This window comes from Coccinella septempunctata, chromosome 3 (genome assembly GCF_907165205.1).
Source record: "Coccinella septempunctata chromosome 3, icCocSept1.1, whole genome shotgun sequence".
Lineage (NCBI taxonomy): Eukaryota > Metazoa > Arthropoda > Insecta > Coleoptera > Coccinellidae > Coccinella > Coccinella septempunctata.
The window spans coordinates 23,269,958-23,342,046 of NC_058191.1; the positions used below are offsets into that span (position 1 = coordinate 23,269,958).

Sequence of the window (72,089 nt, forward strand, 5' to 3'; positions counted from 1 at the left end):
GGTAACCAATGCAAAGGTGTAGATTTGATAGTCCCCGTAACGATCCTCATAGAATCATTGAGTATGGTGTCGATTTTATTGACGTGAGCACTGTTGAACCAAACAGAGCAACAGTACTCAGCAGCAGAAAAAACTAGGGCCAAAGCTGCCGTACGAAGTGTGATGGCATCAGCACCCCATGAAGAACCAGCTAATTTTTGAATTATATTGTTCCTCGATTTTAATTTCAAACGTAAACTCTCCAAATGAACCTTAAAATTCAATGAAGAATCTAATTTTATTCCGAGATATTTAGGATTGAAATTATGTTGTAAAACATCATCATTTAAAGTTACTTTCAATTTTCTATATTTTTGCTGATTATTTAAATGGAAACAGGAAACTTCTGTTTTATTTGGATTAGGACATAACCGCCATTCAAGGAAATAATTTTTCAGGATTTCTAAGTCTTGCGTTAAAGTATTTTCTATTACTTCGAAATCAGAATGGCGAAAAGCAAGAGCAATATCATCGGCGTAAATAAATTTTTCGGAAGACGTATCGGGGATATCACATAAATATAAATTGAAAAGAAGAGGAGATAATACCGATCCTTGTGGAAGACCATTATTTAAAGTTTTGAAACTACTGCTTTTATCATTAACAAAAACACGAAGTCTTCGATCAGATAATATATTTTCTATCAAACGAACCATTTTACCACATTTTAAGTGACTGTGAAGTTTAAAAATTAAACCATCTTTCCACACTCCGGCTACGACTGGGGATCTATAGGACTTGAATTACATTGTGAGGAAATTGAAGAAAAGCTACCCGAATGGAGGATTGAAGATCAATCTAGAAGTCTGAATTCTTGACAATAGTAAATGAGGACATTGATGATCTAAAGCAGGAGCAGGAAGATATAAGAAGGGTAGTTATCAGGTAGACTAAGGATACATAGGGAGGCTTGATACAGGCTTATATTCGCGGTATGTAGCCGTTTTCTTCTTCTTCTTTTAGGACATGATCCTGTTTTGTAGCAACGACTCGTCCTTATTCCTAGGAAGCTGAGTTCCAGCTTTCGTATCATCTTTTCGGTGCTCCTCCTGGATGGCGTACGAATCCTTAACGCCCGTGGCGCGTTTGAGATCCGATACTCCTTTCTCTTTCCGTCCGATTCACTTCGTGAATTCACCACCTTTGCGTTGTTGTATTTCATTACGAGGAAAACGTCCTTAGATGTGCAGGAAGTAGACTGTTTCTATTCCACCCATGGTATTGCGCTTTTCACTCGACTGCGAGATGCGAAAACTACCGAAAGAAATCAACTACAAACAGATCTGCACTTATTGTTCAGAGTCGTTCTAGAAAAAAGATTCACTTTGTGAAAGTGTTAGTGGCGAGTCTCTTAATGAAGATTTCCAAATATGTCGAGAACATATTCGAGGAAGTGCCAAAATGCCTAATGGTCGAGAAAAGTACTTTGATGCAGAATTCTTTTGCTGGAGATTTTAAGTAGGTATTGAACATAAATCACATTGAACCATAAATTGTCGGTATGTATACTTATTTCCTAAGCACTGAGTGAGAGAGGCAAAAGGGGAAAATCAGCTGATTTAGAGGGTTTGGAATTCGTTCATCTGAGGTGGAACCGCTGCTTATCGAGGTCCATGAACGATGCCAAAAAAAAGACGCTGGAGCGTGTCCAGCAGATACTTTATATTGATATGAAGGATGTTTTCTTCCAGCTTGAAGAATGCTTTATGTTCCAGTAACGAAGATATTGGCAAGGAGTTCTTGTAGAATGATGGTATTGAAGAGGTAGGCAGGATTACAGTGATCAGAAGGTATGGACTGTTGACAATATAGTATTCCTGATTTCTGAAATAGTGAAAAGATAAAATGAATCTGAGAATAGCATAAAGAAAAAGGTGCGGACCAAAATATCCATTGAATGTGAATAACAGCAATTAAGAAGGCCAGTCTCATTCTCATCATGTGAACAAAAGTGAAAGAGCCTGAAAAGGACTTATTTAAGTTGCATTTTGCATATCTCGCAGAAAAAAAAAACATTGGCAATTCTTCATAGTTCATGTCCATGCTGATTTAATATAAAAAATAAACTATTGTCCAATTCCCTGTGAATTTTATTAATATTGGCAATTCTTGACTTCTTACATAAGAAGCCTGAATTAATACCAAGTGCCACATGTTCCAATTCGAGTGGATTATCGGTCGATCAACCTGAGGCACCATCACCTAAAATGATGAAGAAAATTCGAATCATAGTTCCAGAATGGAATAGTTTTTGTAGGAAGAGGAAGGCTTGTAAATCTGAAGCCGACAGGAGGCATAAAGAAAAATGAGAATACTAGATACTACTACTTTGTTTGAGAACTTGATAAAAAAACTCTGTAATTCTGTATTTTGTCTATGAAAATTTATTTTGTTTGAAAATTGAGATGAACTTCTTTGTGCAATTTGTTGTATATAGTCGATACAGGGTGTGCAAGTTATCTTTATCAAAATTTGACATTGAGTGTTTAACCTAAATATCATGTGATAATTGTTATTCGCGTATGTTCCTTTTCCATTACTGCTTTGCCATCCATAATTTTGTTCGGCTTGTTGTTCTAGTCATTCTTTTTTCCTCGTTCTTGTTATCCTTTGTTCTTGTTATTCTCGTCGTTATCCCTTTTCGTTGATTGAATACTTCAATCAACCTCCTTGTTCCTTGTTTTTGTTTCTGCTTGTTGTTAGTAGTTATCGTTTCATGTGTTCATAGTTCATTCATCTGATCATCGTTTTTCGTTATCGTTGTTAGTTTTGGTAATTCTGTAGTTTTCGTTGTAGTGAGTACTTTGCTAGTTAACTGTTTATAATTTCTTCAAACATGTATACGAGAAATAGCAATGAAGAATGTTTCATATGTGACTCAAGGAAAACAAACTCGTATCTCAGGTAAAATACCTTTATTATTTGCTTCTTCAGGTTTCCGAAAAAACATCTTCAGAGATCTCAGTGGATGGCTATACTTAACCTTAACATTGCAGATGACGTATCTCAGTTGAGAATATGTGGAAAACATTTTACGGAAAGTGATTTTGCTGGTAAGGGAACAAATCGGTTGATAACTGGTGCACTACCTACACAGGACGTCAAGACAAAGTATTTTTTGCTTTCTCGATATACGATGAATTTCACTTCAGAAAATAGTACATCTTTCTCATTTGGTAAGCATAAATATTCATATCGAAGTTTTTAGTAGTCAAAAAATCAGTTCAAGATTCAAATATGATTTGACACAGAAGATTTCTAGTTTTCGTGTAACTCTGTCGAATAAAATTCAACAAGGAAGATTATTGTTTCTTTACTTGGGAAATATTGAACTTGGTTGCAATCCTAATGTTTGTGGGCAGTCAACAAATGAACTAAAATAATAATAAGTTCTGGGTTTCTAGAAATTTCATTTTATCGATAGAGATCATTGTTAAATCTTATATCCTGATATCAGATATACAGGGTGTTTCCTAATGAAATGTCAATATTTATGGGAGAGATTTTTGGGCCATATATTAAGAAAAAAACTTTATATGAACATATGTCCTAAACGTATTACCTTTTAACATACAGGGTGGTGAAGTTTTCAAAAATAAATCATATATTATTAATATCTACAATACAACTTCAGATATTTTAATGAAATTTGTCATACATGTACTATGAATCGAGAGGCATTTTTTAAAGTATGACTTTTTTTAATTTCCACCTTTCGTACGTAATTTGTCCTACCTATTTTGACAGACATTGATGGTACGGCACCGATTTTTCCTGAAATAAAAATTATTTTTGAAATTCTACATGCGCGCGGCGACAATAGCTACGCTACTGTAATAGTGTGTTTTGATATGGATACAGAAATACTAACTTGTTTAATTTTGGAAGAAGAAGACGAAGAACTTGTGGTTTTGTCCAAAAAGAGGCAACAAACTGATAAAATGTTCGAGAACAAAGAGAAGGAAGGCACTTTTTGCAGTTTAATCAACAAACATCTTGAGTGTAATGAATCCAAACTCAAAGAATTCTTTCGAATTTCCCAAAGACAATTCGAATGAATATTAAGTGTAATAGAACGTGACATAAAAAAACTACCAACCAATAGAAAACCACAGCCTATTTCACCCTCTGAAAAACTAGCAGTCACGTAAAGATAAGTTTGCATTGTTGAAATATTTTAGTTTTAGTGAAATTTTTAGGAAAAATAGGAGAAAAATTAGTTCGTTAAAAACATTTATATTTATTTATTTTAATAAATACAAGAGAAATATTTTAAGGTAAATTCATAATTTCATAAATCACCGGTGGATTTATTCGACTCCATTGCTCGCGAACTTGATTGCTCATCGTACATTTTCATTTCTATTTCATGTACCACTTCGAATACTTTGTGTCTTGCTTCCGCTATTTGATGTGGTGGAAATTCTGACACAATTTCAGCCATGGAGTAAAAAAAATTGTGTATTGGCGATTTCGTTTGTTGCGACCATAGTTTCGCAAAAACAATAGATCTCTCTTCTTGTTCTTCTGAAGTGGAGACCAAAGAATTCATATCGACGTAATTTGAAAAATTAGCAATAATCGGTAAATACAAAACAGTCTTGGATTTTCACGTTTTTTTGAAACATTTAGGTAAAAAACGATAGGTAATTACGATATATAATGATATTTCGTTTCGTTGCAGATTCTTGGCGACAGGAGAAAGCTTGCGGTGACTAGCATTTCAATTTCGCATTTCCCATAATTACATATCAACAATACTGAAAGACACGTTGAATTCACATCTGACTCCTTTGTACTTGCCAAAGGTAACAAGACAAGTTGGAAGCTGTTGCCAAAGTTGGAAAAAAAATAGAACTTTCCCAATTGCTGTGACGCTTTAGATGGGAAGCACTGCCGTATAGAATGTCCTCCAAATAGTGGATCGTTATTTTACAATTTTCCATAGTTAATGGCTTTAGTAGATGCCGACTATAAATTCATATGTGTTGACATTGGGTCATATCGAAAAGAAAGAGACAGCGGAATATTTGCAAAATCAACCCTAGGACAACAGATTCAAGGTGGACAATTTCCATTTCCAGAGGACACACCACTACCTGGGCTGATATACAGGGTGATTCCGGAGGAGACCGTCAGATTTTAAGTGAAGTATACACTAGTCAATATAGTTTCGGAACAATGTTGGGTTTATGGTTCGGGGCCTTCATTGAGAGTCTACAGGGTGATTAGTACGATTCGACCGATTTTTCTTTTATTCATAACTTTGTTATGGCTTGATCAATCATGATGAAATTTTCAGTGTAGAACAATATGATTATCTTCTTTCAATAATTCCAACACTTGTTCAAAAATACAGGGTGGGAATTATGATAAGTTCAGATTAAGTATGCAAGTTGAAAAAACACCCTGTACATTCCGTTTTCAGAAATTTTCTACTTGCTTCAGATTCTACCATAAGTTTACATTACTGGAGAGTTTTTATTTTTTCTGGCACACGTCCATTTTTCCTAGAAAAATTTTTCAAAGATGAACAATATCGTTTTTTCGCTCCAAGGCATTGAGATTATTCTGAACTAGATGGTAAAGCTGTAACGTCCAATAATACAAAGCTCTTCCTGAGTCCTAAAATAAATTTTCCAAATTTTAAAATTCATTTTTGATCGCTCATATTCAGATGTATAAAATCATTTAATTCAAAAAATTTCTTTATACGTACGTGAACCAAAAAAATCTACATACTACTACTACAAATACAGAATAAACATTCGAAACATATGAAAGGCAAAATTATGGATTAACATAAAATTGAGTCATTATTCAGGTGATTTTCGGCACACTTCCGGTTTTCTATGAAGCGAATATTCCTAATACATAGTATTTTCGTTCAAAAATGTACTCACTTATGGCCTTATGGTATGTAAAATATTGAATCACGAATGTATGATAAATAGTTTTAATGAAATTGAAAATTATCCATGAAAATTAAATCTCTATTTAAATCAAGTTCTTTAAGATCCATGGTTACCACCTCACTTTGCATTGAATGTGAGAAATAACCTGGATGTAAATTATCCGAACAGATGGATTGGTCGTGGAGGCCCTATTGCTTGGCCACAAAGATCGGCTGATTTGAACCCTTTAGACTATTTTGTGTGGGGATATCTGAAAACAAGAGTTTATAAGGTTGAAATTTGAAGTAGATAACACCTAGTTGAAAGGATTTTCGAGGAATATAATATCTTGAAGCAAAATCAATCCCTCATTAGAAGGTCAATTGGAAATTTAATAAAAAGGTCTCGAATATGTATTCAAAAAACGGGAAATCATTTCGAACATTCTATGTAAATTTTGTGTTAATCCTTAGTTTTGCCGTTCATGATATGTTTCGTATGTTTATTCTTTATAAGTTGTAGATTTTTTGGTTTAAGTAGGAAGGTATAAAGATATTTTCTGGATATTTTCTGATGTATAAATAAATTTATACATCAGAATATGAGTGATTAAATAAGAATTTCGAATTTGAAAGAACTACTTTAGGACTCAGAAAGAGCTTTGTATCATTGGACGACACCGGTTTACATTCCAGTTCAGAATATTCCCAATGCCTTGGAGCGAAATAACGATATTGTTCATCCTTGAAAAATTTTTCTAGGAAAACTGGATGTGTGCCAAAAAAATTAAAAACGCTCCAGTAATGTAAACTTATGATAGAATCTGAAGCATGTAGAAAATTTTTGAAAACGGAATGTACAGGGTGTTTTTTCAACCTGCAAACTTAATCTGAACTTATCATAATTCCCACCCTGTATTTTTGAGAAAGTGTTGGAATTATTGAAAGGAGACAATCATATTGTTCTACACTGAAAATTTCATCAAGATTGATCAAGCCACACCAAAGTTATGAATAAAAGAAAAATCGGTCGAATCGGACAAATCACCCTGTAGACACTCAATGAAGGCCCCCAACCATAAACCAAACATTGTTTCGAAACTGCCTTAACTAGTGTATACTTCATCTAAAATCTGACGGTCTCCTCCGGAATCACCCTGTATATTTCCCTCCTATGGCTCAAAGCCAGCAGGATGCAAAGAAATGCCAATTTGATTACCACCTTAGTCGTGCACGTAGGACTGTGCAAAGTGCCTTTGGAATGCTAGCAAATATTTTCCGAATATTCCACACATCCATAATGGATGTGTGGAATGTGCAGAAACTATAGATAGCGATATTCTCGCTTGCTGCTACCTTCAGAATATGCTTATAGAAGACCAAAATGTCTTCAAACTGTTTTAACTAGTTTTCTAGCCGTTTCCACTTTCACTTATAGGGGTTGTAACGTGGTTTCCTCGGAGAAACTTATCTCGAGCGCCAGCTATTCTTTTCACTAGGAAGAATAGCAAACCTACCAGAGTAGCTGCTAGTCGGAGGCAGAGTTCGCTGTTATCTAGGGTGGTAGCGATAACGAAGTAGTCAGAATTAAATTATGTACCAGTTTATTCACACCTTCGGAAACTGATTATATGAACAACGGAAATATGTGTAGATATGAAATATGAGCGAATCGATCAGCAAACATACATTTGGAAATTCGATCCGATCACGAGCACTTTATAAAGTTTATACCGGGTACAGTCAAAAATCAGAGGTTGTTCAATAAAATGCGCCAACTGGAACTGACGAAATGGATACTAAGGATGACCTCGCGAAGTGAAATGACTTGCTTTACGGTATCGTGATGTAATTAATTATATTTCTCCAGAAATGAAAGAAACACAACCAGGGCGGATCTACTCGAGACTTTTATTCGCTACCCCAAGGGCTACGCTCCATGACTGATAGCGAAGAAAAGGTCTATTTTTAACGCAACTACGGGATTTCACTGACGACGAGCGGAATTTCTTATTCACTACCCCAAGGGCTTACGCACCATGACTGATAGCGAAGGGAAAAGTCAGACTCGCGAAACAGGGTAAAGTACGGCAAAAGATAACAGAAAGCGATACAGTACAGAAGTGTCAAAGAAATAACCGGTATAGGTCTAATAAAGGAACTGAACGGTATAAACGGGGACCTACCTCCTTTACTTCAAGGCACTCGCGGAGAACGAAAAATAAAAATTAATTTCCAAGAGCACTAACCCTCGCAAAACAAAATTTACTCTAAATTTGTGGAACGGCTCGTCGTAAACACAGGTAATCAAAGAAGAATCGTAGAGAAAAAAAAGTCCGTCGCGGTGGAAAATCTGCTTTCATAGGCAAATCCCCCACACGTTAAAAATCTGAAAATTCCAGAATTCGACAAGGGTGAAAAACGTCGTCAGCTCCGGTTTATCGCATAGCAATATTAGAAAAATGTCGAAATCTTCAATGGCATGCAAGAAAAACAACGTTAAACACAGATAAACGGTTTTTCCTACATTTACTCTGCTTATCGGAATGAATGAATTGAAGATTTGAGTATCAAATATTTTTGAAGGCGGAAATGTGAAATGAAAGGAATGCACTAGATGAATTCCAATTTTCTCAGTAAATTCGGATTCATCACAGGGTCTAAAAAATGATCTCCACTTATGTACCAACATTCCAAATGCGTTTTCTACAACGCGACGAGCTCTACATATATGTATGCTAATTGAACTTTTCTTTATTATAATCGTGTCGAAATTGTCTATAGGGAAATGGTTTCATCAAGAAAGTACTTGAGGTGAAAGCTTCATCACCTATCAAAATGCATGGAACTTCTTCATTTCCTCCAGGTAAAGTTCTACCTGGGGGAATATCAAATGAGCCATTTTCAAATCTTCTTCCCATAGCAGATGCCTCGAAAATACCTCTGTCACTGTTTTTGCCATATGCATCTACATCTATGCAAGTGAATTTATATTCGGGGTCAACAATTGCCGTAAGAACAATTGAAATTTTTTTCGAGTAAGGGCCACTTGCACCGTAGAACTAATCAATAGTTTAAGTCCAAAACTAAGTTTACGTTATATGGTTATCTTGCACCGTGTCGTAAACCTCGTTTAACCTCCTCAACTAGCGGTTAAAGTAAATCCCCCAAATTCGGTAGATTAAATAGAAAATTAATCGTAAACTTTGAAACCTAACCAATAAATAACGATACATCAGTTCCAAAATGGTTGTCACGGCGTTATGATTGATTAAATTTTCACGCGTCCCATTTTGGAGCTCCAACTGTCCAACACTTTATATAGTATTTGAAGCAAAAACCAACGTCGAAGATTCCAATTTGTATTAAGTAAAGTGAAAGTGTAATTTTCTGATTATTGATTACTTGATAACGGTTCTTGAAAACCATTTTTGCGGATTGGTACGTCCCCAATAGGGACCCCAAGAACCAGAGCGACCACTGACCAGATACTACCAGCACTGACAACAGTACCTAGCCGGATTGTGCTGTACAACAAAAATTTTTTAGATTGTTATTTTTTTTTAATCATTGATTTAGAATTGGAAAAAGAAATTTTTTCAGAAGACGATTTAGATATTTTGGAAATTATAGATTTTGGATTTCCTAGACGTATCTATATAAGGTCAAATTATTTTCGAAATATGGATGAATTAACGTTCCTCAAGAGATTCAGACTATTGAAAAATACAGTTCTTCGAATTATGGAAATAATAGAAGATCAACTAGAATACCCACATGACTTGTAAGTATTTAGTCTACAATGGTTTTTTTTTGAGTCAATGTGGAAGACAATTGTGAAAATAATAGATTAATTTTTCCAGAAACAATAGTATTTCACTTTTGAGCGGAGATGGCGAAGTTATACTCACCAAATGGTTCGACAATAAGGCAGTTGTACTGGCTTCGAATTTTTTGGGTATAGGAAATACAGACTTCTGCAAAAGGTGGGACAAAACTGAGAAAAAATATATTGACATCGTTCGACCAGAAGTCGTAAAAGTTTATAACGAACACATGGGAGGAGTTGACAAAATCGATTTTTTGATAACTATATAGCGCACATTTATAAGGTCCAAAAAATGGACATTGCGTATGTTTACGCATGCTATCGGTTTAGCCTGTGTAAATGCATGGATCGAGTATAAAAGTAAAGCAGTGCAATTGGGTGTACCAAAAAAACAAATCCTTGATTTACTTCACTTTCGGGCAGATGTAGCAGAAGTACTGACAAAAATAGACAAGCCATCAATGAAGAAAAGAGGTCGACCTAGTAACCATCGAGAGGTCCTTCGAAAAGAGCAGGGGTTGAAGTCCGTCCACTATCAGAAGTGAGACACCCGAGTTCAATCAATGCGCGGTCTGATATAGGTTCATTGAGCATTGTATATTCGAATCTGATTAGGGAAATAAAATTATAATTTTCATGATATATCATTTTCCATCTGGTGCAGTTCTGTGTTTCATTCGAATGGATGAACCTGCGACCGATACGTCAGAAGGTTTGTTTGGATCCCCGAAATGAAAGAAAATTGTTATTTTTATTTTCTCCACGAATTTGAATTTTTTCAAATGATTCACATCGTAATTTCTTATTCACAAGGTGAGCTGGTGCAATTTTCTTCTCGTTTTTTTATGTTCCGGTTTCGAATGTGATTGTTTGTTTTTTCGATTGTAATACAGGGTGAACCTGTGTGTTTGTTCTATATTGTGTTGTTTGTTAAGAGTAATTTTATAGTTAGTTCATATATCAGATCTCATGCTACCCCTTACTAACTTAGGTAAAATTGTTTATAGCCTGAGGAAGGGAATAAATTTCCCGAAACGTTGCTGCTGAATAAATTATACATAAATAGTTCCTTGTGACCTGATATCTTCACCTACTCTGTAAAAACCAAATTTTTTTGCGTCAAATGTAATATACATTCATGTCTAGATAGAAAAAAGAATTGTTTTTTTGACTTGTATAATGCAACCAATAAAAAATAATTGTTTAGTTTGTGTTTTCTTCCATATAATATGAATTCTAAATAAACTAATAAACTGATGATTTATAGCTGTGATTAATATCTTACTCGACAACCTTCTGATCACAGTGTCCTCATTTGGGGACATGCCATAACTCCCGATGGGGGCGTTCTGGGGTTGAAATGAATATATGAAAAATCCTAATTAAAATTAGAGGAAAGATTCCACAGGTCCAATATTTTTTTAATGATGAAACAAAAATTCGTGACTGAAAGGGTTAACGGATGAAACGGCACAAGTCTTATTAAATGGTAATTTAAATTTGTATTGCAATACGATTATGATTATGAAAATTTTTCTAGACCCTGATGCTACTAAGGAGTTCATTAATACACTTGAACCAAATAATATGGATGGTTTAGAACTTCAGAACGAGGGTAGTCCAGAAGAGCTTTCCAAGTCAATGGTGTGATACAGTAAAAATCCATCCAAGAGGGACCACGATGCAACCAAATTTTTTTTACGAATGAAAGAGGAATATTCTCACAAGTTTGATGACAGGAAAACTATTAAAAGACAAATTTGGTCCCTGATAGCCAAGAAAATGAATGAAAATGGTTTTCACGTTGGAGAAGGAAGAGATGCTGATGAAAAATGCAGAATGAAATTTGCCAACCTTCAGAAACAATATTTAAACCACATGAATCATGTAAAGAAAACAGGAGCGGAACGCAAAAGTAAACCGCTTTATTTTTCTGAAATGCACAGCATCTTATGTGGAAAAGAGCAACTATTTCATAAGATATCTAACATAATGAAGAAGTGAGCTATAATACTCAGGATATGAGTCATGATGAGGAGATTGCCAGCAGCAGCAGTATCGATAGCTCACAGATAAAAAGTAGATTTACAGCTTAGAAGAGTATTAGACCTAAAAGTACAAATATGGCTCTTGTGGAAACAATGGAAAAAATACATAAAGAAAACTCAGAATTAAGAAAAATGAGTTTGAAGAATTGAGCGTCCTATTAGAAACTCAGAACGCCCAAAGAGAGAGATTTCGTGCCTGTTTCCAATTGTTCGTAAGATTACAAAATACGAGCTGCAGATTCCTCGGAGGAAAGTATTTATGATATGGAGTGTGAGTTTTTTAATTCGAACATGTTTTCCATCAATAGATCCACCACAATTCGGAAAATTCCATCGTGTATAAAACTCAAAACTCCCTTGCGATTTTCAACCAATCGTTAGAAGTTGTAGGAAACTGAAACATAAAGATGTTAAAAATTGATGTCAAAAGTCAGATTAACCCCATCTATTGTATTATAATATAGTAGATAAGTAGAAGAATATGTTTCTCTATGGTCCGTTGACGCCAAGCGGCTCATGCGCGCCACTTGACAGTAGTCTAGTCACCGGCTAATTATTGTAATGGAGTAAATGGACGTTATGTGTAATAAAATAGTTTTCAGATGAATGGATTTTTAATATTATTACATGAAAATAATACATGGTGTCAGGTCGATTGGAGTCGTATATTACGGCAAACATTGTGTCGACTAAGCTGGCGGATTAGGAATTGTGATAAACCATAGACTTAAAATAACATGGACTCCGCCTGTGAGAGAGAAGTCGGTAGTTTGAATAAGATGGAGAGTTTGTGGGCAAGCTGTCAAAAGGTTAGAGAACACAAGTTTATGCGAAAATTTTCTTCAATAAATTTTAAAAAAGCTTCCGAGAAGACACAGGATTTCCATAGCATTCCTTCGAAATCAATTATGTCAAAAAATATGTGAGTTTTAGTCAAAAATAGATGTAATGAGAATAATAATCAACGTATCAACACCTTGTGGGCAAAGTCTGCGAAACTTGTAAAAATTTTCCATAATAAATGTTCAACAAGCTTCCGAGAAGGCAAACAGGAATTCCCTAACATTCCTTCGAAATGGAAAATATAAAAATTATGTGAGTTTCATTCAAGAATAAATATAATGTGAATAATACTCAACGTATGAAAACCTTGTGGGCAACGTCTGCGTTTATATCCATCATATGATTTTGACATTGCCCACACGGAATCAGTTCATCTCTTTCTTATTCGATTAGAACGCATAAGCTCTTCTCTCTTTAATGCAGCCAACCTCTCGATCTACTGAAAAGTCACGTGACAGTGAGTCCATGTATTATAAGTCTATGTGATAAACAAAGGACAAAAAACGACTAGACATGGAGTCCATGTTCAGACCGCCAAAACCGTTGAGTTTGGATGGAAATGTTGCGGAGAATTGGAAACTCTTCGAACAAAAATTTGACAACTTTCTAACTGTAACGGAGCTCTCGAAAAAAGATGAAGAAACTAAAGTTGCTGTTTTCCTTAACCTAATTGGAGATGATGGCTTGGAATTATTCAACACCTTTGATTTGACGAATAATCAAAAGAAGTCATTACAATGTGTTAAGCAGAGATTTGAAGCACACTGTTCACCCAAGAAAAATGTTATATTTGAGAGATTTGTTTTCAACAGTATCACCCAGAAAGAAGGACAGTTATTTGACTCATTTTTGACTGAACTTCGAAAAGCTGTCAAGTCCACTGGATATAAGGACAAGGATGACATGGTAAGAGACAGAATTGTCATGGGTATATTCAGTAAAGACACTCAGGAGAAACTACTCAGAGTATCTGATTTAACATTGGAGATGACCATAAACCATTGTAGAGCCTACGAAGTAAGTAAGACTCAGTCCAAAGCTTTGCAAAGTGAAGTCTCAGTGAATGAACTGAGAAGAAAAAATAAATATGGCAAAAAAGAGTCTAACTTCACGTGCAAGTACTGTGGCACTAACCATATGAAAGGTAAATGTCCAGCTTATGGAAAGAAATGTAAAAAATGTCAGCGACTTCATCACTTCGCGACAGTCTGCCAATCCAAAGGAAACAAGGAAGCACGGGATGACAAGAAGAAAAATGTACATGAGGTGGCCCAGGAAGAAGGTTCTGAAAGCGAGGGAGACCAGTTTTTTGTGAGCGCGGTTTCAAAGCAAATCGGTGTTGTGAACAAAATGGAAAAATCAGTTGGTGAATCAATGTAGCTAAAAAGCATAAATGTGCAGGGCAAGACAATAGAATTCAAGTTAGATACCGGAGCAGAAGTGAGTGTTTTACCCATTCACTTTTTGAATGGACTTGATCATAAGAAAAATTTGAAAAAGACCAATGTAACTCTGGTTGCATATGGTAGTGGTAATTTTACCATAAAACCTATTGGTGAGATTACCTTGGAATGCAATGTAGATGGTAGAACAGCCAAGATATGTTTCATTATTGTTGAAAGTAAAGGTCAGTTACCTCTTTTAGGTCTAAATGGCTGTGTAGATTTGAAATTAGTTAAAAGAACTGATTTTTTGAAGATTGATAAGTTTGAAAAACTTGAGGATGTCATATCGAGTTACCCGATGGTTTTTGAGGGTTTAGGAGAATTCCCAACTCCACATAAAATTGTTTTGAGAAAAGATGCTGTTCCGCATGTACAGCCAATAAGGAGAATTCCACAAGCATTGCATTCTAGGGTAAAGCTCAAGTTGGATCAATTAGAAAAGGATGGAATTATTTCTAAGGTGCACAAACCTACTGAATGGCTTAATCCGTTGGTTATAGTAGAAAAAAAGAACAATGATTTGAGATTATGTCTGGATCCGAAATTTTTAAATGAAGCTATTACTCGCGAACATTTTCTCATTCCCACTGTTAATGAAATAGCTAGTACTTTATCGAACAAATCCTATTTTTCTGTATTGGATATGCAAGATGGATACTTTCAAGTCAAAATTACAGATGAAAGCTCGGATTATTGCTGTTTTGGAACACCATTCGGTAGATATCGGTTTTTAAGGCTTCCATTTGGCATACGTTCAGCTCCCGAGGTGTTTCAGAAAAAAAATTATGAATTGTTCGGGGATATTAAAGGAATTCGGATTTATTTTGATGATTTGATAATAACGGGGGAATCGGAGCAGGAACATGATGAAAATTTGAAATTAGTTCTTGAGCGAGCAAAAAAGTTTAATATTAAATTCAATAAGAATTAAATACAATTCAAATCGAGACAAGTAAAATTTATGGGACAATTATTTTCGGGCAATGGGATAGAACCTTGCGAATCGTATGTGAAGGCCATTTTAGATATGCCAAGGCCTCAGCAAAAGAGTGACTTGTTGCGATTTTTAGGAATGATGAAATTTTTAGGGAAATTTGTTCCCAATTTAGCCTAGTCACCGGCTAATTATTGTAATGGAGTAAATGGACGTTATGTGTAATAAAATAGTTTTCAGATGAATGGATATTTAATATTATTACATAAAAATAATACATCTATTGTTAGCTCTGTATAATGGTGGTTTCTGATTGTTGCCGGTAGCTGGCTCTTGGGATAAAATTGTGACTGCTATATTTCACAGTTTTCTAAATAAAAGTTAGTCGACATTGGACGATTAACAAAGACGGTTGTTTTATTCTGAACGCCCATCGCCATATTTCCCAACAAAAGATTCATCTATTACACCTCAATTTTTTTTTCAATAGGATTTGGAAAACTATGAAAATATGGAATCAACATCTGAAAGTAGTGCTAGTACATCCCATTTTTATAAGACAGCCTCAAAAAGGAGAAAAACAAATAAGAGTGGAGATGTACTAGCTAAAGCATACGAAGTACTCTCTGCACCAGAAGATGAGGATCTCATTTATTGCAAGCATATGGCTGGAAAACTAAAGAAATTGAGTGATCCTAAAATTAGGTTGCATTGCGAGCACCTAATAGATACCTTGCTGTACAAAGCCCAGATGGTTGAAGTAACGTCAAAAAACATGATTTACTCCCCGGAAACAACAGGAGATAAAAGAAATTGTGATAAGGAAGTAGTTGAAAAAAAATCAGTCATCAATTTGACCAAAGTGATACCGAGTAGTGCCTTCAGTATTGATTCAATTTTAGGAGGACAATCAATAATCGGAATAATAGATGAAACGGATTTCAGAAATTTTTTATATTCTCTTCGGAATGAATCCCGAAGTCCCTTCCACTTTTTTTTCAAACTCTCAACTAAAATAAATAAATTCTTATGTGAATTCCAACTGAAAAGGCTGAAAAAATATTTCACGCCTTATGAAATAAATGGATACATAAATCCATGTTGTATGCTGTCCGGAGACAGGAAGCATCTGATGAATTCGACTCTCAGTGGCCATATTTCAACCAGATGCTATGACGGACGTCATGAAGCCCAGAGAATTGAAGGGAAATGTGTCACCTCCTCTGAGCGGTACATCTGGGACAAGCGACACCCAGGATGTAATAAACGTGGATATGAACCAAGAGCTTTCCTCGACCAGTATTATGGAGGACAGCAATAAGAATGATTCGCATAGTACGTTCGAAGTGTCCGAACACTCCGAACCATTTCTTGAACAGAACGATATGGCTCCCCCACCACATACTCCGATAAAGGGAAAACGAAAAATAATTATGGAGATGAGAAATGTGAAGAAACGAGAAAACGGAAAACGATATGGAATTTCGAAGAATATCATAGACAGGAATCGGGATGAAGAGTTTCTAGAAATAGAGAAAACCAAATTGAAATTGTTTTCGGAAAGCACTTTGAACAAAAATGATAGTGAATATCAATTTTTGATGAGCCTTCACCCCTACCTGAAGAAGGTTCCCCCACAAGAAAATTGATTGTGCGGAATGCACCTTCTCAAGTGCTTATTGATGAACAACGCTACAATAGTCTTCTAGACTTCTTTATATGAGTCGTTTGAAAGTGACCTAACTCCGTTTTTCAATTTTTTGCCGGTTACCATGGTTACATGTACAACTTCATGTTATTTATCAGTGAAGCACTTCAGATTGCTTATATTCAGGGACAATACGATACATTTTTTACACATAAGTTTTCCTAATTAATTTAATAACTGAGCCGTGTAGTTTGAAAGTGGCCCAACTCCATTTATAGTTACATCAAGATATTTACTATTGATAATGTCGTACTATGTTGATAATGGTTTGGCAGATTTCGACAAACAAAATGTATTACTTCACGAAGTTGTCGAGAGCAAAATTGTGGAACGAAGACGTCCAACAAACGGAAAAGGATCACCAAGAAATTTTAGTTTTATATATTTGTTGAGTTCTAAAAACGAAAAGAAACGAAAGGCGAAGGACGCTTGAAACGAGTAGGTACTAAACTCTGCAAATGTGGGCAATGATAGGGTACGTCCAAGATGCACGCTGGTATAAGCAGGAAGTCAGATTCAGATTTTCGGCGCCGAGTGTCTGACTCCGGGTGTGTGGCCAAAATGCAAGCAGGTTGTAGGCGGTACCTGTCCGTATCTGGCACTAAACTGGATCAGTGTCATGGAACTTACAAGAGAACAGGCAGCAGCTTTATTGCTGCTTAGTGACAGTGTTGCGTCGAAATTAATACCAGTGAGAAGTGAAGTACATCCTATTAATAAGTTAGGAGCTACTTACGGGGAATACACACATCTTTTTCCGCAACTTCTTGCCGACGAAAACAGATTTTTTGAATATTTCAGGATGAGCCCAGACACATATTATTTTATCCTGTCAAAAATTAAACACAGGCTCACAAAAAATTGGGCGAATTACCACAAGACCCCAATTCAACCGGAAGAGAGACTGCATGTCACCTTGAGGTAATGAAACACATTTTTATAAATTATAATTGTTTAATTTTTGTAAAAAGGAAATGTGAACAAATATCCAATTGTATTAGATAAGCAAATACATTTAAGGTTCAATGTTGCAAACATCTGGGAAATTAAAGTTTTATCTTGTTCACAAATGTAATAAAAGAAAAATGACATTGAACTAGCTAACTTTTGTTAATTGTATTGTTCAAAAGTAGAATTGTACACGTTTAGTGACTGTGCGAAGCTCGAGCCTCCTGAGAACCCTTCTTGATTTGGTGGATATGCACCTTCGGGTGATGGCTGCATTTGACTAAAGTTGTTGACTGATGGTGGTCTAATGTCATATGACGTGACTGTTGATGGCCTGCTATCATAGGAAGATCCCGTTGACAGAGCTGTAGATAGTCTACTGCTTGTAAACGTTACTGGAGATCCTTGCTGCGAATGATTTTCAGCAAACGCAAACTCGTCCACAACTTGCTGTATCCGGCTCCGAAATCTAAGCTTTTTTTCTTGTGGAATTTTCGAAATAAAAGGCAGGAGACTTTTTAAAAACATTAAATCGTCATTTTCAGGTTGTCTTTGAAAAGCATTTTGAATTGTGTCTAATTTCTGCTGCTCCAATTGCAAAATCTTTTCATTATAGGCAGAATTGGCCAACACTCGTTTTCTTTTTTTTTGGAGACTTGCAGAGGGTTGGGCAGGTTCGTTTTCCTCTGTAGGTTGGACTTCACCCACATTGTCAGTAGAATTTTCTTGCCCTCTTCCGGAATCATTAATATCTAGGTCTTCAGGAAGCTGAAAGTCGAATTCATTGTTTTCTTCGGCTTGTGTGTCCTCCTCTCTGTTTTCAATGGCGGAAAGTGTTTTTTTTAAATTGCTTGAAGAAGCTCTTGGTTTGATTACGTCTTTCAAAAATAGCATACCTTTGAAGTGAGGCCATTTCGGTTCAATTGTAGTATCTGCTGCGTCCCCCGATCTTGCCGGCTTTATTTCACTGCACTCTACGCTGAATTGGTCCCTCAGGTACTTCCATTTCTTTCGAAGTACAGATCCTGAAACCAATTAGAGAACTATAATTTCGTACTTTCATTGTATTGAAATAATAAATTTTTTTCAGGTTTTTGTCAACGGGTATGTCATTTCGAGGGTTGGCATTCAGTTTTAGAATGGGAAAATCTACAGTGGCTAATATAGTGAAAGAGACAGTCACTGCAATGTGGGAAGAATTGCAACCAATTTATATGCCAACTCCATGTGAAGAAGATTTTACTAGAATAGCTAAGGATTTCGCTGAACTTTGGAACTTTCCACACGTGATAGGGTGTCTCGATGGCAAACACTTGTTGCCTAATACCAATGTCCAAGCTCCTTTCATAATGTTGGCCGATCAGGCATACCCACTACTACCTCATTTAATGACACCTTACAAGAGGAAAACCTTAACCCCCAGGAGAAAGAATTTCAACAACAGGCTATCAAGAGCTAGAAAAACAGTTGAATGTGCATTTGGAATTCTCTACGCAAAATGGAGAATACTCTCAAAAGAATTGGAAACTGAGGTTGATTTGACAGAAATGATGATTAAGTGTATATGCGTTATCCCACAACACTATATTGGAACGTGAAGGCTTTCAAAGACATATGACAGAGGTTGAGGTTGCAAATGATTCAGTGGTGTGGCAGAGGGAAGGTAGGCAACTGGGTTCAGCAAAGGAAATTAGGAATACTTTTGCAATGTTCATGGAAAAATACCCACTCTCCTACAAAGACAATGAATGATCTGAGAATTTTTTCCCAACATAAGTGCCTTTTTTGCAAAAACTTTCTTAATAATGGTCAAGTTAAACTGTTTACTTAAGATGTATTCATTAAAATGTAAGCCACAACAATATTATTTGCAATTGTTTAATTTAACCTAATGTCCTTTTTTGTTTGTTTTTATTTTCATATTATCAATGTACTTACCATCAATCTTCATTTCCAAGGATATCTTTTTCCAACAGGCATCAACGATGTTCCTATTGGAATGTTCTTTGATGCGCTTATCCCATATTGGTGGATTGAGCTGAACTTTCGATATCAATTCGTCGATATCCATAATTAAAGTGATGATAAAACACTTACACTCGAACACAAGATCAAAAATAAACAGTCTGATTAGCAGGTTGTCTGAAACCAGAATGAACAATTCATTCCGGTAAAAATCTGAGTCAGACTGCCTGTGCGCAGGAAATCGGCGCGCAGGTGCACTATGGCCATTTCGGTTTACTAGCATGGGAAGATAAGCTCGCCGAGTCTGACTCAATCGGCGCCGGCAATCTGACTCAGAAAACCAGCGTGCATCTTGGACGTACCCATATGCGTGGGAGGATGGCTGGATCATCAAGACAATTACCTGAAGAAGCGAAAAAGCAAGTTCAAAACCATATTAATCCTGCGTTAGTCGCGCCCTCTTTTAGATCGTATTCACTCGCGTGGTCTACAAGTGTAGACCATATTTATTTTAACTTTAAATATTACCTACGTTGATATATTTCAAATATTATCTATGATGATATCGTTTATTTGACCACTTGTTATTCATATAATTGAAACTTTGTGATAAAATAATGCTTCTCTTTGAGAGGAAATCGAGAAAACCTCAATGTCTCAGATTTCAACATTTTTTCGTTCGAATAGGTATGGTCTACAATCGTAGACCACGCGAATAATGTAGGGTTAAAAGTTTCCCTAATTTTGAATCCCATTATACCAGATCTTATAATCCTAATAGAAGAGGAAAATGGAATAAAAGCCGTTAATGAGTGCACTTATGGGAAAATATTTAAAAAAGATTTTGATTTACATTTCCACCAACCGCGCAAAGATACATGCCAAAAATGCGACTTATTAAACATTAAAATTAAAGCATCGAATAATGAAGAAGAAAAGAATAAACTCACCGAAGAACACGATGTCCATTTAAGACTAGCAGAATCAGCTAGAAATTCACTAAAACAAGCTCAGTAAGAAGTATCACGTAATTCGAATTATTATTTTGCTTTCTCGTTCGACTTACAAAAAGCATTACCATATCCCAAGCTGACTATCTCAGTAGCTTATTACAAACGCAATGTATACAGGGAGTGGCGTAATGAATGGATAATATTGAGCCTGGGGGTAGAGGACTCTATGGCGGTTCAGAAAAATATATTTTACGTTTAGTAAAAGTGCCTTGGTTTTCGAGATATTGGAGATTTTCGAAAATTCAAGAGGATTACACCCTTCGCCACTCGTTTTGCAGGCAAGACTCCAAATGAAGGAATTTTTTCAAACTGTTTTTTGGATAGTATTCCCGGATAGATGATCTATCGAATGTAAGTTATTATTTTCGAGGCGCATAAATAGTTCTTCATGAAAAAAAGATCTAACTCAACTTTTTCGTTTTGCTCATTTTTTTTCATAAGTTCAACCTAGCGCGGTGTAAAAAATAATATGGTTACCCAAGAGCCAATGCAAGAAAAAACATGCCAGTATCATTGAGATTCCGAAATGGTATAACTATCTGTATTCTCAGCATTTAATACAAAATAAATTCCTATTGCAATCAGTTGAGGCCCAGTTTGATGTAAACAGTGTTTCTAAAATTTTTAGCATCTAAAATGAGAAATGCAAGCAGAATGAAGCAATCGTCTATAAGAAGGTATAGAGCATTTACTGAAGCTCATAATGGCCTCTTAGAGATTTTTTTGTGATATTTAATTCAAGGCAGTGGCGGATTTACATATTTGCCGCCAGTAGGCTATTCCAATTTTGCCGCCTTTACCATAACTATTCAGTTCGAAATATTGAGAACAATTTTTGTTTCAGTGAAAATGTAGCTTTGAGATACACTGTGGTCCTAATAACTATTCATAATTATTGTGACCTAGGGAACCGATGTGTCAGTTCCCGAGTTTCCAGATGATTTTTACAACGCAACGTTTATTTCTGAATGAAATAAAATTTAGTCATGGACTTACTAGAAAAAAGCCAACCCTAAACAGTGTTCCGCAAGAACCTTTTTTCCATATCCATATTTCATAATGAAAGATTGATCAATTCCTAACAAAAAAGGTCTCTTTTTAGTCACTTTTTCACGTAGAATCCACTTATGAGCACCAAATATTTTTTCATTTCGAAACATTAGGCGGACTTTCGTTTTTTTTAATTGCAATCATTGAATTTGTTATTTTTGAATTGGAAAAAAAGATTCTGTCAGTAGAATCTGCGTATAAAAGTGACTGAGAAGGTTAAGTTAAAACTCAGATCTGTAACTTCAAACACAAAAAAATTATGAGAACTTTTCGAAATCGTCAAAATCCCAATTTTTTGTTTATAACTCGAAATCTAGAAATGATAGGTCGGTTCTGTTTTTAGATTTGGATTATTAATAAAATAAAAGAGCTCGAGAGTATGTCATCCGTTTTCTTCTAGTTGCTTTAGTTCTCGAGATCCCCTCAGTAGACAACGAATTTTGACAACTCTGTACATAGAGCCATAGATACGAACTTCTGGACAAACATTTCTTGAATTGTGTTTTCATAGGAACCGAAGAAACAGATCTCAACGATTCATAATCTGGTTTTATCAGAATTTTTTACCCACGCGAAGTTTCAGAATAGAGTCCAATGCGGCAGAAATAAGAGGGATACAGTAAAATAGTGATGATGCCATATCTGTTCAGTTTTTTTATATTTAGGGAAAATAAAATGTAGATAGATATTAAAATATCTACGAAATACAAGTATTTCAGTTTCTATAATTAGTGCAAACAAAATTGTCCCCAAATTTGCTGCCCCCTGAAATCTGCCGCCCTAGGCTGCAGCCTACTCAGCCTCTATGGTAAATCCGCCACTGATTCAAGGAAAACGATACTTATTTTAAAATTGTTGATATCTATGCAATAAAGCTATGATTCATTAGAAAGTGTAGACTATAGAGTATGTATCAGAACTCATGGTCGCCAATTTAAGCATCATTTGTGATTTATGAAACTTTATTCAATGAAACGATATTTTAAAATTCTTATTTTTTTCTCGTTTTCTTTTATTATTGAACCCCAACGTTGTGAAATCAATATTTTCAAGTTAATTTCAAGTTATGCATTAAATTTCAGCATTTTTGTAACAAGGGTCTTGATTCAATGTAATAAAAATTGACTAATTTTCAGCTTTTTTTCTTAATTACAAAAGTGCCAAAATTCACTTCGTTACTTGAAATTCGCTTACCAAATATTAACTTTACAACTATAGGGCTTAATAATGTAAGAATACGAGGGAAAAAAACCAATTTTAAAATATTGTTTAATTGAATCGAGTTTTACAAAAAGTGTTCAAAGTGTGCATCAGGAGCTGTACTAGATGCTCTACAACTTCTTATGAATAATTGCTTTATTCTGCTTGCAAGTCTCATTTCAGTTGCTAAAAATTACAGAAAAAGGCTCACGTCAAACTCTGCCTTGACTCATTGTAATAGAAATTTATTTTGTATTCAATGCTGAAAATAGTGTGAGTTATACCATTTCAGAATCTTAGTGAAACAGGCATGTTTTCTCTTGCTTTGGCACTCAGGTAACCATATTATTTTTCACACCACGCTGGGTGGAACTTAGGAAAAAAAATAAGCAAAACGGAAAATTTGAGTTAATTCTTTTATTTATGAAAAACTATTCATGCGCCTCAAAAATAATGACTTACATTCGATAGATCATCTATCCAGGAATACTATCCAAAAAACAGTTTGAAAAAATTCCTTCATTTGGAGTCTTGCCTGCAAAAAGAGTGGCGAAGGGTGAGATTTTCTTGACTTTTTGAAAATCTCGAATATCTCGAAAACCAAGGCACTTTTACTGAACGTAAAATATGTTTTTCTGAACCGCCATAGAGTCCTCTACCTGCAGGCTCCATATTATCCATTCATTACGCCACACCCTGTATGTATATGGTGTATACACCATTTTCATAACAATAATGTTGACATGTACGTTTGGGATGAAACTATTGCATCCAGAGGTGCTCAAGAAGTTGTTTCATGCGTCTTAAAACATATTACAAAATTAAGAAGTGAAAAACACATCATAGTTTACAGTGACATGTGCACCGGGCAAAATAGAAACATTAAAGTAGCTTTAATGTGGTTGAAAAATGTCCAAGCTTTCGATAATAATGTAGAAATTATAGATCATAAATTTTTAATATCAGGACATTCGTCGTTCTACGTCGGACAATCTCCTTATAATTTTCTTTCAGATTTCCTTCTGATATTGAGAGGAAGAATATATGGCTTTCAATTTTGGGCTTAGATGATAGAAGAAACTTATGTTCAGAACATTTTGAACCCGAAGATTTTGGTTTTCGGGTGAATGGTACCAAATATCTTAAAAATGATGCCAATCCTTTTCCAATGAAACAATTCTTTTGACTTACGTCTTCAAGGTAAGTTTCTATGAACTTCCTAGGTTTTTATTTTAATTCAACCAGTTAAATTGGGATATTCGTGAGGAAAATCTCTGAAAATCATTTTACGGATAACAGCTATAATAATGCCCAATGTTACGAATGATCAGAGTTGTATAACTGAATTAAATTGAGAAATACGTATCAGTCTTAGACAAAAGTCTTCCTTTTATCTAAGGTATCAGTAATCATTGGTAAATATAGAAATTATTTAGTATAATTTCATTGAATTGAAACTTTTGCAGCTCCAGTTCCACTGTGAATGAAACTCCCCCAAGTGCTAAAAGGTATTCATGGAGTTATAATTTACTGTATGAGAATGAATATTGAAAAAATTATGTTTACAGAGATCAAATTCCATCCCTTGATGAAGAAATTTATCAGAATATAGATGCTATTGCTTGTTCTCCGAAGAGGAGATAAAACTTGTATTTATTGTTACATTGCAGACCAACCATATTTTGTGTAATTTTTGTTTTCAGTGTAGGAAATATTGAATCTCCTGTTGTAAAACTGGAACAACCAGTTGAAAAGTTCGATTTAATGCCTTCCAGCTCTACCGAGAAACCAACTTCATCTAAAATTAGAAGGGGAAGGTAAATATTTTATTCAAACGATCTGCCCAACAATATATTTTATCAACTGTTCCTATAAGTTCATGACTAATTATACTGTTTCATTTAAGAAAGAGGGCTTATGTGGGAGAAATACATACCAGTGATTTTTCTTCACCTGAGAAAAGGAAAAGGAATATGAATATTATAAGGAAGAGAGTACAGATCCAAAATAAAAAGATTCGCATATTACAGCAGTCTGTTCGAAGGATGAAGCATAATATAACCTCCATGAAAACATTGCTAGACTATTTGAGAGAAAAATCGCTTATATCAGAATCTGCCGAAGTAACTATATCTGTATGTTTCCTTTTAGTTCATTGTTACAAGTGCATAAATATTATGAAGCACCCAGATTGAAGAATCTTACTTTTTCAGGCATCTGTCAATCCTGGAGCTGCAAGTGATTTATTCCAAAGAAAGTTGAAAGGAAAGCGTAGCCAAAAATATAATCCAACATTGAGAGCCTTTGCATTAACTTTGGCCTTCTATTCACCAAAAGGGTACAATTTTGTTAGAAAAACCTTCAACAACAGCCTACCTCATTTAGAAACTATCTCAAAGTGGTACAGATCTGTGGATGGCAGTCCAGGATTCACAAATGAAGCATTAACTGCCTTGTCTCTAAGACAAAAAGAAGTTTCCTATCCGTTATTATGCAATCTTGTTATGGATGAAATGTCTATCAGACGTCAAGTTGAATGGACAGGTTCTAAATTCACGGGATATGTGGATGTTGGTACCAACTTAGATTCTGACATTCTACCTGAAGCTCGAGAAGCATGCTAGTGTGTTTGAATGGTTCGTGGAAAGTTCCTGTGGGATATTTCTTGGTAAATGGGTTGGTGGCGACAGAAAAAGCTGAGTTGGTGAAAAAATGTCTGGGTTTTCTACATGAAAGTGGAATTGGGAGCAGATTTCAGTGATCCATCAAATTTGCAAACCAAATTTGAGTGCCCTTTTAGTCAGCATGAAATATTCATTAATCCTGATGCCTGCCACATGATTAAGCTGGTGAGGAATTGTTTCGCGTCTCAAAGTGGCTTACGAGATACTGAAAATCTGGAGGTGAAATGGAGTTATGTTTCCAATTTAGTAGATAAGCAAGATATTGAAGACCTGCATGCTGCTACGAAATTAAGACATAGGCATTTACAATGGATGAGAGAAAAAATGAAGGTACGATTAGGAACTCAGACACTTAGCAAAAGTGTAAGTGATAGCTATAGATTTCTTGAGAGATGATCTTAAGTGTCCTGAATTTCAGGGATCGGAAGCCACTTCTGACTTTATTTTGAAATTTAATAACTTATTTGACATTTTTAACTCAAGAAATACTTGTGCAAAATATTTCTTTAAAAAGCCATTCATGTTAAGTACAGCTGAAGCCTTCTCAGATTATATGAGCATGATGAAAAGATATATTCTTGCTTTGACATTGAATGGGGTTCCTATCACAAGAAGTGGAAGAAAAACTGGATTTTTAGGTTTCTTGATTTGTATCGAAAGTTTAGAGCAAATGTACAAGAAATACATTATTGAAGAGAAAATGCTCAAATATCTTCTCACATACAAACTTTCGCAAGACCATTTAAAGCTGTTTTCTGGATGCATTAGAAGTGAAGGTGGATATAATAATAACCCCACTGCAAGGCAGTTTGAGGCAGCTTACAAACGGTTGATTGTCCACTCTCAAATATCTGCTACTGACACAGGAAATGCAATCAATCTGGAATCCATCAGTATCTTGACATGTGGATCTGCAGTTAGCATTCTATCATCTGAACATGCAAACAATATTGAAAATGATGATCAGTATGATTCAGTAATGAAAAGTGTGTTTATGGATATAGAGAAATTTGAATTTGCTACCTCAACAGCATGGAATCTCACTCCCTATGCAGAAGATATTGTGGGATATATTTCTGGGTATGTTGTCCGGATATTTGAGAAATTTATTTCATGCCGAAAATGCCTTGATCTTTTGAGAAACGATGTAGATGTCTCGCTTCTACAGAAAAGAAGAACTTATGGAAAATTGATTAGGGCCAGCCAATTTATTATTGATGTTTGTGAAGAGGGTGAAAAATTCTTCAGTTTTTTCCATAAAACCACAAACATTTTGAATAAAAAAGTAGAGCATTTATTACAAGTGCTGATCAGTCAAGCGATGCATAATATTAGTTCATCCATTTTAGATCATTTCGTATATCATCTTTACGATGGAAATTTTATTGATGGACACGCAGATCAGTTGATCAAAATGATTTTGAAAAATTATTTTAGAATAAGAATCCATCACGAAACAACTAAACTTTTGGATGTTTCAAGAAAAAATAGATCAAGATCTTTAAACACCAAAATTATATTGTTCAGAAATGAATAGTTGAGCACAAGATATTGTGGGATATAGGTCCAGACAAGTCCGGACTTGTTTTGTGAATACTTGAAAATTTTATTTGATGTCGATAGTCTGTGTCGCATCAGATTTTAGTATTTATCTATACGTAATTGTTTATTTATCAGTTATTCATTTTTTTATAGTGCTTTATGATAGGTGTGGACTTTCTAGCCGTACAGACTGCTTTTTTCCTCTTTTCTAAGCTTGAGTCAGTATTTAATGATCAACATATTGATGCTAGGATTTTTTTAGAAACAATTAGCAATAGCAATATTACTGATGTACGATTGTGAATACTTTCTGAAAGTGGAACCATTTCACCATTATTTTTTGAGTCCTTTTAAATACATTTTAACACGTTGACTGTCCCATGAATCACATATGATACATAAAAATTTTCGCCAGGAGTCCATGAGTCGTATGTGATTCATTGATTCATTTGACGTTCAAGATAAATATGGTTACTTTTCATGAACGCTGCAGTTTGATCGGTTCATATGGGCTTAACGTTTTGTAGAAATATGTATTGATAACCTCAATCATAATTAATCATACGTGATTCAAGAAACGTCAGCATCAAGCCTTCCATTGGACTTGAAGATTTTGAACAAGAAAACTTCCTTAAATGGCAGCAGAATTAATTTTTTATAGAATATATATTTTATCACTCAAAAGTAACCCTTTTCTTTCGATAAATGTGTTGGACGTGGGGGGTGAAAAAAAAATTAGAATGGGGACAGTCAACGTGTTAAGATATAATTCTGCATCATGTTCAACTGTTCAAACCTTACCCACTGCTTTTTTTCCCTCCTTCATTCTAAGCTTGTGTCAGTTCTGTTAAATGAAAAATATTCAAATCGATTTATGATGTCTTTCAAGAAAAATTCAAAAATATTATATTACTGATTCACGTTTGTGAATGCATTCTGATAGTGAACCATGTCACTATTATTTTTGTTCAAGATATAAATTTTGTATGAAAAATGAAGTTTCCATAATAATCTGTTTTGTTAATTGTGTTATGATCATATGTGAATAAAATTATAAAGCACAAGATTGCGGTAATATTTTTTTTACCCCCACTGATCGCGAATTCCGGAATTCCATCAAAAGTATAAGTAAACCAACACAAATTTCAGCAACAAGAATATAAGTTTTGAATGGAAGAATTGTATGAATAAGATTTTCTTATTCTAGTTCCATGTGGATACATATTCATGGGGACATAACTTTTCTGCAAAAATTCTTCAGACAGTGCTGAGAAAAATGTGATATACAAGAATCTTCTATTCATCAGAATAACTTTGGTTCAGGATAATACGTAATTTACTTATCAATAGTAAAGAAAATATCTATTGAATTTGAATTTCCTTGTTTGAAACGTTCTACAGTCTATATGGTGCATGAAGTACGTAACTTTTCCAATGAAAAAACATACTGCCCTGTTGGCATACGAATTTATTGCATAATAACAAAGAAAATGTATCAGATTTTATACCATTGTGAATGTATGTGGGAATCAAATTTATTTACAAGCTCCAAATTTTGAACCTATAATAGGTAGGGGAGACCGGGGTTGGTTGTGACGGGGGTTGGTTGTGACAGAGGCTTTTGCGCTCAATTAATAGATATCAGTCGCGTCTCGATTATTCCAATAGAGCCAGCTATAACTATTACGTATTGCGCCTGACGGTGGCTTTGATCGCTAACGTACCGCGTGTGTTTGGAAGATTGATGTATTTTCGAGGTGCCTTAGGAAAAAAAAAGTGACGTCGAATATTGTTGTGTGAAGTGACTAATGTAACAGCTGAAACAAGTATTGTGGCGTTAAAATACTAATTCAGGTATGCTCTTTCTCACATATATAAAATTTATTGGCCATTCATTGAAATAAAGTTGGAAATAAGAGAACAAAGCAGAAATGTGCTTTGGGGTTGGTTGTGACATTCCAAAAACACAGTCCAATAGTTAAACCAACCACATTGAGGCCCCAAGCACCCCCAAAAATTCACCATCTAAGACATATTCCCTTTCCTTTCCAGACTTAGAACTTGAAAATTCACCAGGACCTTCTGGCATCACAACATATTTTTCTCCAGAAGATTTGAGACCAACACCAAAGGCTGGAAAATGTCTAGCTAAAAGAAAAGGGCGAAAACCTGGTAGATCAGCCATATGGAGAGATACTCCAAATAAGAAGGAATTAGAAGAAAAACAAAAGATGAAAGATTTGAAAGAACAAAAGAAAAAACAAAGGAAACCGTTGCATATATTTCAAGAGAAATATATGCAAGGGTAAAGGTAAAGCTAAAGCTAAGACCATTTAAGATAATAGCAGTTCGGAAGATGAAGAGGAAACTTTCTGTTTAATTTGTCACGAACCACGAAGCTTTTTCCATCTCTCGACCTAAAGAAAAATGGCTGCAGTGCACCAGCTGCTCTAGATGGCTCATGAAGAATGCCCGGATAATACATATTTTGTATGCATTCACTGCAATTCCGATGACGATATATAGGGGCGTCACAACCAACCCCATAAGCGTCACAACCAGCCCCATGTCGGGGCAGGTTGTGACATTAAGAGTTTTTTTTTAATTCTCAGTAGCCATGTTTGTATTGCTTTCAATTAGTTCGTTTCTATTTTTTTTTACAGATATATGTTTAAACTAAATAAATATGCGTTTGAGAGCCTTGAGTTTTATTATCGAGATGTACAAATAATTATACTTTAAAATTGGCACAACCAACCCCGGTCTCCCCTATACTTTTATAGATTATATTTCTGTATACCCACGATTTCTCATATGATTCAATTAATCCATATAGAACAGCGTGTGATATCGGTATAAAATATTGATTTCAAATCCTTCAACAACGGCAGCACGACGCCACTGGTGCCCGTTTGATTTACGCGGTGGAAGTCTCTGCATTGTTGCCAGGGCGATATCAAGTGGTTTAGCTGTCCTTGTTCCACTCATGGGAAATAGTTCTACATGTTGGCTTCAACTATACTCGAATTTATGAATGACATGCTGCGTCTCCTCTTTCTTTAGTCTAAGTTGTTTAATAAACGGCTTAGATGCTCCGAAAAGGGCGAACATCATAACAAAATGATTTGAAGTTCTCAAAGAAACGAGATGTATATAGTTACATCATTGACATTTGACGGGATAAATTCAAAAATGGCTAAACAATTAGGGGCAAATTGTGTTTGTGATGATGGCACGGAAAATTTCAAACCATATTTTGGGGTCCATGCCCCATGTTGAAATTGGTGAGAAATACGATTGGCGACAAAACAGTTTTACCCGATAGTGACAGAAGAAAAATAACGGTTGTATTTGGAAAAATTGTACGAATTGCAATCAGAATAGGGACTACTCGCTGCCAATAAAATAACTTTTCTCCGGAAATAATAGGATGAGTTCACCTTGATACACATACTCTCAGAGAAAGTGATTACAATAGTTTGCAAAAACATCAATATGGCAGGTTTTGAAAACGTGGATGCAACAGCGGAATTTTGTTCTGAATTCAATCACATCTTTGATTTATTGAACTGTAGAAATTTATTCTCGAAGAAAAAATTTACCTACCTAAGCAGAGAATCTATAGGATTTTAGCAACAGAACGCTTCAAATTTCGAAGAATATATCAATCATTTGAAAGACGAATCAGAAATTACAATCATAAACACAAAAAGATTCCCAGGCATTTTCGTAGTGAAACGAAATTTGGAGAAGTAGGAATTCCGGAGCAGCTACGCGAAAATGAGTGAATTTTTAACGGGTTTCATCGAATAATACAGGCAGAAAACTTGACTGTGGAAGGTCACACATATTTCAACAGACATCTCACAAATAACGTAAAATATTGTAACGAAAAATCGGTGAATGAACTGGTGGGTAAAAAGAAAAATTAGGACAATCCGGAATTAGGTTAGGAAGGAGTTCAAAAAAGTATAGCTTTCCAAACAGTCAGGAGCAGGTCAAGATGCAATTTACATATCCAATTTAGGGTTCTCTACCTCACTTCACAAAAGATCAGGAAGAACCCAGAGTAGGAATTGACACAGTAAACGAAGAACAGAGTATGCAGGTGAGAGTGATTTCATTTATTATATCAAAAAACTAAAGTTACAATTTATATAAAGGAATAATAATAAAACATTTATGCATCCAATATCCCTTCATGCCAATCCACTTTTCCAATACCGTTGAAGTAATCCTTGTATCTATACTTCTTTAGCAGTTTAGGGAAAGTTCTGTTTCGGTAGGGCTCTAAATTCTGAATTTCCCTCCACTGACCTCTACAGACAGATATCAATCTGTCTGTCTAACGTTTCAACTGGTGTATAGGTGTTTCCGCAAGCTAACCTAATATGACCTTGTCAATTTGGTCAATGACGAATTAATATCTGTGTAAAATATTTTGAATCTTGATCGCCGGATACCAAATGCATTCTCAAGTACTGCTCGTGCTCTGGATAGACCAACATTGAATGTGCGTTTGTCGTGATCCAAATTGAGGGCTGCATAAGGTTTGATTGAAATTCTCAGTAAAAATAAATGCCTCATCTCCAATGAATACAAAGTTCAAATTTTCGATATTTTCTTATAAATTTGGTGAATTCAGCTCTTCCCTTATCAATTCATTATAAAAAGACTCAATTTTTTTTCCGTTGCTGTTTCTCTCATAATCTACTTGTAACAAAGCAAATTTTCAATTAGTTTTGTTTCCGAATTATTCATTTTCATATTTCCGTAACGTGAATTGATTAAGTCGACCGGTTTCAGGCCGCGCGGACCCATATGTTCCCGGATCGCGATGTCTTCAACGTGAGGTCAAGGGGGGATATCGTATACCGAATTTGTTTAATTGCGCATTTGACAATTGTACAAAAAAGGGCCGTGCCGGGTATAAATTCGAGCGATTTCGTAAATTCAGTCAATGAAGCCAGAGTGTTCCGACCGTCCGAGAAGTATACCAGATAATATTCAATATGGGAGATGCGAACATTTTGGTGCTGCAGGAGGAGGTGGAATTGGAGGGAGACGTTGCACCGCCGGTTCCAGACCCCCAAGAGAAGGCCCCGGTTTACCTACTGGTAGCAAGGTACCCTTTGTGCTGGCGCTGCGGATACCCGGACCACGACCGGCGAACCTGCGGAAGAACCCCATTAATATTCTGCTCCAGGTGCGGACTGGTGGGAATCCGGTCCAGGGATTGTGGATGCCCGAAGGAAGACACCGAAAGGCCCAGGAAAAACGACACGGGAGTGCAGTGCGAATTAATCCGGGTGACCGCATCCGGGGCTCCAGCCTGGTCACCCGGAAAGTGACCGTTCTTTTTGTTTTCTTCTTTTTTTTCTTAGAATAAATTTTATTTTGTCCTAGAGATTATAAAAAAGCTTCCTTTTTTTTAGCCGAAGAAGGAGGGGGATGTAACAAAGCAAATTTTCAAATAGTTTTGTTTCCGAATTATTCATTTTCATATTTCCGTAACGTGAATTGATTAAGTCGACCGGTTTCAGGCCGCGCGGACCCATGTGTTCCCGGATCGCGATGTCTTCAACGTGAGGTCAAGGGGGATATCGTATACCGAATTTGTTTAATTGCGCATTTGACAATTGTACAAAAAAGGGAAGTGCCGGGTATAAATTCGAGCGATTTCGTAAATTCAGTCAATGAAGCCAGAGTGTTCCGACCGTCCGAGAAGTATACCAGATAGTAAGTACATTCAAGGGTTACACATGGGCAAGGTCTCAAGTATGATTATTTTAATTACTCTTTTGGTTAATTTGCCGGTTTATTTCTTTTCCCACATACCCTTCTTTCCGCCGTGGAGTTGTGTAGTAGCTTCAAATGGCCTACACTACTCCATGGACTTTCCCAGTATGCGTAGGTGTGTACGCTAGCTTCAAATGGCGCGTACATGCTTCCGTGTCATCCTTCCACCGTACCGCCCGGGTCCTGGAGGCCATGCATTAGCTTGAAACGGCCTGCATGTCTCCTGGTATCCTAAAAGTACAGGGGTGTACGATGTTAGCTTCAAACGGCCCATCCTACACTCTTGTCAGGTACGTTCCGCCGTCTCTAGCTCAGCCCACCCTTACCGTACCGCCTGAGTTCCTAGAGGTGATGCATTAGCTTCAAACGGCCTGCATCTCTCTTGGGATTCCGAGTGTACAGAGGTGTACGATGTTAGCTTCAAACGGCCCATCCTACACAACTGTCCGGTATGATCCCCTTCGAACTAGGCCACCCACAGGGGTTACGGGGGTGGGTACAGCCCCCGTGATTTCGGAACACCTTGGATTCCGAGGGCACCCTTGCGGGTGTGTTCGTCGTCCTTGTTCTGTGGTTTAGTTTTTCCCTCGGTTCACCAAAGTATACCGGCAAACCGCCGTCCGTCTCAACACCAGTCTCGCTTATAATAACCGACTTTGCCCATGTTACTACCCGCCGCTTGTACGCAACGTGGAGTTAACTTGTACTATTTCACTTACGCTCATGCTTCATTCTAACTCCGACCGCTTCATCCCGCATTCTTACTTTGCTCACTCATCATGCTTCGACATTAAAAGCACGTTACATCCCGCTTCTGCTTCTGCACCGCTTATTCACCCTATACCCTGTACGACATCATTATGTATATAGAAGATATTGAATAGAAGTTTCATGGTTATTGTGTGTTTTATTTTTCTCCCGAATGGAGTTCCTAAGATATTTCAGAGATAGGGGACTGTCCGAACTTCATGAACATCTGACCCCTGGACATAACTTTCTCTGACTGTAGCTCCTGGTCACCTGTGGGATACCGCCTACAGGTTCCTACACTTTAAACTAGAGGTGGCGCCCGAGGTTTCTATCTTCGGAGAAGAAGACGGCAACAGATGGAGACAGGAGGTCGTCACATCCTACATATCAATGAACAAAATTTTCCGTCTGCATCTGCTACAGCTACCATTGAAAATAATTTTTTGTAGCACCCAAACAGCTAGCGAAATTTCATTGCCTTTCGAATCTCTCTGCAACTTTCAAGAGTTTCATATTAGCAGGCGTCTTCAACAACAATCGAACCTCCTAAATCCCAAATTGCCTGGCAAACTTCATAAACCATTCCGGATATGGCCCTTTCAGCTAGACAAAAATGGTAGTGCAATGACGAGAGATGATGAGATTCTCCTGTTGTAAGATAGGTACCTGGAAAGGAATTAAATTTTTTTTGTACTAACATTTTGAAAGTATTACTTTCCACTCGCATTGACGTTTGGATGGAAGCACTTTTCCAATTGTGCGCAGAAAAAACTCCTGCTATTGGATTGCATAGTATCGTCTATCATAAAATTTCGAGATGTCTCTAAGCACCAATAATCATAAAATTTCAATATGCACTGAACTTCCAAAATTTTTGCTTTTGTCAGAACCATAGGTCATAACTATGTGTCAGAATCCATACGAAAAATCCTCGTGAAATTATTTCATTTGCCATCGTGAAAGTACATTTCATTTACCCTCGTATAAAAAGTTCGATAGGAAATCGGGTAGAACTTTACTCCACGGACAGAGGCCGATTCTGACGGCAATTTTTTTATATGAGCAGTTTTTCATGAAAAATCGATTGGTACCAGTTTCAACTTTGGCAAGCTGTTAGTTTAGGAGATATGAATTTTGGATTTTTTTTTATTTTCCATATAATTTGAGAACTCGATTGATTATTTCTTGGTTATATTATAAGGAATATAGAACAAAATTTCTTTTCCTTTTACTATGTCTACGGCTGCTTAGGCCATTCAGACAAATTTCCACATCAGCCGAATCAGCCTACCCTAACCTTATTTCAATTTCCATCGATCCTTCATTGTCTATGCTAATCATAGACATAGAGACATGGACTGAGCAATGCCAGCATGAAATTGGCAATATTTATTAGAAAGAGAGAAACGATCGTCGGGCAATCACCTGTCTCTTTTCTGTAGATCTGTGATTTGATGTATACATAGAAAAGAGTCTACCTGATTTACGTCATTCTTTCGACAATTTGACATTCTTTTTTGTGACTAACGGCCGGTTTCAAACCTAAAGTAGCTTTAATTTTAAAGCTTCCTTTAACCCTACTAAAAATGACATTAAAGGAAGCTTTACGCTTAAAGTGACTTTAAATTTGATTATGAAACTGGACGTTAAAATGTTGAAAATTTTATTTGAAGTGAAAACTCTTATATCTAATATATAAAATTCTCGTGTCATAGCTTTCGTTACCATACTCCTCCGAAACGGCTTGACCGATTTTGATGAAATTTTTTGTGCTTATCCGGTATCTATGAGAATCGGCCAACATCTATTTTTCATCCCCCTAAATGTTAGGGGTAGTCCACCCCTAAATTTTTTATTTCATTTTTTGGACAAAATTTTTAATTTCTATTTTTTTATGATACAACATACAAAAATACATACAATCCTCAATTTTCACCCTTCTACGATCAACCCTTATTTTTTAATAGCCATTTTAGTAATTTAATTAACCCAACAAAAAAGAAACTAAAAAATGCGAGTACAATTTTGGCAAAGGTAGATCAGTAAAAGAGAATCTCTGTAAAAAAAAATGTCAGCATAAATGCTCTGCTAAAATAACTGAGATTACACGCCATGACATCCACGATTTTTATTGGGGCCTTGGTAATTATGAAAAGCAAAGAAATTGGTTATTGTCGTGTGTCAAAAAGGTAGACATATTGCAGAAGAAGCAGAGTATAGCAGACGACATAATTCCTATAAGTACTTTATCAATTGGGACGATAAAACACTTGAAGTGTGCCAGCAGTTTTTATTAAAGACGCTAGATATTTCGCAAACGGTTATGCGATATGCAATGAAACATGCTGTACAAAATACATGTAAAAGTGATCATAGAGGCAAACACGAACCTGTCAACAAAACAAGTTCAGAGATGATCAATAAAATACACGCTTTTATTAAGCAGTTGCCAGCTGTACCATCCCATTATTGTCGAAATCAAAGTAGCAGAAAATACTTACCACAGGAATTGCGAAATGTTAGTTTCTTGTACCGGATTTTTATTAAACATGAGGAGGTAAATTGAAGAAGCAAGAAAGAATGTGTTTCACTCAAAGTGTTTAGAAAAGTTTTTAACAAAGATTTTAACCTTGGGTTCCATTTGCCTAAAAAAGATAAGTGTTCTTTGTGTGAGGTACGAAAAGATAAAGAATATCAAGAAAACACTACGTCGAAAGAGGAGTACGACAAACATTTAAAAGACAAGGAAGAAAGTAAAGAACTATTTTTAGAAGATCAAAAGAAAGTCAAAGAAGTCTCAGATTCAGTTTGTTCCAGCTTTGATTTACAGAAAGTCTTAAATACTCCCCATGGGGATAACATGTTATTGTACTACTCTAGAAAATATTCATTTTACAATGAAAGCATATACGAAACGCCATCGCAAGATGGATACTGCTTTTTGTGGGGTGAATCCGATGGTAATCGTGGGTGCAACGAAATATGCACCATCATTTACAATTACCTAAAAATGTTAGATGATAGAGATATTAGACATGTTATTTTGTACTGCGACAGCTGCGCCGGACAAAATAAAAATAGAGCAATGTTGGTCATGATTCACTTATTTTTGCAAAAATCAAAAAATATTAAAACCATCAAAATTGTATTTCTTTTACCGGGGCACACCTACATGCCTGTGGATTCCATACACGCAGTTATCGAAAGGTTCATCAAAAATAGAATTATATGGGCCCCTTCAGAGTGGAGCACCATTATAGGAAATTGCAGAGTTAACCCGAGGCCATATAAAGTTATAAAGCTTGAGCACTTTGAGTTCAAAAATTGGAAGAAGCTAGGGGATGAGCAGCTCGTCCTTACAAAAACAGGGCTAAAAATGAATAGTGTAAGACAAGCTTTTTTTCAAAAAGGATCACCGGAAGTCGCAGTCAAATATACCTATGACAGAAGTCCTGAATACGATTTGTGTTTTGAGTTGAACTACAATAAGGGTGGTAAGTTGGCCCATGTTACACATTTTAATGCAATAACAAAAGAAAATTTTACACTGGATAAGCTTTTGCGTTTAGGTATATAGGAAATTCCCGTGTTATTAAGACTTTATTAAATACAGACTTTTTTTAGATATTTTTAAGCCAAACTACTGTCAATGAACTACAAATAAGAAAATTAATACATATTTGCGGGTTATCCTATAGTTTTTCTTTGTTTAAGGTCGAAAACGACAAGAAAAGGCCTTTTCTGAACCTGAAAGAATTTATAAGCAACTGCTTTCAATATCCGAATTAAAAAGAAGGGATTTGGATAAACTTTGCAAAAACAATGTCATACCTGCCAGGTTTCACGATGAATTTTTTAAACTGAAATCAAAGTCTTCTGTTCAAGATGAGTTAGCAGAGAGTGATGCAGAGGATGACAAGGAGGATGAAAGCTCCGAATCTTAATAAAAAATAATATGTATTTTTTACTACTTAGTAAGAATTTAACAGTTGATTTCTGTAACGTTATTTTATGTGTTTTTTTTATAATAAACGATAACTTTTAATTCTTTCCATAATAATTTAAGTGCTACAGTTTGCCGCTAAGCTGACGTATCTGGGTACTCACGTTACATTCTTGATCAAGACTTCGATAACTTTTAATTCTTTCCATAATAATTTAAGTGCTACAATTTGCCGCTAAACTGACGTATCTGGGTACTTACGTTACATTTTTCATCAAGACCGAAGTTTTATGATCCTGTAAAGTAACGTAAGTATCAAATAACCACTAAACCTATACAAAAACTTAAAAAATTCTTTTTTTTAATTAACTGTGGACATCAAAGAATCACCCTGGAAAATTTTGTACAATTTAAATAAGTTTAACCAGGTTAAATTAAAAACACGTTTTTTCTGCAAAATCGTTTTTGGTGACTTACGTCACTTCGGCAAATACATATCGATATTGTGATAAAAAATTGCACTTACAATGTGATTGAGAATATTATTATGTTGTAATAAATGTATGTTATTTTTTTTTCAGGAACTCTGCAATATCTCCAGTGAATAGATTGCTACTCACACTTCGATACTATGCAACAGGATGCTTTCTTAGAGCTGCAGATTTGAGTGGTGTCAGTGCAGCATCAGCATGTAGAATTGTTGCAGAGGTTTCTCTGGCAATTGCAAATTTGAGAACCGAATTTGTTAAATTCCCCTCAAATTTACAGTCTGTTATACATGGATTTTATAGCATAGTCAGATTTCCAAGAGTGATAGGAGTTATTGACTGTACCCACATAACAATGAAATCTCCAGGTGGAGATAACGCAGAATATTACAGGGACAGACATGGTAATTTTTCAATGAATGTTCAGACTGTTGTAGACCATGAATTGAAAATTATGGATGTTGTAGCTAGATGGCCAGGTTCATGTCATGATCAGACAGACATTTCAATAATTCAAGAGTGAAAAAGCGGCTTCTGAACAGAGAATTCAATAATAACAATATTAGGAGACAGAGGATATGAAAATACAAGCTATTTGCTGACGCCACTCCACAACCCCTCTAGCCCACAAGAACGGTTGTACAATGAATCACAAATCAGGACGAGGAATGTAGCAGAGAGATCTTATGGTGTATGGAAAAGCAGGTTTCCAGTATTATAAAAAAAAAAATAACACTTCATATTTCAAAAGTGCAAAGCATTATTGTAGCTTGTGCTGTGCTTCAGAACATTGCGATTATGTCAGGAGATGAATATTTTAATGAGGACTCTCAGCATATTGAAGAGGATCCACAGCATAATGAAATCGAAAATGCTCCAGGAAATGATGTAAGAAGTATGCTTATATCGGAATACTTCGCATCATTATTGTAAATAAGAAGAAACACAATATTTTTCATTGAAAACTGTATGGGAATTTGTTTCTTTATTTATTTATTATCTCTTTATTGAATATTCTCAACTTGTAAATGTTGAACGATTTTAAGGTAACAACATCAATGAAAATGTGGGTCCTATATTGTTAATTGTTAATGAAATTTCACTTAATTCACGGTTTTATTATTGCATGAGCATACATTTTTGTTCTTCTCAATCAAGTAGGGGAGACCGGGGTTGGTTGTGACGGGGGCTGGTTGTGACATAGGCTTTTGCGCTCAATTAATAGATATCAGTCGCTTCGCGATTATTCGAATAGAGCCAGCTATAGCTATTACGTATTGCGCCTGACGGTGGGTTTGATCGCTAACGTACCGCGTGTGTTTGGATGATTTATGTATTTTCGAGGTGCCTTAGGAAATAAAAGTGACGTCAAATATTGTTGTGTGAAGTGACTAATGTTACAGCTGAAACTAGTATTGTGGCGTTAAAATACTAATTCAGGTATGCTCTTTCTCACATATATAAAATTATTTGGCCATCCATTGAAATGTAGTTAGAAATAAGAGAACAAAGCAGAAATGTGCTTCGGGGTTGGTTGTGACATTCCAGAAACACAGCCCAATAGTAAAACCAACCACATTGAGGCCCCAAGCACCCCCAAATTCACCATCTGAGACATATTCCCTTTCCTTTGCATACTTAGAACTCTAAAATTCACCAGGACCTTCTGGCATCACAACATATTTTTCTCCAGAAGATTTGAGACCTACACCAAAGGCTGGAAAACGTCTAGCTAAAAGAAAAGGGCGAAAACTTGGTAGATCAGCCATATGGACAGATACTCCAAATAAGAAGGAATTAGAAGAAAAACAAAAGATGAAAGATTTGAAAGAACAAGAGAAAAAACACAGGAAACCGGTGTCAAGAGAAATATATGCAAGGGTAAAGGTAAAGCTAAAGCTAAGACCATTTGAGCTAATAGCAGTTCGGAAGATGAACAGGAAACTTTTTGTTCTGTCACGAACCTTTTTCCATCTTTCGACCTGAAGAAAAATGGCTGCAGTGCACCAGTTGCTCTAGATAGGCTCATGAAGAATGCCCGGATAAAAGTCCATATTTTGTATGCATTCAATGCAATTCCGACGACGATATGTAGAGGCGTCACAACCAACCCCATAAGCGTCACAACCAGCCCCATGTCGGGGCTGGTTGTGACATTTAGAGTTTTTTTTTTAATTCTCAGTAGCCATGTTTGTATTGCTTTCAATTAGTTCGTTTCTATTTTCTTTTACAGATAAATGTTTGAATTAAATAAATATGCGTTTGGAAGCCTTGAGTTTTATTATCGAGATGCACAAATAATTATACTTTAAAATTGGCACAACCAACCCCGGTCTCCCCTACGGCGTTGCCAAACTGTCATTCAGTAAAATTTTCAGATAGTTAACTAGCGGATAAATTACTTGGAACTTGGGCGGTGAAACTGATAAATATTTAACTGACAGATTTATTATGATGTTAGCATATCTGCTGAATACATATCGAACACTTTAACAGTAAGTGGTGAAACAGAGTCTTAGACGTTTAAGATTTCGTCTTACCAAGCAGCCTATTCTTCGAATATTGGTGCAAATTGAGGACCAGCTTGAATTTGATAATGCCTTTTAAGCAACTAGGAATCATGAAACATAATGTGTAGTTTCATCTCAAATATATTCATGTTTCAGAAATAATTCTGTTTTACCTATTAATCAGTTACTGGCTAGTTTGAGATTTTATTCCTGTGGTACACATCAGGACGCAATCGGAGATTTTAAGGGAATGCACGAAACAACTGCTTCAAGAATTATAAGAAGGATATCTGAAACAATAGCTCGCCTTAGGCCAGCTGACATATATATGCCAACAGGCAATGAAATAACACAGGTATAGAATGATTTTTATCAATTGGCCAGCTTTCCCGGTGTTGTGAGATGCGTAGATGGAACTCACATCAAGATAAAATCTCCCGGTATTCATTCATGCCTAACGTGACCAGACGTCCCGTTTTGAACGGGACTGTCCCTTTTTTTGATTGCTTGTCCCGGTGTCCCCGAACTGAACTCCGGGACGCAAAATTGTCCCGTTTTCGAAAACCGAGCTAAAATTAAAGAGCTGGCCGGTAAATATCTGGAGCAGTGGACTTGTTTCCTTACCAAAGAAATGGAGATATTTTATTGGGTAGATTTAAAAAAATTACCCTCCTGTAAGATGTTCAAAAATCTATGGATATATGTATTGATTGAGAAGGAATATATTGACTCTAATAAAGATTCAGAAGTTTCTGGCGGATTTTCATTGATTTCAAACTATGTACCTACATCACAGAGCAAAAAATAATCGAATGGAATAATTTAAATGTTTTCACGGAAACTCGTTGGAAGATATACAAACATTTTCACACCAACAATCTTCGGCATGAAAACTTTAGTATATTAATTGATTATATTTTATGTTTGCCGGCTACAAATGCTCCAGTAAAAAGAGTATTTTCTATGATGAACAAATTGTGAACATCTGAAAATACCCAGTTACAAATTCCCTTAGATTAGGAAAGGGAGTCTAGTCTCTAAGCAAATTCCAGTTCTGAGGACGATGTTGATAACTAAGATGAATATAAAAAAAACGTGCCAAGAGTTCCACTCTTACAAAATCACGAGCAAAATCATCACAAGCAGTAGGTATTGAAGGAAATTTGTTTCCCTGATAAATATAAATACAACTAAACATTTGGAAAATGTTTTTATTTGTAATACCTGATAATTTATTTTCTGTGAATAAATAAAAAAAAATCATTGAATACCCGTTATATATACATATATATTGACCCAAATAAACCAGTGTCCCGTTTTGAGTCAGAAAATAAATGGTAACGTTATTCATGCCATAGACTGGTTAATTCCTATTTGGTTAGAAGCTGAGTTGTGGAAAAAAACTGATGATACTGGTTAAGGCACCCATGCTTTCAGGTGGATAAAATGCAGAAATTTATAGAAACAGCAAAGGTTATTTTTCCCTGAATGTTCAGATCATTTGCGATAGCAAATTAAAAATAAGGGATATAGTACTGAGACGGCCTGGATCGGTGCATGATATCACTGTGTTCAATCACAGTCTAATTAACGCACAAAGGGAAGCAGGAAATTTTCATATACTTTTATCAGTGTACTTTTAGGTGAGTATCAGAGACAAAGGAGGGAAAGATAGACAACACTCATTGGTTGTTTAAAACGTTGCTGGTGGCGCCTCATTGGGCAGTAGATAGAAAAGGATGAAATATGTTTTTGTTTCGGAATAACTTATCATAAACTAAATTTTTACGCGCTTTCAGTCATAGACAAACTGCTCTCAATTGTATTTTCATCAGTGGTTCGTCATAGTTTTGTAATGTTTTTTAATAAATTCAACACTTTTGTTATGTTTTAAATGCATCAAACGTAGTTTATTCTCTGCAGTGAATACATAATTTCAGCATTAATTATATCAACGAGTTTTATTCATTTATTATTAGATTATAAAAGCAAACATCTTTCTTTGAATTGAGGCACACATTTAGATTTACACAAATTATAGATTTATACAAATCCGTAAGTTGTGTGTATAAATCTTTTTTGGAATGTTTTATAAAGGGGGAAGTACTTCACTCTATCAAATAGATTTCAAAGATCCTCACAATTTTCTTTCTTCAGAAGAATTGTATTTAGGAACGAAGCTTGCAGGCTCAATAGAGTCATTATGTGACACTGACAAATTAGCTTTCAGGAAAAGATGCCTTGAATTTTTATGTAGAGGCCTCAAAACGAATCAATCTGAGGTTTAATTTTAATGACACTGTTCTAATCAATATGAACCTAATAGGTGTGAAACATATTCTGGAGAAGAACGCTGACAGTATCATGCCACTTGTAAAGCATTTTCCAAATTTGGTTTCGGGGAATGAATTGCAACTGGCTGATAAAGAATGGCGATTACTTCGAAATACAGATTTGGATTTCAGTTGTGATGTAGATGTTGAAAAATTCTGGTCGAATATCGAAAATATGCGCTACAGCGACGGAACTTCGATGTTTCCAGAATTAGGTAAATTTGTTTTTAACTTGTTAGTTTTACATTCATTGGCGAATGTAGAATGAGTTTTTTCTGAAATAAACTTAATGAAAACTAACGAAAGAAACAAACTTTCAACATCTAGCATTGTGGGACATCTACACACAAAAAATTATTTGAAGTCTAGAAGACTTACTAACGTTACCTTCACAAAAGAAGTAATTCCACTCAAAATAAATAACCAACCAGTCACCCAAAAGCACACAGTGAAATACCTAGGGATGGAGCTAGATTCTAGGCTAAACTTCAAAAAACAAATGAAAAAAATTATGGGAAAAGCATATGCCTCAAAGAAAATTCTTCATCCCCTGTTACGCAAAAACAGTAACTTAAATTTTCAAAATAAAAACGTTTATACACAACCCTAATTCGATCACTAATAATATACGCCGCACCAGCGTGGTGCCACTTGAAACCTCGACCCAAGAGCCCGTTACAAAAATTCCAAAATGAAATACTCAGACCAGTTTTAAATAAAAATGTTTACACAAGAATCTCTGAACTGCATGACCCATCAGAAATCAAAATGGTTAAAGATCACATCAACAACATATCTTCGAAATTTTATGAAAAATCTCGTTATGTAAGCGATAATGAAATCACTGCAACACGGTTTAATAACAAAAATCCAAACGACAAGCATGTGCTCCCTTATGAGCATCTTGCCATATACAATGAGGTATTCGTACCTTATAATCAGGATTGATCTCACATAAATGTCCTTGATAAACCAAACTTTCTGAATCCTTCAGATATTCAATAAGGAATACTCCTTTTTAATCAAATCGAACAGATAAGAGTTCTTCGCAAACAAAACTTCCTAACAGATTTCATTCTAATTAGCATGAAATGCATTAGCTATTGATCATCTGAAGCAAGTTTTTTTGTTTTATTTTCCTGCCAGCATCAATGCAAATTATTTAAAAAATATGACTAATTTGAAAGTAATCCTGAGAAATATCTTTTTATATGGCTACCAGCCACACATCTCAAAAAATTAGGTAAACATTCATTTGTAGGAACTATTCATTTTATATTATAATAGAGAACTGTATTGTAAATAATTTCTTCTGCAAATATGTTAAGCCCGTTTGCAACAGCCGAGAATTCTCTAGAGAATTTACTCGTAAATTCATTCAGCGTGAATTATCTGCAGTTGCAACACACTTTCGGTAGAATTCTCCAGAGAAATCATTTCATTTCGAAATTTTCTAAAAGTGGCCGAAAATATAACAGTAAATATGCGCAATGAACCAGAACGGGTTGACGCCATTTTGAGTATATCTTCGAGAAATAAAACTTGTAGATGGCTACCAGGCAGGCACATAATAAAAGATAGAAGAAGAATTATAACATAGCCTAATATTGTAGGTTAAGGAAATCTGTGATTCCTGTTTACGTTACAGCGGTTAAGTTATGGAGGGTAGAAAGTTAATAGACCATTTCAGGGTGTTTAGAGAGTTTGGTGCATACAATCATAGTTATCGAAAGAAAAGTCTTAAGTGTGTTGTTCTGTTGAGTCAAGTAATATTGATATCATGTCGTGGTCTAGAGATCAAGTTTCACTCCTGATAGAGGAGTATCACAAGTACCCATGTTTGTATGCGGTAAAATCACCCATGTACAAGAACGAACATGCCCGAAATACAGCGATAGAAGCTATAGAAGCATCCCTGAAGACGTTAAGGCCCAGTGTAACGTCCCAAGAAATTAAAAGCAAATTTCAAGCTCTGAAAACAAATTTCTTGAATGAGCATAGAAAACACGTTCAAAGCATGAAAAGTGGTGCTGGACAAGATGAGGTAAGAGTTGAGATATATTACTATTGTTTCAGTGAAAGAACTAACATATTTTCTTACAGATCTATATACCTTCATTATGGTATTTTAATAGTATGAAGTTCATTGTCGACCATGTTGATGTGAGGACTTCTTTTTATTCCTCTGAGTTCTTGGAGATCGAACCTGCCGCTCAAAAATCAGAAGACTGATCTAATAAATTGGAACAGTGTTTTTTGATGAATCTGGCTTTTTAATAACAGAGGAATCTGAGCTGCCACTTGAATCTCCAAGGCAAAATCGAAAAAAAAAGTTAGATGATGACTCAAATTTACTTTTGAAAGAAGCTTCTGCTGCCCTGAGCACATTATCCAAAACTATTTCTGAAGCACCGACAAATAATTGATGCAGAAGAAGCATTTGGAAAATATGTTGTTTCCGAAATGAGGCAAATATGAGATCCACAAGTTAAATCTGATGTGGAAGAACGGATAATTAATCTCTTGTTTGAAGGAATCAACGAAAGTAGAATGAAATAAAATCTAAATACTTGTCAGTAAATAAAAGTTGAAAGATAATAACTGTATTCATTTACTTAATTCATAAATCACAAAACATAACAATCTTTATTGCACATAATGTCAAAACGTGACTCACAAACTGTTCTTTTTCTATTGTTCATGAGTTAAAACTATTAATTTGTTCATCTTGCCAGTCGACTTGTCCTTCTAGTGCAGAAAAATATTCGCTGAGCTCTTCTCTCACAGCTCTAGCGTCTGACGAGGATCTATTGCCAGCCTGATTACCTATTCTGGGAATGTCTGTGATGTCATTACAGGCTCGATTTTCAGTAAGAATGTCTTCAAGTAAATAATTGTGGAGACAAACACAACATCCTAACAGTGTGAACTTGGACAAGTCAGTTTTTCCAAGACTATTAAAAAGACTACTTGACGAGATTAACCCAAGAATTACAGAGAGTATCAAATCTGGCTTCAAGACGTGTGGTATTGTTCCAGTGAACCGAAATGAGGTGCTGAAAAAGATACCGAATTTGCCCCTTCCTTCTCACGATGATGCTCCAGCAATAGTGAATGACACGCTTCTCAGTTATCTGAAAGCCTGCAGAAAAGGGGACAATGAAACACCTATCAAAGGCCGCAAAAAAAAATTTCCATTCCTGCAGGAAAATCTGTGTCCCTTATTGATTTGCAGCATTCTGGCAGCAACCAAGGCAACGTACATGACAATACAGAAAATTCTGATCCTACAGTTGGTTGCAGTAAAGACGAACCTAATTCTGCGTCTAAAAGTGGCAAAAGATGTAGAAGAAAATTGCAAAACCACTCTGACGACAGCAGCGACTCGGACGATGAAGCCATGTCCTTACACAACAGTTCAGATGGTGCAGAAAGTTTATCTGGTTTCGAAATAAATTTGCAGGTGGATGCGGAAAAACTCAAAAAAGACGACTTCATCATTGTAAAATTTCCAACGGTCAAGAAAACATTTTACAGGCACTATGTCGCCAAAATTTTAGACACTTATGAAAGTAACCAGGAATTTTCAGTTAGTTTCCTTCGAACAAATGACAAAAAAGTTTTCGTCTTTCCTAACGAACCTGACATCTCTGATGTCATTTTGGAACAGATTGTTGGTGTTCTTCCTGCACCTATAAGTTGTCGCCGTGGAAGAATTGTCTTTGGAGTTGACTTCCACAATTATCAAATGTGAATTAAACGAGAAATTACTGTTCATTGTGTTTTCTTTTTTTATAATCAGAATTTAGTTCCCATTTAGTTACGAGAAAGTAATTTTCATTATGTTTTCTTTTTATACTCAGAATGTAGTTCCCATTTAGTTGAAAAAAATAAAGTTACTTATTTGCCTATGTCTATTTTTGAAAATTCCTATCAAAAAATGTTGCATTTTTGTCCAACTTAACTAAAATTATTCAAAAAAACTTAAACATGCTTTTAAATGGGGTGACTTTTCTATTTCAATGAAAATAAATTAGGTGGGCAAAGTCACCCCATTCAGAAAGCTGACTTTGCCCACCCCGTTATTCAATTTTTTCTGAATTATTTTTTTTTTATTGCAAAAATAATACTATAGCAGCATTGGCCTTACTATCGTTCATTGCATAGATCATAATACTGAGGAAAAATCCTACACTATTTGAAAAAAAACTGATACAAAGTTCAGAATTGGTCAAAGTCACCCCATTTTGACATTTGTGAATGGATCATAATGGTGTCTGTATAGAGAACATTTGATTCAAAATGCTTCGTTCGTTATTAAAAAAATTGTCTGATGAAATAAATTCACAAATGGTTAACTCCTTCATTAGTAAGGCAGGTGGATAATAAACTGTGGTGTAGGGAGACAGCTATCTTGCTGGATTGATCACAGTTCTTATAGTTCGAAATAGAGGATCACGAAGACCTGAGCTAGAAGCTGGAAGTTGCATGGGGCTTTTAACATGATTCAAGTTTCTGTTGATTCTGGTTTTGTCGAGATATTACAGTATATGTCAAAGCATTGTGCGCTATTCATTGTGTATCAATGAACCAACTGGCATACATAAAACAAAGCCTTAGACTAACTGGATCTGCTCCCCATAATAAAAGAGGGAAGCATTTCTCAGCTCACCGGAGCCTTGCAATGACAAAAAGTTAAGAGTTGATTTGTTCCCACCTCTGAGGTTTCAGGCGTCGTGTAAGTCATTACAGCTTGAAAGATTCCAGAAAACTGAATCCATCAGAGGATTTGAACGAAAAAAATGAAGAATCTTCGTCCAGAAACTGTTCAAATAGAGATTCATTCTATAAGTACAAAACAAAACTTCATCACAGAAGAGCAGAAAGTTTTTATGATAGAAAAAAATATGTGAAAAACGTTTCAAAAATAAAGCAAAAATAGAAACTGTATCGCAGAATTGGAGTACTATACGTGGCCATTCATCTCTAGTTGGAAGCGTAGAAAAGATCAAGGTCGGAGAGCAGGCTTCGCTCAATTTTCAACATTAATAATTTTGATGATAGTGTTCTAGTATTTCATGTTCAGGGATTATAAGGGAAAATAGTTGACGAGTTGTTGGAGCTCTGGTCATTCTTACATGCCGTCGCTTTGACAATGCTTCAGATAGAATCAAAAGGAAGAAAACTGATGCCACATCTGCAATATCCTGGGTGTTCCAAACTTTTATCAAAAACTGCCAAGCATGTTATTCAATTGAAGAATATGCGTGCATAGACGAAATGTTGGTGGGATTCAGAGGTCGATGCAAATTTAGAATGTACATTCCGAATAAACCTAGAAAATATGGCGTAAAAATCTTGGTGATGAATGATGCGAAAACCCATTATTTTCTGAACGCCTATATCTATGCTGGTAAGGATTCTGATGGAAATACACTTTCGGTTGAAGAGAAAAAATTAGGAAAACCCACTCAGTCCGTTCTTCGGTTAGCTGCCCCTATATTTGGAACGAATCGGAATATAACGGCCGACAATTGGTTTTCCTAAATTCAACTCATTGAGGTACCCTGAGGAAGAATAAGAAAGAGGTACCGCAGGAGTTTTTGAAAGGAAAAAATAGGGAAGAGAACTCTGCTTTTTATGGATTCACCAATGATCTGACCTTAGTCTCTTACGTTCCAAAGAAAAAAAATAGAGCTGTTCTATTAATTTTGAAGAAACCAATGTCAAATAGCATCTCTTAACCTCTCACAAAGCAAGTGAGATGTGGTAAATGTCCGAGAAACCAAGATAAGATGACCAGATATAAGTGTGTTGATTGTCTGACCCCTATATGCGGTAGCTGTATTGTGTGCTGTCATGACTGTGCCTGATTAGGGTCTGTTGAAAACTGCCTTCCCAGAATTGTTTTTCATTGATTTCTATTTTTTCATATTACTCATATATCTATTCTTATAGTGCAATGACTTTTATCTGAAGTTTATATCATTTTATTTTTTTTTTAAACGAAAAGCATGAACATGTTATTTTGCTTCACTTTTTTCAACAGTTGGAATTACATTTGAATGAAAAATCATATTTCGTATTTCAATGAAGTATTAATGTTAAACTATTCATCTGAAAAACAGACCATCTAATGTTCGAAGTTACAAGGTTGTCCATTTGGGGTTCATCAAACCCCACCTCACCAGTTACGTGACTAAAATTTCACCTCACCAGTCACGTCAAGTCCCAAGGCTTGAATAAGTATTTTCAACCTGCCAGTACCAGTACATCCTAATCAAATATTCATGAAAGAAAGGTTAAAGAAGCTGCAATGAAATTATGTGGATTTTTAGCTGAACACAACATTTCATTCAAAACTATGGATCATTTATCACTCCTATTATCAGGAATCTTTCATGATTCAAAAATTGCAAAGGATTTAGCAGTTCGTAGAACAAAATCCGAAGCAATTATCACTAATGTAATAAGTACTGCACACAAAACAGATCTAGGAACTATATTGAGAAAAACCAAATTCAGCATTCTTACTGATGAGTCAACCGATATAGGGGTGAATAAATCGGCTTGTATTGTTGTACGATATTTTAATGGGAGACAATTAGAGTCCTCATTGTGGGAACTCATTGCAATGTTTGAGGAAAAGGAAGATATAGAAAAACAAGGAACAGCAGAACAGAATTGTAGATAGTTTTCACAATAATCAAATTCCCAAAGAAAATATTATTGGATTTGGTTCTGATGGGTGCAACCTCATGATGGGCGAATTCAATTCAGTGGCTTTAAGGTTTAAAAATGATTATCCTAGAATTTTCATAATGAAATGTGTATGCCAGTCTCTCCATTTATGTAGCAGTCATGCATATAAAACCTTACCAAGAGCCCTTGAAGATCTTGCAAGGAATATATACTCACACTTTAAGGTAACTGTGAAACTATTTTGTCCTTCAAGCCCCTCGTTTGCCAACCTTGTGATGGATGACTTGTTCACCTGGGTCTTATCACTTATAGGTTTCTACATCCCGATGGTCAAATTGTACGTAGATGATACCTTTCTTATTATACCTAACAACAAAAAACAACAACTTTTGGATCTATTTAATTCTTATGATGACAAACTTAAGTTCACGATGGAGGTACAGGTGGATAATTCAATTCCGTTCCTTGATATGCCAATAAAAAAGGAGAACAACGCTCTCAAGACGTGTTGGTACTTCAAGCCTAGCAACTCGAATAGACTGATGAACTTTTTTAGTAATCATAGCACCACACAAAAGATTAATGTGGTCAATAACTTAATTAACAGAGCGTTAAAATTGAGTGATGGAGAATACCATGGGGAGAATTTAAGAATTGTAAAGAATGGAATGAAAGAATATTGGGATTCTTGGACTAATTTTCTTTATTGTTCTTGAAAATGGACGATAACCTAAGAACAATTGTAAAGAATATTCTTACAAAAAACAGCTTTCCCATTTACCTCATAAATAGATCGATCAGAACGATACAAAATAAGAGAGAAGAAAATACATCAAGATACACCCCAGACGATAGCACAAAATCATTTCACAGGTTCCCCTTCATCGATGGCCTATCTAACAGGATTCAAAAGATTCTCGGGGAAATTAATTGCACATGCGCTTTCTATAACGTCTCCACCACAAACAGATTCTCCTCAAGACTGAAAGAAGCCACCAAAAAGGATCTATTATCATCTGTGGTTTATAAGATACCATGCTTGGATTGTGACAGGAGTTACATTGGACAGACTCGACAGTACTTAAAGGATAGGATAAAACAACACAAATATGATACCAGGAACATAAACAACAAAGAAAAAACTGCCCTAACCTATCATGTGTTCGGTGAAGGCCATAATTTCAACTTTGATGACGTGGAAGTACTAGATAGAGAGAGTAATGGCTATCAGAGAAATATCAGTGACATGATTTCCATCAGGAGCAACAACACCGTAAATTTCAGAGAGGACGTTGATAACCTGAGTTGTTTTTATGATATTTTGTTGGATACGACGTGAACAAGAACAAGAAAATAAGTTAATGTAATTGACGAAAAGAAAAAAGAAAAAGATCTGTCACTTGTCTTGTTTGTGATTCTTGACATTTGAGGTTTCCCCCTTGTCTATGTTCTATTGTCCCACACTTCTGTTTCGATTTGACAACTTTATGATTACAGTTGTTTGCACGTTTTGTTAATTTTAAAGATTTATGTTTCTTCTGATCTCATGAGAGATTATTGCGCTATAATATTTTCTCGAACAACTTGAATTCTTGAGGTTGGTATCAGAGGCTGCCTTTGTGATTGTTTTGTTATGTGTTCTTTTGTCTTTTAGCCCTGAAGAAGGAGGAACTCGCCTCCGAAACGTCGGCATATTGAAAATTACCTGAGAGAATAAAGCGATTGTCCAAATTCCTGATAGTAGTTTTATTAAAATATTTTGTCAAAGTTGATGTTAATAATAGTTAATTTTTTCAGCTTAGTAGTAAGCAAGTAAGGCAATTCGACTTCAAGCAATTCCAACACTTCGTGGAGCTTGATGCGCATAAAATGCTACATCCATCACAAACTCGTTGGCTTTCACTATCTGCAGTCGTAAAACGGATTATTGAGCAATGGCCAGCATTACAACTTTATTTTAATTCAAAATATTTAGAAGAACGGCTTTTATCTGTTGAGAATATTCACCAGTCATTGAATGATCCTTTCTGCATGTTATATTATCTTTTTCTTAATTATGTCCTGTCTAAGGTTTCGAATGTAAATCAGAATTTTCAATCTGATGAGGTTTGATTGCCAAATCTTCATAAGATGATGGAGGAATCATACAGAAGTTTTCTGTTATGTTATATGGAGAGGAAATATATATCGACACACCAATGTCGGATATAGATCCAACGAATAGAACATGGTTCTTGCCAAAAAAAAATGTTTATGTTGGGATAGATGTGATGAATGAAATTACTAAGCCTAATATTGCAGGAATAGCTCAAACTGATCTATTGGAGATGTTTTATGACAGGTGCCAGCTTTTCTACTCAACCCTTTGTTCAGAAATCAAAGTGCGGTACGATTTCGGCTATGTCTATTGTCTAATTTACACATATTTACTGCTAAAAATTCATTATCACATAATGTACATGACAATTTTCCATCATGGGCACATGTACCCCAACATATGACGCGTTTCTTCGACAGTAATGAAGCCCAACTTATTGACGAGCAATGGAGGTTGCTGCCCTATTACCATTTTACTTCTAGTGAATAAGAAAAAATTGATATAAACGAGGATATTGATATATTCTGGGGAAAACTTCTGAACTATAAAAATGAAAACGGTTCATTGGAATTCCTCAATTTGGCCAAATTTGTTTTAAATATTTTATCTCTTCCTCACTCAAATGCTGAATGCGAAAGGGTGTTCAGTAAGATAAACTTGGTCAAAACCAAATCTAGAAACGAGTTGATAACAAATACTGTAAATGGTGTTCTATTGACCAGTCAGTGTGTGAAAAAAGCCGGAAGTTGCGTAAATTTTACGCCAACCGAGGATGTACTCCAGGATGAAAGCTGATGTGTATTCTTATGACTCGAGTCAATCAAGTTTAGATAATGAAGATGATTTTGTTATTATCGATGTATACAAATCATATATCTATTATATTCTATATCGATAATGGGACTTCGAAAATTGAAGCCAGCCCGTGGCCGGAATAGACTTCTGCGCATGTGCAGAAATATTAAGAATAAAATACCTGATTAGCTCTGTCTCTTTCTGATACATCGATTTATGAACTGACAGGAATGAAATGATTTTACTTCACAACCATTCGAATATTTTCGACCTTAACCTATCAATATGTTGATAATGGTTTGAATCAGGTTCAAACTCAGGTTTGCATTACGTAGTAATTTGTATTTCATCGTGGATTTCTAATGATTAGAAGTCAAAATTCATGAAACTTCATCATTTTGCAGCACTAGACGCTCGGATTCATAACAATAGTGAAATATTATGTGTTTTCCACAGCAAACTAGCGAAGTGCGGAGATTAACAAAAGTGATGTTGAATCTACAAAATTGTAGGATTGTGAATGCATTTTTCTAGGTTGTTCACTATCGTATATTATCTGTATTGTATCTAGATAAGTCTGTTATTGTCTTAAAATTCAGTTGGGAGTTGAGGTAATAATTCTAGTTCAATTTATGATTGTTTTTTTCGGCACTGAAATAGTGAAACATCTAAATCGACATCTATATCTATAAAGCTCAACTGTAGTTACTAATATTTACCAGTTTCTCATCTTCTAAATATTATTATTGCCAAATTGATTATTGTATTGATTCCAGTGGCGTATATAGGGGCGGGGGGCAGGGGGCCCGGGCCCCCCCCGAAATGAATAAAGAAAACTGAACTACTATAATAAATTAAACAGGCTCGAGAAGCATGGCTACGGCGTCTGATGTGAATATACAACAACTGTTTGTTCGCGTGACGATTTCTAAACTGGTTGGGAACCTATACGCAGGCTCAGATCTTAAAATTCGGAACATGCGTACCAGTTACAAATCTCCGAAGCTCTGATCATGTCTCTGAATCCGCGAACGGTTCTTTTCTATCTGCGCTTGCGTGAATAAAGCTAATCTGTAATACGCACGACACGGCTGAAGCCGCTAGGACAGTAGTTGATGATTACCTAAATCTCACGTTTGCGGTCTAATATCTAATATAATAAGTCGTAAGAGTATTTTAGTGTTCTCGGGTCGTAATTGAAAACTGACTAGTGAAAGAAAATCACAATGAAGAGACAAAGTTCAATTCAAGATTTTTTCACGAAAAGACAAAATGTGGATAGACCTGGAGTTGAAAATTTAGAAGCCCGCGTTGCCGTGGAAGGACAAAGTGAAATTGCTTGTGCCGATGTCTTTCAAACGAGATCCTCTGGTCAAGATGTGGAAGGTATTTTTCAAGTTATTAAAAATGTAAACGATATTGGAAATTATTGTCAAAGGAGTTATATTTGTTCATTAACAAATGATGAAAAAGTTTCATTGTTAGAAAATGTATGGAAACCTCAATCTGGTTAGAAATTTCCTACCACTTCGATTTCAAACCACACGAGATCCTTTCAAGCAAAATGGCTTGAAGAATTTGAGTGGTTAACGTATTCAGAGGAGAAATGCGGAGCATTTTGTAAATACTGCGTGTTTTTCTCTCAGAGAGAACATGTAGGGAAAGGAAATCACCAATCATTGGGAATATTTGTGACCCAGCCTTTCATAAATTTCAAAAAAGCTAGGGAAATGTTCAAAAATCATCAAGATTCGAAATACCATAGGCAATCCATTTTGATTGCTGAAAACACAAAATCCTTGATTAAAAAAAAACGTGAAAGTGTTATTGATCAAGTGAATTCTCGAAGAAATTTAGATATTGAGAATAATAGAAAGAAACTGGTTGCTATAATTCAAACTATTAAGTTATGCGGAAGGCAAATGATTGCTCTCAGAGGTCATAATGATTCTGGACGAGTGAGTCTTGAAGAACCTGACGAAAATGACGGAAATTTCCGATCATTGTTGAGATACCGAGCTAACAGCGGAGATAATCTTCTTAAGGACCAATTGATCAGTGCTGGTGGAAAAACAATGTACACAAGCCCTGTCATTCAGAACGACATCATCAACACATTTGGTTCTTTGATTCAATCCAAAATTGTGGCAAAAGTAAGGAATTCTATCTTCTATTCTGTTTTAGCGGATGAAACCACTGATATAAGCCAAATAGAACAATTTTCACTTTGCATTCGCTATGTTGATGAAGAAACTTTCAAAATCAGAGAAGATTTCCTAACATTTGTCCCCGTTCATGATGTAACTGGTGCAGGTTTGGCGAAAACTGTATTAGAGACCTTGTCAAATTTAGGTCTTGATTTGAACAAATTGAGAGGCCAAGGATACGATGGTGCTGCCACTATGAGTGGCAAGTTCAGAGGAGTTCAAGCTGCTATCAGAGAAAAACTACCATTGGCCCTTTATACACATTGTTCTTCGCATACACTCAACTTGTGCTTGTCAGATGCAAGTAGCATTTCCTCTATTAGAAACTGCATGGGTGTCATTAAAGAAATATGTGCATTCTTTCATGCATCAGCTAAGAACACAGAGATTTTAAAATCCACGATTTCAGAGTGCTTTCCTGATGAAAAGAGAAAGAAGCTGATTTCATTGTGCGAAACGCGATGGGTGGAGAGACATGACTCAGTTATTCTATTCAAAGAAATTTTAGAAGCTATCATACTCTCTCTACATAAGATAGAAGAATCTAGTGTTTCATCAACTAAAGCATTTGCTTTAAGTCGTGCCATTTGTACTTTTCCATTTATTGTTAATCTTTTCATTTTGAGCCAGATGCTGTCGACTACACACAGCTTGTCTGAGACCCTTCAGAAAAAAAACATTGACCTTAGTCAGGCTATGAGCAACATCACAACTGTTTTAGACCTACTGTCAAAACAGAGATCAAATGCCGAGCAAACGTTCAAACCATTATATGAACAGGTGAAGACAATAGCCTCCAAACTTTTTGTCACAGAGGAGCTTCCACGATTTTGTCGGCTTCAAACAACACGCAACAATGTACCTTATACCACAGAAGAAGAATATTATAGACGAGCAGTTTATGTGCCATACCTGGATGATTTTTGTGAAGCGTTAAGGGAAAGATTCCAATCTCATAAAGACACAATAATATCTTTACAAAACATTCTTCCACAATTTTGTATCAGAACAGACATCACTTCATTAGAAGCTGCATTGAAATTATATGAACCAGATTTGTCATTTAACGACATTGTGCGAAGTGAGTTTAAGCTGTGGCAAGAAAAGTGGAAACAGGAAAGACCAGAAGTTCTGCCAAAAACGGCGATTAGTTCTCTAGAAAACTGTGACGAAGATCTATTCCCCAACATTTATATCCTTCTAAAAATACTAGCTGTCCTTCCCGTGTCAGTCGCTACCGTTGAAAGGACTTTCTCTAGCCTAAGAAGACTGAAAACTTACCTAAGGAACAGCACATCTGAGAATAGACTAAATGGTCTCGCATTACTCTCTATTCACAGAGACATCACAGTTAGCGACGAGGAAGTTCTTGATAAGTTTGCTAGTGTACCGAGAAAACTGGGGTTTGTTTTGTAACCATCTATGTAAGCGAATGTTTAGCTAACCTCGTCTTCATGTCGTCAATTAATTTTTATTTTTTCCACTTATAATAAAATGAAATTTCTCATTGTCGTTTTTTTCTTGTTCAAAACATGATGAAGCCTTTTGTGAAAACCTCACTACTGTATCAATTTCTCGTCACGTTGCAGGAGTCCGTTGAATGGGGATAGTTCACAGACGTGAGTGTTGGCTAGAAATAGCAACCAATGGTAATTTGTTTTGCATCATAACTTTTAAGATTTGAAAACAATGTGTACAAGATATTAATGAAAAACAGGGAGACTATGCCCAAAGTTATCCTTTGATTCTCAATCGAAAAATTGCATCCAACCTAATCTAACCATTGGATCATTTGATGGTGTAAGCATCTCGGGGCCCCCCTCGAAAATATTTTCTATATACGCCACTGATTGATTCTATTAAAGCATGGCTCTGGCACTATGTACTTTTATATATAATATAACTACATATTACATTAAATGTTGACCCAAAAATATTTTTTATTGAGTAGATTTACAAGAGGGGAAATTCAGGAGGTGAGATAAGTGTGATGTTTACACGTACACGCAATAATTGAAACTGGTATGAAACAGTAATATAAAACGCACTTGTTATTATGTCACTCTTGAGTTTACTGAGTATGGACAATACCATTCCTTTTCGGCACATAATTATTACTTCACAAATCATAATAATATTGGTAGAATAGTTTTTATGCACTTATTTGGTTTGATCTCTTTTCGTTAATTCATTTGAAAGTTGAAAAAAAAAGGATACATACTCGATGAATTTAATATTCATTAACTTTCGCCTCACATAAAATTCTTCTCAAAATTTGTACAACAATTTGAAATAAATCATCATTCGAATTCATTCAATCATTCAACGTCAAATATGAAAACCTAACCAATATCTTGATTGTCATTTTCGAACTTCTAATTCGCGCATGCGTACAAGTGGATTCCTCCCAACGATTTGGATTCATGTTTTGTCGTAGTCTAGAACGCGTGTTATCAATATTGGTATAATAGATATATGATACAAATATTGTTTCATTTTCCATAATATATTATAAAATCTGACTCTTTATTTTTCTTCTATCCAGAAAGCCTCGCTCTATGCTTCTATATATATCACAGAATAAAAATTTCTTTTCATTAATCTGTGTTCGTACGAAAATTTCAATTTGCAGGTTACGTACGTCATGTACGATAAAAGTTAACCGAATACGGTAGTTTCTCCTCCCTGATGCGGTAATTTCAACTTTTTGGGTTGGCAACGCTGTGACGAAGACGACGAAGTCCTCCAGATGCTTGACCTCATTTGAAGTGAGAGACGTGAGAGTCAGTTAGACATATGCTCCATCCCTCTTGTCTCGCCTCTTACCGCTTACCGACGACACAGTCCCGGTACCTTACTAAAAATCTATTGCTCCAATACACCTCGGAAAACAAGCAATACCAAAAAATGTTCGCCTAATAACTCATTTTTCATCATCATGTGGTATATGAATATAGTTAGGTCTTGATGATGCAATGGCTTCACTAACTCTTGCCGTAGCCTTGCTCACAGATTCAAAACCACCTGCAATTCTTAGGAATGACCCGCTGGCATAAAAATCCAGAGCTAGTAGCAACTGCTGCCTAGACAATAAAAATTCTGTCCTACAATATTGAACATGTTATTGATATTGGCATTGAAGAGAACAAGGGTCTAACTTTTCTGTAGTGTGCTTAATTATGTGAACAATCTGATGTAAAATATTTTCTTCGATCCTTTTCCACAGAAAAGCATACGCCACGAAAATTCTATATCCTGGTAAAGTTACCTCATGAAAATTTCGGAGTCAAGTCAACCACAAGTTAACTTTAGGCCAAACGATAAACCAAACTTTGTGAAACAGAATTTCTGATTTAACCATTGGTCACTACATAACTTTAGGTTAACCATAACCGATTTCAAGCGAATATCCTGGTCATCATTGGTAATTACCAACAATAACCAACTGCATTCAAGCGCTGGTCATTGTTGGTTATAACAAAGAGTTGATACTCTTTGGTTATAATATCGTGACGTCATGAATTAGCCCTTCAACGTCATCATTTTGGACCGCAGATAACCAGAGATAACCATACTCGAGAGCTGGGTTAAAGTTCTGGTTATTGGAGAAGTGAGGTTATAAGAAGAAAAAGTAAATAAACAGGAACCATCTTTGGTTAGAATTATGGAGGGTACCACTACCCTGTACCACGTTTATTTCTCATTTGGTTGTAGCAGAGGCAAGGGTGAGTACCACAAAAGTGTCGTGAGCAAAGTTAGTTGAAAATTTGAAAAATGGAGAGTTATAGCTATCAGATAGTAGTCAATATAGAAGGGGAGGATAAAACAATTAAATGGGTGGCTGGAGCAACGTTGGATGTGCGTTTTTTCATAATCGCATTTTTTTAAAGAATAATGTTCCTTGTGATCCAAAGTATGAGATTCCGTAAAAAATTTAGGCATCAATCAAATAGTATCGTTAGAGGAAACGATTTTATCACCACAAGATTTATGGAATAACGTTGTATGTGAAATGGCTTGTCTATGGACTATTTACTCCCCTTAGGCTTGTCTGTGACTAGAGATTTTATGTTTGCTCCTGATCTGACAGTTTTCCCATTCTGTGACTTCAGTTTCGCTTTCACAAACATAAGCAATATAGTTTTGCATAATGCAAGTATCTGCAAGTGATTTTGCCAGTGTGAATAATAGAAAGAGGCCGTTGAGGATGTCTGAGTGGAATGACAAAAAACGCAAGTCCCTAAAAGACAGTGAAAAAAGTTATGTTAATCGGCGAACAGGTAGTACTTTGCGCGAAAAAATACCTCCTTCATACCCAAGGGGTTGTACGGCGACGTGTAGTAAACAAGGATGTAAAGAACTTACATTGTTATATGTACTAAAGTTATACAAACAGTTTTATATGATGACTTACAACGAGCGAACTCTCCTACTACTGAAGTTCATTAATATTAGAAAATCGAAAAGGCGACGGCCTGGAAAAACTGAGTCGACATCAAAAAAACTAGCTGGATTTGATTATAATTTGGATGGAAAGCCTGTCTGTCAAAAAACCTTGTGCAACTCCCTATCAATAACTCCAAGAAGGTTGCAAATTCTGCAAGAAAAAATGAAAAATGGCGAGTTAGCACCGACGGACCAAAGAGGCTTGCATTTGAACCGGCCACATGCCACTGATGCAGATATCAAAAGATGTATTTTAGAGCATATTGCTTCTTTTCCGACCGAAGCGAGTCATTATAACAGAAAGGTTTCGTCGAAACTTTGTTTGTCCCCTGAGTTGAACATATCAAAAATGTACGAACTTTTTCAAATTAAATATCCTGAGAATCCAGCAAACTATACCCTCTACCGCAAGATTTTCAAGAAGCAATTTCCTAACCTTAGGTTCGGAAAACCTAGGTCAGATACATGTAAGGAATGCGATAAAAACTTCGCTCGAATGGTTCTTGCTTCTAGCGAAATAGAGCGGCAAAAAATTGAAGAAGAAAGTCTCATCCACCATACGAAAGCTGACCAGGCCTATCAAACTCTCGCAGAAGACTCGAAAAATAGCAATTTTATAACTCTATGTATTGATTTGCAGCAAGTTTTATTCACCCCTCAATTAACACATTCGGATATTTTCTATCAACGTCAGTATTCCTCTTTCAATTTATGTATACACAATATGTCTATAGATCAGGCCAATATGTTTTTATGGCATGAATGTGTAGCCAAGCGAGGTTCCAAAGAAATCGGCTCGTGCATATTGAAATATGTCATCTCGACATATGAGCCTTTAGCTAAGGGAGAAGACCGCTGTACCGGTCAGAATAATAACTGGAATATTATCAAGATTTATCGTTATTTGATGTCATTGAGATACTTCTCTGAAATACACCAGAAGTTTCTTATTACAGGACACAGTTTTTTGCCTTGTGACCGCGACTTCGCCCTTATTGAAAGGGCGAAAAAGACCTCGATATCATTAGTTCCCTCTGATTGGATATCTGTATTTACAAGTGCTAATAAAAGCAAACCTTTTAAGACATTCGAAATGCAACAGGACGATTTCAAGGACATCGACGTGATTGTGCCAAGAAAAATTAAAACAAACATGAAAATTACACAGTACGTCTGGTTGAAGATCAGTGCAGATGACCTAGTAACGGTGTATAGCAGAGATTCTCATAATATATTCAAACCCTGGCAGTCATTTCGTGTTTTTTCCGGAGATGAAAATAATTTTCATTATCAAGATCTACCACCTCTCTACACTGAATTTTTACCAATTTCGAAAGAAAAGAAGAAAGATCTTTCAGATATGATACAGTATTTGATAAACCCCCTTCATGGCGAGTTTTATAGAAATCTTCCAAGTGCATAATTATAATCATTATAGATAATCTCGTTTTATATTTTCAATTAATGTTATTTTTATTGAACTTTTTTTTATTCCTGTATTTTTTTTCTGTGTTTTAAAAATGTATTACCTTCAAAGTTCAATTGAAGTTATAGCTAATTCCACTGTTGTATCATTGAAAGTTCATTTTTCAATATTTGTTCAGCAGAAACAGCAAAAAAAGTGTCTGCTAGAAAAAGGCACCGAGTTAATGAATTTACTGGTTGTTTAGGGGTTGTGGGATGGCTGTCAAGTTTTCGGTTTCTTGGCACTCCCCAATTTAGCACAGGTTCCTCGAGCTGGACAACTCGACAGAGTCACTCCATATCATACCCAACTTCGACATTTTTTCAAGGTATAATTTACATCGTAAATGATTCTCCTACTCATATATCAAGGGGAAATTATTCGAGATGACCTCCTTGAAAAATTCCATTCTGTGAAATTGGAACAATCTCGAACAATCTTCAGGCAGAGTTCTACTCTTCTTCAAGGATTCTTAATTTAGAGTATAGTAACGAATAGGAACTGCGATATTATAATCATCTGAGGAAACCTCTACAAGCCCAACATTATCTATCTTATACGTGGTCAAATGGCCCTTGAAGGAATGAAGTGAGTTAGTGAGTATTAATATATTTGTCCAACAATAAAAGGCAGAAGTGCCATTACTGAAAGACCAGAGCTACAAAGATTTCAAATTTCTTTGAGATTTATCGAGTCGGCCTTCAAATCCTTCTTCATTTGTTCGGGCTTTATATTTGCTTCGCCCCTCAAATTTCATTTGGAAAACTACTTTAAGAAATCCTTCATTCCATTTTATAAAACCTTGTTTTGACTACGGATCTTTCGATTTTTCTGAAAAGCTTTTTGTTTGCTCTACTGCGTTTTTACCTATTTTCTCGCACTTATTTTCCTTCGACGTCCATTTCCCTGGACTAGTGCGAGAAAGCTAAATTGTCCAGGAATTGGCGAGAGGTGATTTTTCCCGCAGTGATACTCTAGAAACTGATGAAATGGGCGAAGAAAAATGGAGAGAAAATAATACTCCCAACCCATGCGTAAAGTCTTTCCTACACGTAACTGCTTGTCCGAACCTGTCTTGGCATCGTTCGTTCAGCGGTAGTCGCTTGCGGGAAAGTCATCTTCCGCACTTGTAAGGAGAATAACTATAGGTATATATTCACCTCAATCAATCAATTTGAATAAATTTCCAATATTCATAATTATTTTCAGATTTTTGCAAGAAAATTTGTAAAAAAAATCTTGCAATATTAAATTTTTTGCTATTGATTGTATTATAGATTATAAAAGAACTTAATGCAAACATAGATTAATATGATCGAAGTTCCGGGAATATCTATAGAAATATTCGCCTCATTTCGGAACAACGTTGGATGTGAAAATTTCCTGATATATTTGGAAATCATTCAAATTTCTCCTATTTTCGGTTGTCCTCAAAATTCGTATTTTGCAACTTCCAACGTTGCTCCAGCCACGTATTCAATTATTGTGCCTGATATGGGGACTGCCCAACTTTTATTGAATGGTAAATATTTTATTGGACGTAAATATGTAATATTCAAACACTCTTGGTATTTTGTTTTTTAGGATTCTGATGCAGCAAGGGAATTTTACTATTCCCAGATTTCTCAGCAATCTCAGCTTGCAGAAAATTTGGAGAGTGAAGGTATGTTGAAATAATAAAATTATGAATAATTATCGAGTTTACCGTATCAAAATGAAATTTTTCTTTATTTATAGCTTTTCAAACTCAGCAGCAATATCAGGCATCGAATTTCGAAGAGCTTGCAGATAATTTGGAGAGTGAAGGTATGTTGAAATAATAAAATTATAAATAATTGAGGGGTTCAGAACTGAAGTGAACCAAGTCTATTCAGCCTAGTTTTGAGATGAATGGCTTAGAAGTTGTTTATCTCCAATGAATTCAAAAGTGACTTCTTTATTTATTATTATTCTTATGTAAGCATATGCTTACATTCTAATCTTTTGAAATCTAAAGAAGTCACTTTTGAATTAATTGGTGATAAACAACTTCTGAGCCATTCATCTCAAAACTAGGCTGAATGGAGTTGGTTCACTTCAGTTTTGAACCCCTCAATTATGGAATTTACTGTATCAAAATGAAATTTTTCTTTATTTATAGCTTTTCAAGAAGATGAGGAGAATGTTTTTACAAATGAGGAAGGTGTGATTTGGTTAAAAAAAAACCTACTGATACCGATATGGCCGCAACACATCTCATGTTGAGATTAAGAGATCAGAAAAAGGAGCAGTTCAATAATAAAAAAAATAATAAGAGACAGCTATGGGCTGGGATAGCTGAAGAGCTGACAAGGAACAAATTTATGTTGGGGGCGAATGGCGGTGAAAGGTGCCGCCAAAAATTCGCCAATTTGACTAAGGCATACTTGAGATATATAAGAAACCAGAAGACAACAGGGGCAGCCTTCATGGAGCATCCTCCATTTTTTGAGGAGGTCCACTCAATTTTATGTTAGTATTCATCACTAAGAGATTTTGAAATTTTCTGATTTTTAATTTTGCATTGAATGGTGTTTAGGTGAGAAGCATAAAACTCAACCCAAACATTTAGTGGACAGCTTGGAGGATGAGCCCATGCCTGAGGCCCCTATGCCCGTGCAAGAAGCGCCAATAATGGACGAGGGCGCTTCTTGCAGCTACAACACTAGAACGGAACCAGCCATAACTGACCGGTTCAAAAACCTGATGGATACTCCTACCTCCAGAACTAACAAAGGGGATCTGGTTCTACAGGAGTTGAGGAGCCACCAGGTGGAACAGAGAAGACAATTCGACGTCCTTGCTGCTCATCTAAAGAAAACAGAGGAGCAGAGGGAGAAGCTCCTCAATATTATGGAGCAATTTTTTACAAGAAAGAGGAAGAGGCAGGAAGAAGATTCTGATGGAGAATAAAGGGGCCTTTTCCTCTTTCTTGTAAAAAATTTGTGTATATTTTTGTTTTGTTTTTATTTATTTTATGTATTTAATAAAGTTCTTTTTTTATGTATATATTATGTTATTCTTGAATTTCAGTGATATTTTCCTTCATTCGTTTTTTTTGGTTTTGTAAGCTAGTGTGAACACAAATAAAACTTAGCTTGTGCGTATTTTTAAAGTGTTCACATTTATGAAAGGTCTAAACAGCATGTGTAGCATTAAGACATTGACACTGGCGTGAACAAAGCTTCATTTTACATTGATAAGCCACATGACGTTTGCTGATCAATGGGACAATTTGAAGACGGGGTATGTACCATCCCAAGACTTGGTACTGCTGGAGTCCCATTGGTTCAACAGTAAGAGGGACATCCCCTAAGTTTCGAAATCAGAAATGTGGGTGGGCCTTGAAGCTTTGAATTCATTGTTCTTTCCGGAAGACAGGGAGATCAAGATATTCGCATAAGTGTTCGCTCAGTTGAATAAAGACGAGTAGACGATTCAATATTATTAGATGTTTAGTCGATTAGACGATAAGAGTTTTGTTTCGAAGTAAAGACGAAAATAGTCAGCAATCGGTCACAATATATTATTATATTGTGAAGAGTGATTTCAACATGTATATTTGTGGATTAACTTGTAAATAGAGTTCGAGTTTTATTAACAACACCATTAAGAAGAAGGAAAATATAGGTTTACTTTTATCTGAAAGAGAATCATACCCTAGACAAGATAAAAAGCCTACATATATAAATATATGATATGATGAATTCTAGGAATGAATTTGCAAGATATTGTTTCGAGAAAGCATTTTCTGAAGGAAAAATTTATTCCTAGAATTCATTGAGAAAATGAAAATATTCTCCTTTTTGGTTTGAAATTAACCCATATATGCATATTGACCTATATGTAGGACGCCCAAGTTTCATTTTTTCTTCGATAATTTTTTCTCGTCACCCTCCCTCATAGAAGCTCTTCTTGATAAAGGAATCGTTAGCACGGAAACAATGCGTGCGATTGGGAAAAATCTGTTAATAGGAATAGTGAAAAAGTTACCACTGATGACAGTGAAAATATTCCAGATTCAATATTACGTTTCACTTTGAATAATCGGGATGAAAGAGTCGATATAATTTTACCTAGAGAATCAAGAAATCGGAAGATACAAAACTGCCGGCGACACAAATACAACAGGTGTAGGTTCCTCGAAGGTAGCTTTATATAAACCCAAAATGAATTCGATGCCATATGTAGAGACAACAAATTAATTGGTGGCACTTGGAATTATATAATTGCGGAGAAATTCAAGAAAGTCAATAATGTTTGTTTATTAAATTTCAAACACAATAGATATTTGCCCTCTACAGATCAATTTAAAGTGTATGCCTACTGTTCACAAAATTGTGAAGTTTTCATTCTGATTATAAAATTTATAATTTAATTATGTTTCTTTGACGTGCGATCATAAGGTAACTGTTCTCAGCTCCTCGCTCAATTTCAATCATACAGATAAAATAACTCGACACTTAAAAGGAACTACCAGAAAAATTTTCAAGAAAAGCGTTACGAATATGAAACCGTCTAAATTGGGAGAAATGGCCATAAGAAGCCCATCTACTCAATTGATTGAGGATGGAAATCTCCAGAATATCAAGTCGGATGCAGTTTTCAGGAAAGTTCGATCAGAAAAGTTTGCTGCCTATGATCGTAATAATGATGACCTTGTTGATCTTATTCTGATGTAGAGGAATAATAACTTTTATTTGAAAGTTGTAGGACAACCTCTTCATGTATATATTTTCAGTTTACAATAGCTGGAAATAATTTCACAACTTATTGATATCGGTGAAGATATAACAATACATCTTGATGCCACTGGAAGCATAGTCAGAAAGCCACCATCCGCAAAAAAAAATTTTTTCTATTATGCAGCAGTGATAAAAACTGAATTTAACCATAGAATTTTTCCTATATTGGAAATGATAAGCTACGATCATGATGCAGTATCAATTGGCTCGTGGCTAGCAAAATTCAAATATTTCGCTCTTGAAAACAAACAAAAATGGCCTTTATTCAAAAAATCGGTAACTGATTTCAGCTTTCCTTTAATAAATTGAAAATAAATAATTGTTTCGATATTTTGAATTCTCATAAGATTTCTGATTTTGGTTACAAACAATATGTGAGGGAAATGTAGAAAAAATTGAATTATTTTACGGAGACATTTCTAAGTACATAATTTGAAATTAAATGATGGAACTTCCATTTTAAAACCGGTTTAATAGGGATATTGATCGGTCTCAAAGCTTTGTAGTTTGTATGAGGAATATATAGCAAAAGAGCATTTGAAATTTATGCCTACTCACAAACTCAACCAAGATCATCTAGAATTATTTTTTGGATCAATCAGATCTCAAGGGGGACACAATAACAATCCCACCTGTAGGCAGTTCACTGCTGCCTACAAAAAACTTTTGATACATTCAGAAGTGAAAGAAGGTGGTGCTGGAAATTGTGTACCTCTTGAAGATATGAGTCAGTTCAAAAATAAAACCCTTGAGCCAAATGAGTCGTTAGTAAATCGTTTGAGGAGAGATGAACCTGAAAAAGACATCGCCATTGCAATTTTTTTGAATGATCATAGCTATGCATTCAGTTATGACTCATTGTCTCCATATGCAGTTTCTGTGATTGTTTACATTACAGGTTTCGTTGCATACAAAATGGGACAGAAACTACACTGTGAACAATGCGTTTCACAGTTATTCGGAGCCAAAGAAGACTTTCTGAACTTTTTAATTGAGAGAAAATCAAAGGGAGGTTTAAGTTACCCTAGTAATGGGGTTATTGAAATTTTAACTGGCCGCTCAGGATCAAGAATAACAACTAATGAGTCTGGAAGAAATTTAGAAGAAAATGAAGATATTATCAATTTCTTGGAAAAAACTAAAAGGGATATAGAAAATTATAATTATTGCAGTACAGCATTGAATCTCACAATGTATGTGAAGATATTGTCGCATACATTTCTGTATATGTGACAAAAATGCATTAGCATACATTTCTGTATATGTGACAAAAATGCATTACCTGCATAAAATGTGCTGATTTATGAAAAGGCAACACAGCTCTTTCTGACCTTGAGAGAAAATGGTGACAAGAGTTTGTATGGCAGCAGAAAAATATTTCCGTTTATACAACAGAACCTCTGGAGTCTTGTATTCACCTTTTTTTGGAGACCATATGTATGATAAAATCATCCACTACAAGGTCATTGTATGGAAATGATAAAATTAATATTGAAATATTATTTCAATCTCAGCATTCACCATGAAACAGTCAATCATTTAGAATCTCTAAGGAAAAAAAGGTCTAGTGCTCTACTCACAAAACTTATATTGTTTAGGAATGAATAAATTATTTTCATTGTAAATAAATTTTGTTTATTGTAAATAAACTTTGAATGTTTAAGAACTAAAGTTGTGGTGGTCAAAAAATAATCTAAATAATGGATCTGTTTTCTATTACTTTACTTTAATATTCTCTTTTTTAGGTGAAGCATTCACAAGGAGCCAGTGCTAAACAACTTGAGGCTTGGTCTATCATCACGAAAGATGGGTCAATTTCGAATGGCCACTGTACATGTATGGCATGTAACAGTGAAGTGTGTAGTCACATTGGTGCTTTATTATTTGCTGCTTACTATGCATTTAGAAATAATGTACAGTTTCATGTACCGATGTGGCTGCTTTTTTGCCCGTGCCATCACTTTCTACAGTTGTGCCGATTGTCCCAATTTCGGAAATGGACTTTGGGGCAGTGGCTGGTCCTATAAATAGGGATATATCTGTACCCCCAATGACAACAGAAGATGCCACAAATCTATTAAAAAGAATCGAGGACATAGGTCAGAAAAAGGAGCAGTTCAATAATAAAAAAAATAATAAGAGACAGCTATGGGCTGGGATAGCTGAAGAGCTGACAAGGAACAAATTTATGTTGGGGGAAATAAATTAATGCCTGAGCTATTAGGTAGATATTTCACCCGAAGTGAAGGAGCAGCGAGGGTCAATTATTGGTGTACATGTAAGGGTGTTGACGATGGAACACCTATAATAAATTGCCATAATGATGAGTGTGAAACACAATGGTTTAATTTTACATGTGTAGGGCTTAAAAAACCCCAAGCTTGCAATGGTTTTGCAATTCCTGTAAGCAAGAATGAAACTACGCACACTTATTCATTTATGTAAACTCTCACAGTTTCACTTAAATAATTGATTCCACTTCATGGAATGTTACTATTTTGGTGCAAGTATTGTTCGATTTATGATTAATAGAAATAAATCATGCAAAATTGTTTGCACTGTATTCATTAATTACTGAAGCAAAATAAAATTTATATATCTATGTATATGGTTTTAGTATAGTAAATGAATGCAGATCAACACAATTGCGTTTCTCTCAAATATTTGTATTATTCAAACATACGTCCTCCCTTTACATGTTACTATTGTTATTAGCATTACATTCGAATTAAAACAGTATAAGTTTATCAAACATTAATAAATAATTATAAACAAAGAATGAAACTAGCAACGCTCTAATAGGTGAGTCGAAATGCTGAAAGGGCTCCGCGAAAATCCACATCTGTATGAGTCGTACTCCTGACACCACCATCGCCTCAATGAGTCGAACTTTTTGATCTAACGAATAAAAGAGAAGGCATGGGATGAAGTGAGCCCTCGAATAATTCAAAATTGTTTTTCCTGCATGTGGATTCGACGTGATTACCACACAGTGCTGGAAAATCAAGAAGAAGTAGTGATTGATGGATGGGGAATCCCATATTGCAGGAAAACCCATACGTTGGTCAAAGGTGAATATGAAAATTTTCCTACATTATATTCTTACTCTGTTAACGAGTACAATTTACATAAATCCTAATTTATTTGTAGGTTTATATTGAAGTTAGCAATAATTAACAACGTAGACCCATTCACATTTAAGACTTCTGAAATGGATTATAGTGTTGGTTGCATTCCACCAGTCAGTTTCCCTGATATATTTTCATATATTGTATTAACACACAGTTTCTACACCAATGAACAAATGAAAGCCTACAAAACCCTTGACGCCCATAAGTATTTTTCAGCAGGTTTCGTCCTGAAAGTAGGAAAAAGGATTATGAATAGTTTTTATGTCATGGTTGGAAAGGTAAGTTTTTTTTATTTTTGATTATAACAGTATAAATATCCTGTTTACAATTCATGAAAAAGTTATTTTAATGATGTTTTTGATCTGTTTTCTATTACTATACTTTAATATTCTCATTTTAGGTGAAGCATTCACAAAGAGCAAGTGCTAAACCACTTGAGGCTTGGTGTATCATCACGAAATATGGGTCAATTTCGAATGGTCACTGTACATGTATGGCATGTAACAGTGAAGTGTGTAGTCACATTGGTGCTTTATTATTTGCTGCTGACAATGCATTTAGAAATAAAAGTACAGTTTCATGTACCGATGTGGCTGCTTTTTGACCCATGCAATCACTTTCTACAGTTGTGCCGATTGTCCCAATTTCGGAAATGGACTTTGGGGCAGTGGCTGGTCCTATATCTAGGATAGGAATATATCTGTAACCCCAGTGACAACAGAAGATGTCACAAATCTATTAAAAAGAATCGAGGACATAGGTCAGACTGCTAGTCTCATGAGGATAGTGGAGCCATTTGCTAGCAAATTAAATCAAGCTGTAGAGGTGACATTACCGACCGAATCTTTTTAATATTTTCGATGAGACGTACATCTCCAAACAATATACTGAATTGATGGAAATATCTAAAACAATCGGTTTATCTTTGCATGCTGAAGAAGTTGTGTTAATTGAGCAGAATACTCGTGGTCAATATACCTGCAACAATTGGCATATACAAAGAGCGGGACGCATAACAGCATCCAAATTTAAATCTATCTGCAGAACTAACAAAGAAACTCCATCGTTATCCCTGATCAAGGGCATATGCCACCCAGTAAATGCATCATTCATTTCAAAATGCCATAGATTGGGGATTGCGCCATGAAAATGTTGCTGTGGAAGAGTACCAGAAGCAGATGGAAGAAAAACATGAGCATTTTACTGTAACTGATGTAGGCATATTCATCAGTACAAAGTGGCCACAATTGGGAGCATCTCCAGACAGACTGGTAAGATGTGAATGCTGTTTGGGAGGAGCGTTGGAGGTAAAGTGTCCTTATCTTCTTCATACCAAAGGCACAAAAGACATAAAGGAGTATGCAAGGAGTAAAAACAGTTTCATAGAACTGAGGCATGATAATATCATAACTTTGAAACATGATCACACTTACTATTAGGTTGTTCGGAAAGTCATTTCGTCTTTTCCCGTCAGAGGACTTAATGACGTTTTTTCGAAACTAACTTCACACTTAAGCCGCATAACCATTATATGTCTTGAGAGCTGATATTGCAAGGCTTGTGTGTGAAAAAGTTCTATTAATTCTACACAGTAGTTTTTGGTTGGTGCCCTTTTAAATATGGAGAGCAATAAGCAGCATTTTCGTCATATTTTACTTTTTTACTTCAGAAAAGGTAAAAATGCTGTCCAAGCGAGAAAAAAATTGACGGATGTGTATGGAGAAGGCGTGTTAAGAGTACGCCAGTGCCAGAACTGGTTTGCAAAATTTCGATCCGGCAATTTTGATGTCGAAGATGCACCACGGTCTGGAAGGCCGGTCGAAGCTGACAAAGATGCGATAAAGGCATTAGTTGATGCAAATCGGCGAATAACCACACGAGAGATCGGTGAGAGGTTAAATTTGTCAACTTCAACTGTTTATGGCCATTTGAAAGGCATGGACTTGACCTCGAAGCTCGATGTGTGGGTGCCCCATGTCCTTACGGAGCGAAATTTGTGTCGTCGCGTTGACGCGTGTGATTCGCTCTTCAAACGTCAAGAAAATGATCCATTTTTGAAGCGGATTATTACTGGGGACGAAAAATGGGTTGTATACAACAATGTTAAACGCAAGAGGTCATGGAGCAGAAAAGATGAACCAGCTCAAAGCGTGTCAAAAGCCAACATTCACCAAAAAAAGGTGATGCTCTCCGTTTGGTGGGATGTCAAAGGAATCGTTTTTTTTTTTTTTGAGCTTTTGCCGGACAATACAACGATTAATTCAGAAGTCTATTGTCATCAGCTGGACAAATTGAATGATTCACTTAAAGAGAAGAGGCCCGAATTAATCAACAGGAAGGGTGTAGTGTTCCACCAGGATAATGCGAGACCTCACACAAGTTTGGTCACTCGCCAAAAACTTTTACAGCTTGAATGGGACGTACTGCAACATCCACCATATTCTCCAGATCTGGCGCCTTCCGACTACTATTTGTTCCGGTCCCTGCAAAATTTTTTGGATGGCAAAACCTTTACCTCAAATGAAGATGTCAAAAACCACCTGAACCAGTTTTTTGCCAGCAAGGACCAAAACTTTTATGAGAAGGGAATTATGTTACTGCCAGAAAGATGGCAAAAGGTGTTGGACCAGAATGGCCAATATATAATTTAATGAAATATTTATTCATTATACGAAAACTGTCTTTCATGTTCCCCAAAAAAAACGAAATGACTTTCCGAACAACCCAATATTATCGAGTACAGATGCAGATATTTGTTTGTAATTTAAATTATTGCGATTTTGTAATTTGGTGTCCGTTCATTTTTTTTAAAGAAAGGATATTTCCAGATTTGGAGTTTTGGAGCCCAAATTTTCAAATCGCTCTGAAATTTCTTCGTGAAATTATTATGCCTGAGCTATTAGGTAGATATTTCACCCGAAGTGAAGGAGCAGCGAAGGTCAATTCCACATCCTCAACGCACTGGAAAGTGTTATAACGAAAACGAAAACTGGATGCTTTTCCGCAAACTTTTTGTGGAAATACTGATCATACTCCAGATATCCTTCAGCTCGAGACCTCATATCAGTACGTCAAGTTTTTTTTCGACGATGCCTTGCTAGACAGGAATGTTCAAGAGTCTTTAAGGTTTAGCACACAAAAAGATCCTTCTAGACCTTTTGTAATGAACATAAATGATTTGAACAACTATTTAGGTATTTGCTTGATCACTTAAGTAGTGTTGATTGGCGACGTAAGATTATATTGGAATGATACTATTGGTCCAGAAATCGTGCGACATACCATGACCCCATGTAATTTCACCTCAAGGAGTCGAATAGTGTTCTTGAGACTAGAGAGTCTAATAGATGGAAGGGCTCCGCGAAAATCTCCACCTCTGTGAGTCGTAGGTACTCCTGACACCACCATCGCCTCAATGAGTCGAACTATTTGATCTAACGAATGAGAGAGAAGGTATGGGATGAAGTGAGCCCTCGAACTATTCAAAATTGTTTTTCTGCATGTGGAGTCGACGTGAT

At 35.7% G+C, this 72,089-nt stretch overlaps 8 protein-coding genes across 8 annotated transcripts; 7 read left to right on the top strand and 1 right to left on the bottom strand.

Moving 5' to 3' along the window:
- The first annotated feature begins 13,165 nt into the window (after nt 1-13,165).
- On the top strand, nt 13,166-14,032 carry LOC123310362. The gene has a single exon (XM_044893829.1). The coding sequence runs from the start codon at nt 13,166-13,168 to the stop codon at nt 14,030-14,032; it is 867 nt and encodes a 288-aa protein (XP_044749764.1).
- Nucleotides 14,033-17,849: 3,817 nt separating this feature from the next.
- On the bottom strand, nt 17,850-20,728 carry LOC123310363. The gene is made up of 3 exons (XM_044893830.1): nt 20,379-20,728; nt 19,626-20,088; nt 17,850-18,712 (listed from the first exon to the last, which is right to left on the bottom strand). Exons 2-3 carry the CDS (start codon nt 20,041-20,043, stop codon nt 17,850-17,852), a joined length of 1,281 nt encoding a protein of 426 aa, XP_044749765.1. The 5' UTR covers nt 20,044-20,088; nt 20,379-20,728.
- A 3,951-nt stretch (nt 20,729-24,679) lies between these two features.
- On the top strand, nt 24,680-25,539 carry LOC123310364. Its single transcript, XM_044893831.1, has 3 exons — nt 24,680-24,732; nt 24,822-25,050; nt 25,129-25,539. Exons 1-3 carry the CDS (start codon nt 24,680-24,682, stop codon nt 25,537-25,539), a joined length of 693 nt encoding a protein of 230 aa, XP_044749766.1.
- Nucleotides 25,540-36,282: 10,743 nt separating this feature from the next.
- LOC123310532 lies at nt 36,283-37,740 on the top strand. Its single transcript, XM_044894037.1, has 2 exons — nt 36,283-37,184; nt 37,405-37,740. The coding sequence occupies exons 1-2, from the start codon at nt 36,551-36,553 to the stop codon at nt 37,632-37,634; spliced, it is 864 nt and encodes a 287-aa protein (XP_044749972.1). The 5' UTR covers nt 36,283-36,550; the 3' UTR covers nt 37,635-37,740.
- Nucleotides 37,741-44,744: 7,004 nt separating this feature from the next.
- Nucleotides 44,745-45,196, top strand: LOC123310365. The gene is made up of 2 exons (XM_044893832.1): nt 44,745-45,008; nt 45,068-45,196. The coding sequence occupies exons 1-2, from the start codon at nt 44,745-44,747 to the stop codon at nt 45,194-45,196; spliced, it is 393 nt and encodes a 130-aa protein (XP_044749767.1).
- A 5,188-nt stretch (nt 45,197-50,384) lies between these two features.
- Nucleotides 50,385-51,005, top strand: LOC123310366. The gene has a single exon (XM_044893833.1). The coding sequence runs from the start codon at nt 50,385-50,387 to the stop codon at nt 51,003-51,005; it is 621 nt and encodes a 206-aa protein (XP_044749768.1).
- Nucleotides 51,006-54,481: 3,476 nt separating this feature from the next.
- On the top strand, nt 54,482-56,182 carry LOC123310368 (52 kDa repressor of the inhibitor of the protein kinase-like). The gene has a single exon (XM_044893834.1). The coding sequence runs from the start codon at nt 54,482-54,484 to the stop codon at nt 56,180-56,182; it is 1,701 nt and encodes a 566-aa protein (XP_044749769.1).
- Nucleotides 56,183-62,691: 6,509 nt separating this feature from the next.
- Nucleotides 62,692-63,894, top strand: LOC123310533. The gene is made up of 2 exons (XM_044894038.1): nt 62,692-63,167; nt 63,235-63,894. The coding sequence occupies exons 1-2, from the start codon at nt 62,897-62,899 to the stop codon at nt 63,606-63,608; spliced, it is 645 nt and encodes a 214-aa protein (XP_044749973.1). The 5' UTR covers nt 62,692-62,896; the 3' UTR covers nt 63,609-63,894.
- The last annotated feature ends 8,195 nt before the right edge of the window (nt 63,895-72,089 follow it).

Excerpts from the sequence above, each read along its gene's own strand:
- LOC123310532 (XM_044894037.1), top strand. The coding sequence starts at position 36,551 with ATGTTATTGTACTACTCTAGAAAATATTCATTTTACAATGAAAGCATA. Across the intron at positions 37,185-37,404 it reads GTTGAACTACAATAAGGGTG|GTCGAAAACGACAAGAAAAG; the intron begins GTAAGTTGGCCC and ends TCTTTGTTTAAG.
- LOC123310366 (XM_044893833.1), top strand. The coding sequence starts at position 50,385 with ATGGACGATAACCTAAGAACAATTGTAAAGAATATTCTTACAAAAAAC.
- LOC123310533 (XM_044894038.1), top strand. The coding sequence starts at position 62,897 with ATGGCCGCAACACATCTCATGTTGAGATTAAGAGATCAGAAAAAGGAG. Across the intron at positions 63,168-63,234 it reads GGAGGTCCACTCAATTTTAT|GTGAGAAGCATAAAACTCAA; the intron begins GTTAGTATTCAT and ends AATGGTGTTTAG.
- LOC123310368 (XM_044893834.1), top strand. The coding sequence starts at position 54,482 with ATGATTGCTCTCAGAGGTCATAATGATTCTGGACGAGTGAGTCTTGAA.
- LOC123310365 (XM_044893832.1), top strand. The coding sequence starts at position 44,745 with ATGTCGTGGTCTAGAGATCAAGTTTCACTCCTGATAGAGGAGTATCAC. Across the intron at positions 45,009-45,067 it reads GTGGTGCTGGACAAGATGAG|ATCTATATACCTTCATTATG; the intron begins GTAAGAGTTGAG and ends ATTTTCTTACAG.
- LOC123310364 (XM_044893831.1), top strand. The coding sequence starts at position 24,680 with ATGCCTTCCAGCTCTACCGAGAAACCAACTTCATCTAAAATTAGAAGG. Across the intron at positions 24,733-24,821 it reads TCTAAAATTAGAAGGGGAAG|AAAGAGGGCTTATGTGGGAG; the intron begins GTAAATATTTTA and ends GTTTCATTTAAG. Across the intron at positions 25,051-25,128 it reads CTGCCGAAGTAACTATATCT|GCATCTGTCAATCCTGGAGC; the intron begins GTATGTTTCCTT and ends TTACTTTTTCAG.
- LOC123310363 (XM_044893830.1), bottom strand. The coding sequence starts at position 20,043 with ATGATCCAGCCATCCTCCCACGCATATGGGTACGTCCAAGATGCACGC. Across the intron at positions 18,713-19,625 it reads CTTGGAAATGAAGATTGATG|GATCTGTACTTCGAAAGAAA; the intron begins GTAAGTACATTG and ends AATTGGTTTCAG.
- LOC123310362 (XM_044893829.1), top strand. The coding sequence starts at position 13,166 with ATGGAGTCCATGTTCAGACCGCCAAAACCGTTGAGTTTGGATGGAAAT.